The sequence below is a fragment of the Carettochelys insculpta genome, chromosome 14 (genome assembly GCF_033958435.1).
Source record: "Carettochelys insculpta isolate YL-2023 chromosome 14, ASM3395843v1, whole genome shotgun sequence".
Lineage (NCBI taxonomy): Eukaryota > Metazoa > Chordata > Testudines > Carettochelyidae > Carettochelys > Carettochelys insculpta.
The window spans coordinates 44,280,300-44,352,388 of record NC_134150.1 but is presented as its reverse complement, the minus strand read 5'-3'; the positions used below and the strand labels follow the sequence as shown (position 1 = coordinate 44,352,388).

The 72,089-nt window shown below is 43.2% G+C and overlaps 1 long non-coding RNA gene across 1 annotated transcript; it reads left to right on the top strand.

Annotated features, from left to right (window-relative positions):
* Positions 1-15,461: 15,461 nt before the first annotated feature.
* LOC142020862 (uncharacterized) lies at positions 15,462-70,723 on the top strand. The gene is made up of 3 exons (XR_012647526.1): positions 15,462-15,556; positions 68,231-68,255; positions 69,409-70,723. It is a non-coding gene; the product is annotated as an uncharacterized LOC142020862 (long non-coding RNA).
* The last annotated feature ends 1,366 nt before the right edge of the window (positions 70,724-72,089 follow it).

Below are 72,089 nucleotides of genomic sequence, written 5' to 3'. Positions count from 1 at the left end.
GGGTGCGAGGGTGTGCGGTGAGCAGCTTGTCTCCTTGCTGCTGCCATGCTCTCAGCTTCCTGCCATGGGGTTTCCAGTGCTCCCTGTGCCTTCAGAAGTGATTGGAGGCAGGGAGCATAGAGCCCCGATTGCAGTGGCCAGGGCATCTTCCAGCTGTAGCTGGCCGGCACCTTTGAAAAAAGGACCCCCATGGCATCCGCATATGTTGTTTCCAAAAGAATCTTTTGGAAGACGGTGCCCTTCCTCACCTGGGAGCAGAAGAGAGCTGCCAGAAAAAGTGCCATGTTTTGATTTAATAGTGGAAGAATGCATTTTGTGTGTAGATGTTCCATGGGATTTTTGAAAGAACCCCAGCTTTTTCAGAAATCTCACTAGTGTAGACCTAACCACAGAGACTGATCTTTTCACCTTCATGGGAGTTTTGTCTGGGGAAGAGGTGTAGGATCAAGCCCCCAAAATAATGTAAACATTTATTGTTCTAACCTTTTTATTCTTTGTGGTAAGAATTTTTAAAGTATCATCTCTTGCAGAAGACACATGGATGATTGAATTCAGATCTGAATTCTGTCAGATACAATAATCTTTGAATAAAAAAATGTACCTCCCTTTCAAGTTTGTATTACCTTGTTCTGGTATAAAATATAATTTCAACTAACCCTGTAATATTTAGTTTCTAAACTGCCTTCTGTATTTTAGAGACTTTGGTCACATTCCCTCTGAAACTACTTTTTATGAATACATATAAATATTGTGGGCAAAATTCTGCTCTGTTACATGGACATCACTCCAGTCAATGAAATTACTTCAGCTTTACCCCAGCATAATAAAGAGCAGAAAATGACCTCTTTTGATTACAATGCTTGAATTTCTGGACCATATGAGCTGTGCTTTCTCCAGTTCTAAAATATGATTTTAAATATTATAATGATAAAGATTCATAGTATCTGAATGCGGACTTGCTAGTACCTTGTATTAGAATTAAACTCACCCCCCATATTGACTTGATATATTGAGATCTGCAAAGCACAACTTTTTCTTTAAACATGATACTCAAAATAATTGTTTTTGCTTACTGATTTTATAATTTTTATTGTTTGCATAGAAAATTAGACTATAGGAAACCAGAAACTATAGATATATGTAAGCAAAGAGGCATTATTTTTAGCTCTGCCCAATAATATATTACTGCAAAAAAGATTGTGTGTGTCGCAGAAAATGACATGTAATGTGACAGTTCTTCAAAATACAACATGATGCAAAGGTATTGCTACAATCAAATGTATAGCAAAATCGCCCAATCTGATGTTGCTGGGCATAGCCACATCAGAAAAACTTACATCATGACTTATGATCTGTAGGTACTGACTGGAAATAACCTGGGAAAGCATACATTTTTCTTACAAGGTAGTGTCAATGGGAAGTGTCAAATCCCGAATGCTGTTTCAGAATTCCCAGACCTCCGGTAATTCTTAAGAACCAGTCATAACTCAGGTCCTTACCCAAATTTCAAGACATTACTCTGACCCCAGACTACTTCTTCCTTAAGGGCTGATCAAAAGCCCAGGAACTACAAACCAGTCAGCTTCACTTCTGTACCAGGAAAGATAATAGAACAGTTAATTAAGGAACCAATTTACAAACATCTAGAAGACGATAAGGTGATAAGTAACAGTTAGCATGGACCTGTAAAGAACACATCATACCAAACCCATCTGACAGCTTTCTTTGATAGGATAACCAGCTTGTGGATAAAGGGAAAGTGGTAGAAGAGTTACACCTGGGCTTTAGTACAATCTCACATGACCTTACAAATAAACTAGGGACATACAACCTGAATGGAGCTACTATAAGGTGAGTGCATAACTAGTTAGCTAACCATTCCCAGAGAGTAATCGATGGTTCACGGTCGTGCTGGAAGGGCATAACGAGTAGGGTTCCATGGGGATCCATTCTGGGACTGGTTGTTAAATATCTTCATCAACAATTTAGATAATGGCACAGAGAGTATTCTTATTAAGTTTGCAATGACACCAATCTAGGAGGGATTGCAAGTGCTTTGGAGGATATATTAGAATTCAAAATGATCTGCAAATATTAGAGAAATGTAAATAGGATGAAATGCAATAAGGACAAATGCAAAGTACTCCACTTAGGAAGTAGCTATCAGTGGCATGTATACAAAATGGAAAATGACAATTGAAGAAGCAGTACTGCAGAAAAGTACGCAGGGGTCATAGTGGACCACAAGCTAAATACAGTAAACTCTTTTGTATCTGGTATTCTTTCAGCCAGAACTCTCAGATAAATGGCACAAATGTGCCACTTGTCTGAGATCAAAATTGAGTGGAAGTCACTCCCGGCCACCATTGCCAGAGATTTCCCAATGGGGTCCCTGGCCCTGGAGTTGCTAGTCCTACCCGGTGCCCAGGCGGGGTCCCTGGCCCTGAAGTTGCCGGCACTCTCCTGTGCTCCATCTGGCTCCCCAATCCTGAGCTACCGGTGCTCCCTCAGCACTTCCGACCTCTGGTGCTGCTGGTGCTCCCAGAGCACTGCTGGCACAGTCTCAGCCCCAGTGCTGACTGCTCTCCCCCAGCACTGCCAGCACTCCCCTGGACCCAGGTAGCTGCCCTACAGATGTCCTGGATAGGAAACCTGTCCAAAAATGCTGTTGAAGAGGCTCATGCTCTGGTAGAGTGAGCTCTAATCAGGGTAGGGGGGACCCCCGCCAGCTTATAACATTCTTTAATACAGGCCACTCTCTGGGAGGAGTCTTCTGCTGGGAGGAGACCAGAAGACCCTTCATCCTGTCTGCCACCACAACAAACAGCTGCTGGGAGTTTCTAAAGGATTTGGTCCTGTCCATATAGAAGGCCAGAGCCTTTCACACATCCAAAATATGTAAACTCTGCTCCCTAGGGAAGGCATGAGGTTTCAGGTAAAAGACCGGTAGGGCAATGTCCTGGTTGATATGAAAGGGAGAGACCACGAAAGACCTGCTGAGATAGGCCACCAGGGAGTTGTGGGCCTCCAGTAGATAATAAGTTTTCAGGAGAATTTGATGTTGAATGCAAAACTCCCAGAGCCTGAGGGCCTCATGACCCAGGGGAGAGGAGCGTGCATCCCCTTGCTTGTTTACCTGGTGCATTGCTGTGCTGTTGTGCGTGCTCACAGCTACGCATGGACCCTTTAGATCGTCCCAGAGCACCTCGCAGGCAAGCCTGATGGCCCTGAGTTCTCGAACATTTAGGTGGAGCTGGGCCTCCTCCTTGCCCTGCAGGGCCTGGTCTGGCGCTCTCCAAGATGCACCCCACCACCGCTTTAAATTCAGGCTTACTCTCCAGTGGCACCAGCTCCGAGAAGCAGGATAAAGAACTGACTGTGTTGTACACGTACCTGCTAACCAGAGCCTGCTGGTTAGCAAACCTTGGCTACGTCTACACGTGCACCCAACTTCGAAATAGCTTATTTCGATGTTGCGACATCGAAATAGGCTATTTCGATGAATAACATCTACACGTCCTCCAGGGCTGGCAACGTCGATGTTCAACTTCGACGTTGCTCAGCCCAACATCGAAATAGGCACAACGAGGGAACGTCTACACGGCAAAGTAGCACACATTGAAATAAGGGAGCCAGGCACAGCTGCAGACAGGGTCACGGGGCGGACTCAACAGCAAGCCGCTCCCTTAAAGGGCCCCTCCCAGACACACTTTCATTAAACAGTGAAAGATACACAGAGCCAACAACTAGTTGCAGACCCTGTATATGCAGCACGGACCCCCAGCTGCAGCAGCAGCAGCCAGAAGCCCTGGGCTAAGGGCTGCTGCCCACGGTGACCACAGAGCCCCGCAAGGGCTGGAGAGAGAGTATCTCTCAACCCCCCAGCTGATGGCCGCCATGGAGGACCCCGCTATTTCGATGTTGCGGGACGCGGATCGTCTACACGTCCCTACTTCGATGTTGAACGTCGAAGTAGGGCGCTATTCCCATCCGCTCATGGGGTTAGCGACTTCGACGTCTCGCCGCCTAACGTCGATTTCAACTTCGAAATAGCGCCCAACACATGTAGACGTGATGGGCGCTATTTCGAAGTTACTGCCGCTACTTCGAAGTAGCGTGCACGTGTAGACGCAGCCCTTAATTGTAGGCCTCCCATCGAATAAACCTTTCTACCCTACAAGTCTAGGTGTTTGGCCTCTCTGTTTTTAGGGGAAGGTCCTTGAAACCCATTTCTCCCTATGATTTGCTGCATCGACAACAAGGGAGTCGGGGGGAGGGCAGGTGAACACCTGCTCATTGCCCTGGGCAGGACCAAAGTACTGACACTCATTCCTTCTGGATGTGGGTAGGGCAGAGGCTGGGGTCTGCAATACTGGCAATTGTTTTAATAACAGGCAGTGCCACCCTTGTGTGCTCTGAAGCTGAGAGGATGTCTGTCACTGGGTTCGTTTTGTCCCTGACTTTGTCTGCTTGTATACTGAGGCCCTGGGCAACCTGGTGTAGCAGATGCTGTTATGCCCTACGGTTCTCCATAACTGGAGATGCTGAGGACCCAGCCAAAGCCTCGTCAGGGGAGGACGAGGACGATAAACCCACTCCTTCCATGCCCACCACTCCTGGTCTAGCTGGAGTAATAAGAGTCAGACTCTGATGCCAATGACCAGGGTGGTGCTGTGGGCCCATGGTTTGCACTAGCTTGTGTTATCTTTGCACTGTATGATAAGGAAGCTGAATGAGGTCATCGTAGCTGGTCTGCCAAGTAGAGACTGGTCCGGTGCAATGTTCGTGAAGGTGTGCCTCACTGATGCAACTCAAACAAGTCCTGTGTGGGTCACTCTTAGGCATCTGCTTGCCACATTTTGAGCCGGTTTTGGAACCTAGAGAGCCAGGAAGCTCCTGGCTCTGAAGTGCGAGAGGGGTTAAGGTCCTGCCTTGGCTCTCTGACAGCTAAGTGAAACTATTTATAAGTGATACGCACTATCTAATATTTACAACTATTTACACTAACAATTACTAATTTACAGGTGATGGCTACCAGCCAAACTACGAGAAAAGAGAGAGCTGCAGCAATCAGCAAGGTAGCGAGAAGGAACTGAGTGGGGATCAGGTTAGGTTGGGCAGTGCAAATATTGGTCGCCATACAGGCACCACTCCAGCGAGCACTGCACTGACCCTATGGCTACTGGCTAGGGCAACAACCTTCCGGCAACTGGGCATGCACCAATGCACACTCAACTTGGAATGCACATGAGCAATCACTTGAAGAAGGGTCAAGTTTTAGAATGGAGAGAGGTGAGTAGTGGTATCCCCCAGGGGTCAGTTTTGGGACCAAAACTATTCAGCTCATTCACAAATGATCTAGAAAAGGGGCATGCAATGAGGTGGAAAAATCTGTATATAATACAAGTCCTAAGGAGACTACAAAGAATTTCAAAAGATCTCATAAACAGGGATAACTAGGCAACAAAATGGCAGACGAAATTCAATGTTAGTAAATGTAAATAATGTATAACGAAAGACATAATCCTAACTATATATATATATGAGGTCCAAATTAGCTGTTACCACTCAAGAAAGAGCTCATGGACTCAATGTGAATATTTTTGTAAAAACAACCACTTAATATGCATTGGCCGTCAAAAAGCAAACAGAATGCTGAGAATCATTAAGAAATGGATAGAAAATAAAGGAGAAAATTCTATACTGTCACTGTATAAATCCATGGTACACCCACATCTTGAATCATAGAGTCATAGGGCTCGAACGGACCACAGGAAGTTATCTAGTCCAGCCTCCTGCTTCAAGGAGGATCAACCCCAACTAAGTCATCCCAGCCAGGACCTTGTCAAGCCATGACTTAAAAACCTCTAGGGATGGAGAATCCACCATGTCTCTAGGCAACATATTCCAGTGCTTCACCACCCTCTTGGTGAAGTAGTTTTTCCTATCATCCAACACTAATATGAATACTGTATGCAGATGTGGTCACCTCATCTCAAAAACGATATATTGGAATAGGTTCAGAAAAGGGCAAACAAATGATTAACGGTATGGAATGGCTTCCTTATGAGGAGAGATTAATAAGACTGAGACCTTTCAGTCTGGGAAGGGACAGCTAAGGGGGATCTATAAAATCACGACGGATGTAGAGAAAGTAGATAAGGAAGTGTTATTTATTCCTCTGTATAAAACAAGGAGTCACCAAATGAAAACAATAGGCAGCAGGTTTAAAACAATCAAAAGGAAGCATTTTTCACACAGTTCAGAGTTAGCCTGCAGAACCCCTTGTCAGTGGATATTGTGAAGGTCCAAACAACAGGGGTATTTATTTTTGTTTCCACTATTTGACTGGTATCAGTAGCCTCCAAAAATGACAAGGAGAATGCTTGCCTGTTGCTGCCATAGGAATGCAGCTAAGCTTGTGCTAAGAGACATAGGCCTAATATGATTCTAAAGACTCAGGAATGAAGTAAAGAATAAAACGTATGTCTCCTGTACTTACACATATACTGTAACCTAATAAAACTTTTATGTTTCTAATTTTTGTGCTTCTGTCTTTGGAGTTTGAATTTGGCTTTCCTAGATGAAGTGAACAACTGGTCACCATCTGAATTATGCAGCTGCAAAGATCAATTATGCTTAGATTTGCCAAGGAAAATGGAAGAGAAAATAACCTTTTTCAGAGTTTTCTCCCCCCCAATATTTGTTTAGATTTAATTTCTGTATTTCTAGGTGTTTTCATCAGTCTGTCATAACTGTATCCTAGATTTCTACCCACTAAGCACCCCCATTTTAAGACAGATTGGCAGCTACCAGGTGCAGGAGAAACATACAATGAGCATCTTCCTCTTAATTCTCCATTATGTCTCTAGTCGCCAACTGAGCCAAATCTTGAATCCTTCATCTTGTCCCATATCTGAATTTGCTATCATATTGCTCTTTCAGTAAATTAGTGTTCCCTTTCCAGGCAGGTGATTTTATTCTTTTATAAAACAGTCCTGCATGAATTCTTTCTGAAAACACAAGTTAGAGGGAAAATTGTTAAAATTTTCTCTCTCTTTCTCTCTCTCTACTTTATTATCCCCTCATTTTTTTTTGTCATTTAACTCCAATTATTGGATGCTAAGTGCTTTTGGAAATTTCATTGTTAATATCTTCTTACAGTGCTATTAACGTAAATCAACTTTAATAGTGTCCCAGCAAGTGTAAAAGCAATCAAAAATTCAGTACTCACGAATCATTCTGTAATTTCAGCATAAAATGTTAATAGAAATAATATCCAATACCATAAAATATCGGCAAATTCAACTTAAATATATGTGATGAATGACTTTACCATCCTGCACTGTCCCATGGACTTCTGTAACATGAGCCATTTTATTGGCAAAGCTCTGACTTAGTCATACACAGGCTAATAGACAACTCCCTCCCCTCCTTGCTCTGGTCAGTCTCAACAACAGGTGTACATGGTTCCCTAGCTTTTCAAAATATAAAAATTCATATTCAGTTACAAGATGACATATGGGCAGAGTTCTTGAGTGGCATTATGGTGGAGGAAGTATTGCAGAGCAGCTAAAGGATTTTTAACCAGTAGAAATCCACGACAACATAGCAGAATTAGCTTTGGTTGAGACTGGGTTTTCTTCCAACATGAAGTTGTGTCATGAATTAAATTTAAGACGATGTTCAAAAAGTCAGGTCATATTAGCTGTGTCTACACGTGCACGCTACTTTGAAGTAGCGGCACTAACTTCGAAATAGTGCCCGTCACGGCTACACATGTTGGGCGCTATTTCAATGTTAACATCGACGTTAGGCGGCGAGACGTCGAAGCCGCTAACCCCATGAGGGGATGGGAATAGCGCCCTACTTCGACGTTCAACGTCGAAGTAGGGACCGTGTAGTCGTTGCGCGTCCCGCAACATCGAAATAGCGGGGTCCGCCATGGTGGCCATCAGCTGAGGGGTTGAGAGACGCTCTCTCGCCAGCCCCTGCAGGGCTCTATGGTCACCGTGTGCAGCAGCCCTTAGCCCAGGGCTTCTGGCTGCTTCTGCGGCAGCTGGGGATCCATGCTGCATGCACAGGGTCTGCAACCAGTTGTCGGCTCTGTGGATCTTGTGTTGTTTAGTGCAACTGTGTCTGGGAGGGGACCTTTAAGGGAGCGGCTTGCTGTTGAGTCCGCCCTGTGATCCTGTCTGCAGCTGTGCCTGGCACTCTTATTTCGATGTGTGCTACTTTGGCATGTAGACGTTCCCTCGCAGCGCCTATTTCGATGTGGTGCTGCGCAACGTCGATGTTGAACATCGACGTTGCCAGCCCTGGAGGACGTGTAGATGTTATTCATCGAAATAGCCTATTTCGATGTCACCACATCGAAATAGGCTACTTCGATGTAGGCTTCACGTGTAGACGTAGCCATTATGTTTTAAACCTTCTTATCTCACTACTCCTTGGTCCAATTTCTCCCAGATGTTGCAGAAAAATTCTACCTATGTGTAAGGACACAACTATGAAATTATGTGGATTGGTTTATTTTGGTGACATTTGGTTGTCAAAATCACATTAAAAATGCACAATTATTTCCACTGCGTCTAAAAAGCCTTACTTATGGTCACAACTCAGGAAGCTGAGCGTAAATATGACTGGCCAGCTCTATGTCAATAGCTGGGAATTGGGCCATTGGTGCTGCTGTCCTAATCCTATACCACTCATATGCTTGTGTGAGGCTCTTGAGCCCCGCTATTGCAGCATTTATATAAGAACATAGAATAGCCATACTGGGTCAGACCAAAGGTCCAGCTAGCCCAGTGTCCTGTCTTCCAATACTGGCCAGTCCCAGGTGTCCCAGAGAGAATCAACAGAAGAGTCAATCATCAAGTGATCCATCCCCTGTTGCCCATTCCCAACTTCTGACAGAGGCCATGGGGTCAGATCTAATGCATCCACGGGTGTTCTGAGAGACCGGCGATGTGATTGTAGAACCACTGGTCATTGTTCTGAAAATTCTTGTTGCTTGGGGGAGGTCCCAGATGATTGGAAATAGTCAAATGTAGTGCCCATTTTGTAAAAGGGAAGAAGGACAATCCAGGGAACTACAGAGCAGTCAGCCTAAACACTGTCACTGGAAAATCATGGACCAGATCCTCAAGGCATCGATTTTGAAGCACTTGTAGAAGAAGAAATTGAGCTGGAACAGTCAACATGGCTTTAACAAGAGCAATTCATGCCTGACCAACATAACTGCCTTCTTTGCCTGGCTCTAGGGATATGGGGAAAACTGTAGATGTAATATATATTGACATTAGCAAAGCTTTTGATGTGGATTCCCACAGTATTCTTGCCAGCAAGTTAATGAAGTATGCATTGAATTAATAGACTATAAGGTGGCTAGAAAGATGGCTAGATCATCAGGCGCCATGGGTAGTGATCAACAGCTTGATGTCTAGCTGGCAGCCGGTATCAAGTGGAGTGTCCCAGGAATTTGTCTTGGGGCCAGTTTTGTTCAACAGCTTCATCAATAATCTGGATATTGTTCACAAATGACCCTGAAGTCGGGGGAGTGGTAGATATGCTGGAGTGTACAGTTACCTAGACAAATTGGAGAACTGGGCTGAAAAAAAATACCTGATGAAGATCAACAAGGATATATGAAGAGTCCTGCACTTCATCCTGCTTTAGGCTGGGGATCCTATGGCTAAGTGGCAGTTCTGCAGAAAAGGACCTTGGGATTACTATGAATGAGAAGCTGGAGATGAATCAACAGTGCATTCTTGCTGCCAAGAAGGCTAATGACATATTGGGCCTCATTAGTAAGAGAACTGCTAGAGAGCAAGGGAAATGATTATTCCATTCTGTTCAGCACTCATGAGGCTACATCTGGAGTATTGTGTCCACTTTTGGCCCACTCCCCCACTACAGAAAGTACATGGATAAGTTAGAAAGAGGCCAGCAGAGGGCAGTGAAAATGATTAGGGGCTGGGGTGCATAGCTGATGAGCAGAGGCTGAGGGAACTGGACTTATTTAGGCTGCAGAAGAGAAGAATGGGGTGGGATTTGATAGCAGCCTTCACCTACCTGAAGGGGCGTTCTAAAGGGGATGGAGTCAGTCTATTCTCAGTCATGGTAGATGACAGAACAAGGGGCAATGGTATCAGGTTGCAATGGGGAAGATCTAGGTTGGGTATTAGGACAAATTATTTCAATAGGAGAGTGGTGAAGCACTGGAAGTGTTATTTAGGGAGGTGGTGTAATCTCCGTCCTTAGAGGTTTTTAAGGGCTCGATTGACAAATCCCTGGCTTGGTTTATTCAGTTGGAGTTGACCCTGCCTGGAGCAGGGTGTTGGACTAGATGATCTCCTGAGTTCTCTTCCAACCGTAATCTACTATGATCCTATGGCCTGCTTGAGTTGGGCCAAACATAAAACCACCTGCCAATTGGGTCCATACATGAATGGTTATCTTATATAAACATCCGTGCTGCAACAACCACACCGCTGTCTCTAGTGTGCTAACTCAAATAGAGCTAGTGCATGTTAGCACTTGGACATCATCACATTCCATCGGGGCAAATTTCCAACAAGCTTTAAGTATTACCTTTTGGTGTCTATAAACAAACTCGAGGGAAAACAAAAACAAACAAACAAACAACAAAAACAATAACAACAACAATAACAAGAAAACCAGGAGAGAGCATGGTGGATATTTCCAATTTCCTTGTATAAAAATCTCATTAAAATTTGAATAGTTTTCACATTTCTCTTTTATATATGTTTGGATTTCAGTATATTCTCTCACTTCAACAATTTTTAAAATAGAATTGATTCAATTGCATCCAATAGGCTTCAACTTCACTTGAGGATATGTTGCCTTCATGTTAGCCAAGGCCTTTTTAAAGGGTGCATCTGAGAGTAAGGAAGATATAAAGAGCAGCAACTGGGAAGACGAATGATGAGAGAAGGATGAGAGGTTCTATTTTAAATCATCTTTTTGTGTCTTACTTCAATCAGCAGCAAGGAATTAAAAACCCAAAGTTTTGACAGAAAAAACAAACCAAACCAAACCAAAAAGCCCACCCTGCACTGGCATCATTCTATGTTCCACTAAGAAGTGTATAGTAAAGTCATATCTGCAGCTAAGCTTTACAGTAATTTAATGAGTAGTTCTTGTTAAACCTACATAAACCTAGTTTACATTAAGTTGGGAGTTTGAAATAAAAAGACCAAAGCCAAAGGAGTCTGACATTTGGCCATTTCATCCCAGGTATAATTCCCTTAATTAATTGTAACCCCAATATAAAAATTTCATAGAGCAATTCCTGTCTCAGGTCCATGACTTGTGGATGAGTTGGAGCATATTTGTTTAGAAGGGCATAAATCTTAATTAGAAGACTTCAAACAATGAAGCGTCCACCATGTCACTTGGTAAGTTGTTCCAATGGTTACTTATTCTAACTACTACAAATGTATTCCTTATCTTCAGCCTGAATTTACCTAGCTCAGGGGTTCTCAGATTGAGGGTCTGGGACCTCAAAATGGGTTACAACCCCATTTTAATACGGACTGAAGCCTGAGCCCTGTCACCCAGGGTGGAAGCTGGAAAGATTTCAGCCCTGGACATTAAGGCTCAGGTTATAGGCCCCCTCTTTGGGACTATAGCCTTTTGGCTTTGGCTTTCATCGCCTCTGGCAGGAGTGGTGGGATGGCCCAGTACTTTTGGTTGTCAAAAGGGGTCATGGTGCAATGGAGGTTGAGAACTCCTGTCCTAGCTTCAGCTTCCAGACACTGGCTCTTTGGAGCTGGGAGGAGGAGTGAAGAATGGCTTCAGCTCAAGCAAATAAAGGAGAATGTTACCTGGAAAATGTAAATTTTGTTGTTATATATACAAGGCAAATATCAGGACTGAAAGTCTATAAAGACCATCATTTTGTTTTGATAGGAAGCTTCATAGCTGAGTACTTTTATTTAAAGTTAAAATAGTTGTATTGAGTTGAAACAATGTTTCATTACACAGGACATCTGATAAAAGACCACAGTGAATCAAATGAAGCTGATCTACCATGTATGTCAAGTAAAGAAAATTTTGATACCTCTACTAATTTTGAAATTGTTTCCCTAAAGAACATTTTAAAATGTAGATTTGGTGATTTATTAAGCCATGTTTTTAAAAAATAGACCTGTATCTAAACTGACAAAACCCAATGACAAATAATTTTTCGATTGGAGAATGAATGGAGGGATATATGAATGCATAGGTTGATGAGCTGATTAAAAATTGAGAGATGGATAATAAAGAGATGAATTGTTAAATTAACAAATGATTGATAAAATGACATATCAGAGAAATAAAAGACTAGATTAATAGAGGATGGATACAGACATGAATATATGGCTAGTGAGAGATATATGAATAGACAAATACAAAGACAAATGGATTGTTGAATAAATAGTTGAGACATATACAAATAGACAGTTGATAATGCCAGTGAGATGAATGGAGAGATACTGTAGTCTGATGGGAAAATACAGAGATTTAGAAATAGATAATGGGAGACAGGAGATAAGGGTATAAAATGTTCTCTGTATCATTCTGGATGTTCTTCTATTTCCAGCTTGCTGAAGCATCATTTCAGGAAATACCATCTCTAGAGGGACTCACAATACATCTCCAGAATTATCATATCAAGAAAGTGGCATTTCCAGGAATGATTCTATGACACCTGTAAACTTCAATTTCTGCCGCAGAAGTGTCAGTTGCCAGAAAATGATCTTCTAGATGGCAGGGCTTCCTGGAAAGATATGAAGAAAGTGTAAGGAGGACTCCATTGTAGCCAAACCATGAATTCATAATACTGAATACATTCTGTCCATGGTCAGTGCCCATCTCCATGTTGTGAAATACATCAGTTGGTGGGGTATGCAATACCTCAAGCAGAAAAGAATACATTAAGGTTTCATCTAGCAACACTTTCAGTATCCAAGCATAAGAATAAATTCTAAGATTTTCTTAATAAAGCTACATACACAGAGTTCATAATATACTGCTTATCCTCCAGACAACTTCTATGTATTTCTATGAGTCAAAATAATGTGCACACTTAGATCACCTGAGACCCTCGTCCTCTTCTGAGTACTCCAAAGGTGTCACAGAACACCATCTGTGAATCATCGCACCAGTCCTTTATGGATACCAAACTTGCCCCATTTTGTTTCCTCTTTAATTCTGATATTCATGTGCACCCTTGTTTGCAAATCTTCTCATGAAGGCCCAGAGCTGCAATAAATCCATGTCACATGGAAGATGTAGTGTTGGCAGAATTTATGACTGGGTCTGAGCTGTTGTGATGAGCAGGGGAACCTCAGCCCCTTGTGATATAAATGCCTCTGCTAATTGGATTGCTGGAACTAATCAGAAGCCAGAGAAAAAATAAAAAATCAGCCTCCCTTCTGCTGGTGCTGGCTGATAAATCAGTCAGCTCCTCTCAGGAAAGGAGACATTGGAACTGAATTCTCACATGGAGGTCTCATTCAAGATTGCTATCTCAAAGGTTACTCATACTTCTGTCATGAAACCAGCAGCAGTGTGCATGCATAGGAAGGGAAGAAATGGGAGAGGTTACCATAATCATACAAAGAAGAGAAGATTTTACTATGCAGTGAGAGAGAGAGAGAAACGGACAGAGGTATGTGCGAGAGGAAAATGCCATACCAACAGTCAGTCTGAAATGACAGGTTTTTAGTTAAATCATGGTTCATACCACCGGGTCACTTCTGCAAATTACACCAAACACAACAAGCAAAATTGGGAAAGTGTACAACAGGCCCAATGAAATGGCAGCTTGATTTAACAGACACAGTCACAATCACAACAACAGAAGAAATTAAGCAGACATTCCTCACACCTATCTTTAGTATTTTTTTCTTTCATGAGTTATATTGCACACCTCAAGCCTTTAAAAGACTTAGAATAACCAGTGGCCTGATTTCTAAACATGAGTATTTTCAACTTGGTTGGTACCATTTCCCAGGAAGGAAGAAAATGGGAGACAGAAAGCTGGAAAAAAGGAAAAGGAGAAAATTCTATAAAAAGAGTGACATTGCCTCACAAAATAAAAAAATAAAAAAAAAGGAGGGAGGTGGGGTCAGCTGTGCTCAGAGAAATTAAAATGTGTTATCAACAACAGTTTGCCCTCAGATATGCTGGGACCATAGAAATATTTTCATTTAGTGGTGTGTCTATGAGGAAAGGGTACCTCAGAAGGGCTTTAGGTTGTGCTCTCGAATTTCACTGACTACAATCATTGAGGCAAGTTTCTTTACGGTAACAGTATCATCTCTCAGTTGAGCTGAAATAGCTGGGGAAACGGATATGACTTAAATAATTGGGTCTTTTTCATTTCATATCTCTAGCTACCCCCTGAAAAAAGTTCACAGATTTCCCATTGCAGAATTTATGTTTGCAACCTCAGATTCCCAGACATTTAATACCCTTCACTTCGCCCTAAGTGTTTCTTACTGTCACTTTTCTGTAGCCCCTTCACTCAAGTACATGGATTTGGAAGTAAATAGATAGCAAATGCTCTTTCATATAACACTCTTCTGTGTTTTATAAATCTTTTTAGCAACCTGATAAAATATAACCTGGTATTTATGCAAATGTAAGAGTAGCATGATGGAAACAAAGCAGTGTTGGCCTGCAGCCAAGGCCTGGCAATGATGGGGCCCACGAGCCATTTGCTTCCTGATTCTTCAGAGAAAGCAGCTGTAGAGAAATGAAAATACAGAACTCACCCCCACCACCACACGTGCGCGCGCACACACACGTACATTCCAGTATCCGTCACCTCGGAGCCAGCAAGACTCTGGATCCGAACAGGGTTCTGCCTCCAGCTGCTGCTAGAATCTCTCTGTTGTTCCCCCCGAGCCTCCTTGTCCCCCATTCCTGATTCCTTTTTAGGAATTTATAAACATTTTCCACAGATCAATATCTGTATTGATTATTCATTGTGAGCGAGTTGTGTGTCTTTGGTGAGCCAAGCTGGCAGAGAGAGCAGCCAAAGGCAGCTGCAGTAAAACATAACAGAAGGTGAGAGGGACCCAGCTCTTGCTGGGTTGCTGCTGCCGGCACCACCCAGACAGAGAGAGAGGAAGAAAGAAAGAAAAGGAAAAAGCATAAAAAGAATGAAGAGAGGAGGGAGCCAGAGAGAGAGAGCGATCACAAGAAAGACAAAGTCTCAGCTGGATAACCGGTTCCGGGGCATGTTGGTAGCTTGGGGAAATTTCCAGCCTTGTTCCTGCCATTACATACACAGATTCAGTGGACTTATTGCTCTGGGAGTGAAAAGTGACTCACAGTTTTGGTATCTGCTACGTAAGAGCTTTGGGGGGATTCCTTGGCTCACTGACAGGAAAGGAAGAAATCAGCAGCAGTGAGGTAATACAAGATTCCTTTCTACTGCCTTCCTGGGAACATGCAGTCGACTGTTCTGACATGAGCAGCTTGCTGCTTTCTTATGGTACGTGAAAGGAGAATAATTAAAAGGGCCAGCATCACTTACAAAGTGAGTAAACACAAAGCCTTTCAAAAGGTGCTCTCCAGCTATTGAGAAACTGTAATTCCTTAAACTTAAGGGCAAAACAATTCATTGATGGGACTCACTGAAGTGAGTGTCTGTGTGCTGCATATGTGTGTGTGTATGTGTGTAAATGGGGGAGGGGAGATCTGCTAATTGTTCGTGATGTGTAAAAAAAGGATTATGAGAAAAGAGTGAAATGATGGCAGGAAAACGTCTTGGACCAGAGCCAAAAAATAAACCCCAAGGACAAGCACATCTGCAGCTTCAGAAAACGCGTTGGTTGCTATCGTCGGGGACATAGGCAGGAATACCCCGGCGCTTCTGAGCTGCAAATAGAATATATCCCTGGCACTCGGGGACAGAACTGAAAGAAAAAATGTGCCAGGAGACTGGAACAACTGAAGGAAAACTACCATTGTGCTGTAATTCAGAGTAAAAAAGATCTTTCTTTCCTTTTAATTGGAGCTTCATGCTTGCTCACCACTGATTTGGTCTATAGAAAGAATAACTTTCAAAGTCTGCTAAATGAAAGTAGAAGCTGATGATTCTCCACTTGTCTCTTGGGAACTGCTGCGACACTACAGATACATCAAGAAAGGGAGGCTTGGGAAATTCAGTTCTTCTTTGGCTACAGATCCAGAAAACATACCAGCGTTTCATCTGCACCAGCTGTACCCGATCGGATGAACTGGATTTCAACCCTTTTTTAATTCTGTGAGCCCCAACCTCCCAAGAATTGGAACTGCAATTCAGGTGCTCCAAACACACTTGAAAATATGGCAACCCTTTGGAATAAGAAGAGCTGGCTTGTTTGCAGGGTGTATGTTTGATTTTTATTACCAAACAAATGGCACACAGGGCTGTTTTTCATCTACAATGGGGAGAGGGAGATCTTTCAAGGATTCTCAGGGTGGAAGATGTTTACTAAAGGTGTCTTTCTTTTGTTTGGGCTTTTATCCTCCATATTACTTCACTGCTGCTGAAATTTGGCCCATTGCACTGTGAGCTTCTTCAGCAGAAGGAATACATTGTCTGCACAAGTGAGAGCCTGTGGGGACGCAGGAGAGGAGGAATTAGCCAATTAAAGATAGCTTTTTCACATGTAATATTTTCAGTGTTTGCAGGAAGCTGCCTGGATGGCATACTGTGTGTAGGTGTGTGGGGTAGGGGTGTGACAAAGGGGAGAGAGAGCACAGCAGGAGCAGACAGAATGTCTGGGTATATATGTAATTCATGCACAGAGTGTTCAGTGCTGCTGGGCAGATGCCCATTCCTGAGCTCCAGAGCTCTGGAGAGTCTGTTCAGACCTGATCTGAATGTTAAATGCAGAAGACTATATTAGCATACTAACCAACTCATGGCAAGCACAGGGAATCAGCAAAAGGCCATCTCCTCTGTAAGGCTGGTGCAGCAGAGTTTGCCAGCTACTTAGAAGTGTCCTTTGTCAGATCTCTTTTTGTGTTCGTATTTTGTTTTTCAGTCACAGCCTGGAAATTAATGAGAAGGGAAGGTGGAACTTCAAAGTGCTATAATGGGAGGGGGGAAGACCTTTAAACACAGTGATCCCCAAAAGGAGAGAATTTACAGCACTGGGAGCAGAACAAAAGAAAAACCTGCAAAATGGAAAAAGTCTGGACATACAGAGTGTCCATTCCAGAATGAGTTCAAAGCAGAATGCCAGGGCTGAGCATATAGCACTGCATCCTGAAAATAACACAGAAGGAAATGGCATCACACTGCCAAGAGGGACACTCAGTTGTTTCTGTTGTGAAAAAGGTTCCAATTCCACTAAATGCAGAAAGATTCCTCTTAGATCATCTGACCACACTCACATTTTTCCTTTGATTTTTGAAATAACAAGCATTTGTCTTGTGATCTAAATGGTCAGGACATCAGCCTTCATTTTGATCTGTACCGCACCAGGAAGCATCAAGTAAAAGGCATTGCTCCCATAATGGTGTGCTTCAGTGAGCATTGATTGCCCACCAGCCATGATTCTGACCCTGGCACAATGAAATCTTTATCTTGTGTGTGGGGTATATTTTAAAAACAAATTAATTTCCAAAAATTAAATTGTCCCCTTTACTACTCCAGTGTGGTGAAGAAGAAATTAGTTAAATTCCAGTATGGCCTTTTGCTAAGACACATTCCAGAAGATGAGAAGCCCTAAGAAAAGCTATATGTGTTATTTTCTTAAAAGAATGGGGGTGGCTGAAAGGTCAGGGAGGCAGAATCTATATTTTTACATTTATTTTTATATTTATATTTTTAGAGTGGCTAATACAAAATGTTAGAGTTGTGTCTGCAGGTTCGCAAATAACAAGCTGTCCTGTGGCACCTTAAAACTAGCACATTTATTTATTAGATAATGAGCTTTCATGGTTAACATGAACATCAACGTGAAGAAGGGAGTGATCAGTCCCAAAGCTCTCCTTGTAGTTTGTGTCTCTATAGAAGGAAACCCTTTGCACAGACCAGTGACACTCTCCCTGCTGGGCACTTCTGAATAAATGAACCTGAATACTACTTTTCAAAGAATGAACCTCTGTTTTCAGAATCTTGTGAGTTAAAAAATAAGGATAATTTATACCTTGTGGTAGCAGGGGAGAGAAAGAAAACGTGTGTTCGACCTAAATCACAGCATTCCTACTATTGTCAGAGCTCTTCATAAGATGCTTTTCCCTTGTCCTTTTTGGTAAAGCTGTCTAAAGTGAGCAAAAGTGGACATAACTGAGCAAGGTCCACATGTGGTGCAACACCCATTTACACTAGATGAGGATCTGCGTTTTAAACATTTTAAATACTTGTTGATTTAAGCATTTTATCTGTTGCATTAATCAGTGCAGCCTGATTGTCCAGTCCCAAGAAAACAAGTCAGATGGAGTAAAATTCCCTATTGCTTATTTATGTACCTTCCACCTGCCCATATGTTCTTCATGTAGGGTAAAACAAGAAGAGTGCCAAAGGGATGGTGGCATTTTTTTTAAACCCTCTATTTCACGTGTGGTCTGTGCATAGAAAACTTTAGTTGGTATTTTGTATTGTTTCACCTAACTTGGCACTTTCATTAGTAGATTGACAGATTATTTAATTTCACTGTGTTTTCTGTAAGTGCCCCTGTATCACTTCTCAAAATGGTATTGTGTAAAAGTCCTACAATACAACCCTTCAGTGATTCCCAACACATACCACTATGTACAAATTCGGTATTCTCTCCTTTTTCAGTAGTTAAAAATAATGGCAGAAAGTCACTAACAGCAGACATCTGTCCTTTACACTGATCCTAGTCAGATCTGGAGTACTTATACTGCAAACCCAAAATGTAAGGATACAGGTTTAGATAGGCTGCTATGCGTGTGGATAGCTGTGTTTTCAACTGAGATGTTCAAATTTATTTAGGCCATCTCTAACAGACCCAGCTTTAGGGAAGATTCATGCACCTCCCTCTGAAATAAATCATCTTCCAGGCCTCTACTTTGCTGTCAGTGAAATATGGGAACAGAGGATATTTGCTTTACTGGAACAAACTATTTCATTATATTTATTGGATTAAATTACTATAACCCAGGGTGTATTTTCTTTGGCATAACCCAGGGCTCAGAAAGTCCATCCAGAGAGTGGTGATGATACAACCTTCCATCTCCCAGGAATCCTTCAGATGACTAGCACTGCCCCAAAATTGAGTGATAATGGAAAGCAGGGAGCCCAGCCATGTCCGTCAAAGGGCAAGATGCTTCACAACATATCCTGGGTCACAGTTTCCACTGCCAGAGCTCTTCTAGAAAGTCCTGACTGCAAATTAAAACTGTTATCATACTGGAACTCCTGAGGGAAGGTCGCAGTGCAAACAACATCAGCAAGCAAGGGAAGCGTAGTGGAGGGTGAAATCTCTTCACCCTGCCACTGGTGGAGCAGTCACTGGTTCAGGAAGGCACAAACTGACAATGGAGGTGAATCCAATATACCTCTAAAACCACAGGAATGATGTCATAGTTCAGAATAGCAAAGCCGTGTGCTGAGAATAGAACGCAAGGACTTTCTGAAATGTAACGAGATGATATAGTGTCAACTCTCTCTGCTGGGCAGCAGAAGCACTTGCTAAGACGGGTGGGAAATAAGCGGCCCGCAAGCCAGATGGGGTTTTTCAGGGATAGCCCCTGGTGAGCCACTAGCACTTTCTTTAGCTGTGAGCTCCCAGGTATGGCTGCTTACAGCTCCCATTTGCTATGGGTCATTGTTCCTGGCCAATGGGAACTGTGGGAAGCATTGCAGACTAGGACACTGCTTCCTGCAGCTCCCATTGGTTGGCAATAGTGATCTGTGGCCAATGGGAGTTGAAAGGGGACACACTGGTAAATAAAGCACTGGTGGCATGCCAATGGCTAACCCTGATGAATTGTGTCTAGCCCATGGGTTGCTTATTGCCCACCCCTACTGTAAGATGATTAAATTGATTACTATCATATCCTTTTCATTTTCATTCAGAATAGATCCCCCAAGATAGATATTCTGACAGGTGCTTCTCTTTTAAAAATCTTTTCTATATTTTACTGATTCCTCCTCTCTCTGTAGGGAGGAACAGAAAAAAGAGATAGAAAAAAAACAGGGATGAGAGAGTGAGAGAGAGAAAGGAAAGGAAGGATGGGTAACAGGGAAAACAAAGGAGAATGACAACCCTATGTCCCTCTGCTAGAAATTAATCAAAGATTCTAAAAAGTTAGACCAAGTCTTACAAATTTGTCTGAGGTCTCTTTTCTCTGAGATATTATCCATTCTCTGTGCTTCCCTAAACTCTTCGATGAAATAGTATCCAACCCACTACAGTTTATAAAACATTAGCCTTACAAGCATTACAAAGCTACCGTGTACCCTTTCTTTATGTGTATTTGCCTTCTCCATGTCCTTAATGCTTCTTTACCTCCAATAATAGAGTAATTATTGTAATTATTTCTATATAATACAACATATGACAACTCTAGCAGGGAACCAGAAATTTTCCTACCTCTTTGGTAACTTCAGGTTCTGTCTAGAATGGGAACATATTTTAAGCCTTTACTCAATAATCAAATCTGTTCATATTCCAGGAGAAGAAAAATATATAATACAATACCAGAAATCAACACTGTATATTTACAACGGGAACATGAGTCAGTCTTACTACACCCTCAGCTAATCTTGGAGTTCAGAAAACTAAAGCTTTTTCTGTTTGCACCCAACTATTAGATTATGTACATTCCTGTCAGAGGAGAACCACACCATGCCCAGTTACCTGTGACACTCTCATTTGTACACTGGGTTACCATAATGTGCTCTATGAAGTTCGATGCATGAAGACTTCAAACTTCACAGTGCAAATAAGAGGGAAGTTCTTCTCATGGATTTGGTTAAAAGATAGGAAAGAAAGAGAAGGAATAAATGGCCAGTTTTTAGAATGGAGTTAACTAGTGGTGTCATCCAGGAATTGGTACTGGGACCAAACTTGTTCAACACATTCATTAATGATCTGGAGAAAGGGGTAAACAGTGAGGTGGCCAAATTTGCAGATGATACAAACCTGCTCAAGATAGTTAGGTCCAATGTAGACTGAAGAGCTTCGAAAGGATGTCAGAAATCTACGTGACTGGGCAACAAAATGGTAGATGAAATTCAATATTGATAAATGCAAAGTAATGCATTATCCCAAGCATATGCATAAAATGTTGGGACTAATTAGCTATCACTCAAGGGAGAAATCTTGGATTCATTGTGAATAATTCTCTGAAAACATCCACTCAATGTGCAAGGAAAATAAAATAAAATAAAATAATAAAAACCCAGAATGCTGGGAATCATTAAGAAAGGAATAGAGAATAAGACAAAGAATATCTTATTGACACTGGATAAATCCACAGTATGCCTGCCTCTTGAATACTGTGTGCAGATGTGTTCACTTCATCTCAAAAATGATATCTTGGCATTGGAAAAGTTTCAGAAAAGGGCAACAAAAATGATTAGGGGTTTGAAACAGGTAACGTGAGGAGAGATTAATAAGACTGTGAGTTTTCACCTGGGAAATGAGACAACTAAGGGGCGATATGACAGACCTCTCCAGAATCATGACTGTTGTGGAGATGGAATTATTAAGGCAAAATGGGAGACTTTATCTCCTATCCCTATGTACTTTCCCTGCATTTTGGTGAAGAATGAGGCTGGGTGAGGATTTATTTCTAGTGGACTATGGCCAGATCTACACTAGACCTTAAGGTTGATTGTAGATATGCAATTCCAGCTATGGCAATTGCATAGCTGGAATCAACATATTTACAACCAACTTACCTGGCCATCCTCACCAAGGGAGATAAATAAGAGACTTTTTGCCACTGATCTCCCTTACTCCTCATGAGATTGAGGAGTACAGGGGTCACTAGGAGTGCAAAATCAGACCCTGGAAGATTGACCCAGTCAATCTTCCTGGTAGTGAAGACATACACTGTGTTTCACTAAAACATTTCAAAGTTGATTCTTGTCAGTTTTGGAATAATTTAGGTAAACCTAGGAGCTAAGTTGATTGTGTAGCAAGATTCAGACTTACCACAGAATCAAAGGCCTGGAAGGGCAAGTCTTAGGAGCTCACATTGTTTAGCTCCCTGCCTAAAGCAGGATCAACCCTAACTAAATAATCCCAGTGAGGACTTTGTCAAGCTGGGACTTAAAAACCTCTAGGGATGGAGATTCCACCACCTCGCTAGGTAAAGCATTCCAGTGCTTCACCACCCTCCTGGTGAAATAGTTTTTCCATATATCCAACCTACACCTCCCCCTCTGTAACTTCAGATCATTGCTTTTCGTTCTGCCATCTGTCACTACTGAGCACAGCCTCTCTCCAATCTCTTTAGAGCCCCCCTTCAGGAAGCTGAAGACTGCTATCAAATTGCCCCTCTCTCTTCTCTTCTGCAAACTAAATAACCACAAATCCCTCAGTCTCTCCTCATAGGTCATTTGCTCCAGCCCCCTAATCATTTTCATTGTCCTCTGCTGAACCCACTCCAATGCATCCACATTCTTTCAATCCTGGAGGGCCTTGAACTGGACACAATACTCTAGATGAGGCCCCATCAGTGCTGAATAGAGGGGAATAATAACTTCTCTGCAGCTGCTGGAAATGCTTCTCTTGTACCCCTATATGCCATTAGCCTCCCTAGCTACAAGGGCACACAGTTGACTCATATCCAGCCTCTTATCCACTGTAATCTCCAGGTCCTTTTCTGCTGCACTGCTACTTAGCCAGTCAGTCTCCAGCTGTAATGATGCTTGGAATTCTTCCATCCCAAGTCCAGGACTGTGCACTCGTCCTTGTTGAACCTCATCAGATTTCTTTTGGCCCAATACTCCAATTTATCTAGGGTATTCTGGATCCTATCTCTACCCTCCAACGTATCTACCTGTCCCCCTTAGTGCCATCCACAGATTTGCTGAGGGTACACTCCATGCCCTCATGCAGGTCGTTAATAAAGATGCTTAACAATACTGGCCCTAGAACTGATTGCTGGGGCACTCCACTTGAAACCAACCGCCAGCCATTGAGCCACTGATCATTACCGTTTGGGCCCAACCATCAAGCCAGCTTTTTCTTTATCTTACAGTCCATGTATCCAATCCATACTTACTTAACTTATGGGCAAGAATGTTGTAGGAGACTGTATCAAAAGCTTTGCTAAAGTCTAGGTATAGCACATCCATTGACTTCCCCAAGTTCATAGAGCCAGTTACCTTATCATAGAAGCTAATAAGCTTGGTCAGGCATAACTTGCCCTTGGTAAATCCATGTTGACTACTTTTGATCACTTTCCCCTCTTCCAAGTGCTTCCAAATGGATTCCTTGAGGATTCCCTCCATGACTTTTCTGGGGACTGAGGTAAGCTTGACTTGTGATATGCAGCTTACCTGTGCTTAGAGATATGGTACAATGTACTTAAAATTGTACTAAACCAAATTTTCACCAGGATATTGAAATACACTTCTCCTTCATTATGGAGTTCTCCCTGCCAAATTTATATCCAGCCCACTTGAGCACTAGTACAGCTTTGAAGCAGCCAAAATAATTGTTTCTGATCACTGAAATGTATATTTCTTCTCAGTCATTTGCAAATACAGAAAAGCCAGTTTTGATCATACTTTAAAAGCAAATCACCCTCAGGCAGTGACCAAACATCAAAAATCATGGCCTGACATTTCCAAGAGTTATGAGAAACTGAAAGCAACAGGTTACCATGGAAATGCTTGGGAGAAACCTTAATTACAGCAGTTGCTCCAGCTCCTGCTATAAGATAAATATAATATTGCTATTATTATTAACAAGGACACAAGTACCCATTTGCTTAGTGATGCTTTTTGCATATAACACATTATGCCTGTGAACCATTGTAATATGACAGGGTATCTGGGCACAGCTAAGGTAATCAATTCAGAGTATACTTGCTTAAAACCTGGCCATTTACAGCCCAGGCTGTGATTTCCTTCTCACTAAGCAAATCAAACCAGCCACAAAAGCACCTCTGCCAGCACCCCTGGCCAGCCAGAAGCCACACAAGCAAACCCACAGCTCTCCCAGATACTACAAAAGCCCAGACCAATAGCCCCCTGCTCAGGTGAGAGGTTTTTAAAACCTATTTCACCAACTCTACACAGATTCTTCCAGACCCTAAAGGGTCCAGCCACAGTCCCAGGTCAATATATACTTGTGTCTGACCCAAAACACCATGTCAATGCCAATCCTTCAGATCTAAAATCTAAAGATTAATTAACAAAGAATGAAAGAACAGGGTGACAGAAAAAGTGATACTTTACATGCCTCATTTACAAATATTGATGCAGGCCAGCGATGTTATATGCTGCTTCTTGAAAGGCTCGGAAAGTACACCTCATATGGGGTATGATTCCAGTTTCCATAGTCTTGGTTAGTGGATCACTGGAACCCTGAATCCTTGCATTCTAGAACTAGAACCAAAAACTGGAACCAAATGGTCATTGCCAGGGCCATCCTATAGTTTTCCAAATGGAGGGGAAAGTCATTTCTCCTCCCCATAGATCCTTATAGATCAGGGTAATTTGACCCAGGTGAGCCACTGTGGCAAACTGCCATCGGTGACTGGTTTTGCTAGCCCACTCTAGTCATTTACATGGCATGTGAAATGATGTCTTTGGCATCTGATTTCAATCCCATTGCTCAGCCCATGTCACCTGACAAGTGGCCTGCATTCCATTGACAAGTCCCAAATTCCTGAGATTTGTCTTCAGTGTCTGAGCCTTTGTCTTTAGTCCATCATGCTATAGAGCCAGTATCTATAACTTCATATACAAACATGGCACAGACACACAAGTAAATAAAAAGATTCAGGGCATTACCAACTTACACTAGACAAGTCACTTGGCCCACTTAGCACAAGAATTGGTGCCATTATATACAATGGTGAGAAAAATGGCTTTCTTATTCAGTTTAAAAATCCAATAACATCACAACCACAAACTGAAATATCCTTCTATTGTGTATGTACAGTAAAACCCCAGGTTCCATGGGGGTTGCATTCCTGTAATCACTGTGTAACTCAAATTTTCATGCAAGTCAGGGTGGGGAGCCAGGAACCAGGCTGCCATGTGTTTCTCAGCTCTCTGCCACTTGTGGGACCCGGGAAACTGACCAGCCCCATAAGGGGCTGGTCAGTTTCCTGGCTGCTTCTCCCAGCCTTCCCTCTGCCACAGGGCTGTCAGCCTGACCATGGTACCAGTGGGGGAAGGCAGGGAGAAAGCGCTCTTAGCCTGCCTTGCTGTCTGCAGCTGCGGGCAGCTAGGCAGGCTGACAGCCACAGAGCAGCTTTAAGTTGCACTTAACTTGCATTAAAGCGAGTTACACACAACTTGAAATTGTGTATTTCGAGGGTTTACTGTATCGCACATCTCTTTACCACTGCCATAACCTACAAGTTGAAAGAAACTGAGACACTCAAGCTAACAGTCATCATTATCATATCTAGCTTTACATAGTGGTCTTCAGCCAGAGATTTCTGTGAGCTTTACAAGGAGTTCAGTATAATCGTGCCTAGTTGACAGATGGAAAATGAAGATCTGTGCAATATGTTCATTCAGCCATCTATGTGTTCACTCACTCCCTTTTCATATGTCACTAATAATTCACTCTCTCACGAGTTTAAATACAACTTTGTTCTGTGGTCAATTATTTCCACAATACAAAAATATAGGAGAGCTGATATTGCAATATGACAAATACACAAGAGAAACACTAAAATGCAAGACAGTGACTCAGCACTTCTAGGGAACACTGATCAATTAATGTCTAGAGGTCCTCAAGTGTCCTGGACACAATGGGGGAAAGTACATGATTGGATCACTGTTAACTATCAGCTGTTTGTAAGGTGTTCTTCCCTTAGACACAATGTACAGCAAGTTTGAGGCTGCTTCAAATTGCTCTGCAGGCTAAGTTAAGTCATCCTCTAACAGAATGACTTAAAGTGCTGTTCAGTTACAGGTAAAGGATTAGCCCTTAGCTCTGGAATTCCCTTCCTTTCTAAGGAATTCTTATAAATTTTGAATTTGTTGAATTCCTTGGAGCACTACAAAGCATATCCAGGATGTATACAAAGAGGTAGCTGAGTGAGGAAGGTCTGTGAGGAGTCTTTGAGTTGACAGTCTTTGAGTTGACATGTTGTTTTCATCCTTAAATACTGATTTTTGAAAGAACAGATAAAGTTTATAATATACCAGAATTAGACAAGGTGCAACACAGAGGTCACTGTCAAAGACATTGAGACTGTAATCCTGACCAAACCATTCAAAAACTCTAAAAAATTAAACTTCACTTCTTTCTCCATTCCAGCCCTTTCTCTTTCTGTCTCTGCCCCATCTCTCCCATCATCCATCTCCCTCCGTCTGCTCTTCCTTTGTTTCATCAGTCTCTTCCTCCAATCATGGTCAAACATGCTAGTTCAAGCTTGAGGAAGATGAGATTTCCATTGCAGTATTCTTTCCTCAAGCCTTGGATTCAGTTTATGAAATTTTTAAAGATTCATATACAACAGATGAAAGGATACCTCTCTAGTCTAGCACCCTTAGGACCTAACTGGTGCTGAATCAGAGAATTTGCTGAACCCAGGAAGGTCAATACTGCTTAGCAGCATTGCCAACATTGCTTACTGGGCTCTTAGGCTGTCTACACCAGCCTTAGAAAGCTGACTGCAGATATGCAATTCTAGCTATGCCAATCGCATAGCTAAAATCAACACATCTGCACTCTGCTAACTTGTCTGTCTACACAGGGGAATGTCGATAGGAGAGTTTCTCCAGTCGATTTCCCTTAGTCGTACAGGGGTCAACTGTGACCCTGAGAGGTCTGTTTTGTGAATCTCTACTAGATGCGTAAAACTGAACCCTGGAAGATTGATCCTGTGTGGGTTCATCTTCCAGGGTAGTGTAACCCTGCCTTTAGAAGACAGTTAGAGGTAAATCACAGCTAAATAATATCACAGAACACTGAGTGCCAGGACTGGTGGCTGTAAACAAATTTTATGGGACCACGGAAAACTTGGTCACACATATGATAGCTGGACATCTGACTAATAAAATCATGATAGATCAGTCTTTCCTAAATTTAAAACATTCACGTACCCCTTTCGGGATTTCAGCCTTATCGGTTTACCCCCCCTTCCCAGTACCATCCCAGTGCTTGTCTCCTGATTTTCAGTAATTTATTTTCTGCCATGTACCCCCTGAAATCCTTTCACATACCACCAGTGTATTCATACCACATTTTAGGAAACACAGTGCTAAACCTTGAGAGTGCAAGACTGGACAGATTCAACCTGTATATAAATGGGAAAAATGTAGTTTGCCTTATTTTGGATTCTGTGGGATATTCAGAAAATATCCTTTGGCCAACATAGAATTTCCCATTTATTTAATCAACCAGATACGTCCCAGGATGCTGATGTGTTTGACAATGCTAGATAAAATAGATTAAAAGAAGATTTAAAAAGGCCTGAGTTTTACTGAGGTAACTCCCAATGCCTACCTCATGGTCCATTCCTTGTTGTGGAGAGGTGACTGGTATATTTCAAGGACCTGGAAAGCTATGCCAGCTGGAGCTACAGCTCCTGGAAGGGTCACCCAAACTGGACAGGTCAAAGGGTACAGACCAGACAAATTTGGATCACCTCTTTCTGAGGTAAAAGGGGTTGTCTTAGGGTTAAAAACCCTACCTCTGTAAAGAAACCTACAACTACACAAGCCTTGGGAGGAGTTGACAATCCACTTGGATTGAGTATGAAGCTAGGTAGGGAAAGCTGAAAGAAAGCTGCCCTGCAGATGACTCTTCTCTCAACCAGCACAACCACACAGCTTGATATGTGGAATGTTTAGACCATGTACCAAGCAGGGACGACAGCACAGATTACAGCAGAGATGAAATAGTAAAAGCTTGTAGTTTTGGGTTTGTGTGAGACAAGATGGAGACAATCTGGGCAGCTATGCCTGGCAACAGGGGCAACTCTCTTTTGCTCAGGACGTGAAGAAGAAGTTATACCATACACAGAAGATTAACAAAGAGATAGCCATGTTAGTCTATAGTTTATCAAAACAAAAAAGCAGTCCTGAAGCACTTTAAAGACTAGCAAAATAATTTATTAGGTGGTGAGCTTTTGTGGGATAGACCCACTTCTTCTGGTATGGCTATAGTCTGAAGAAGGGGGTCTATCCCACAAAAGCTCACCACCTAATAATTATTTTGTTAGTCTCTAAAGTGCTACTGGACTGCTTTTTTGTCTTCACACATGGAAGGTGTGAGCATCATGTTATCAAGAGAGGCAACAGGTTCTTTAATGGAGTATCATGCATCATCACAATCAGACTCTACACCAAAGTACGAAAGGTACTAATTGTGAAATGTTATGCACCAACCCATGAAGCAGCTGAGGAATGTAAAACAGACTTCTGTGAGAAGCTACAAAGTGTGGTGAACCAGAAAGCAGAGAAGGATATGTTGATTTTGATGGATGACTTCAACACAAAAATTGGAAACATAAATACAGGCAGAGAACAGACCATAGGAAAAGAAGGCCTAGGCAACATGAGCGAAAATGGAGAGAGCTTCAGTGACTTTTGTTCCTACAATGGATTGATGACAGGTGGTAGTGTTTTTTTCATTCAAAAGGCTCCATAAGGTCACTTGGGTTTCACGAGACCACCAATCAAAAAACCAGATTGATCACATTTGTATCAGCAGTTCTTTCAGAAGATTGATGCAGGACATCTGCGCTAGAAGAGGAGCAGATGTAGCTTCAGACCACCATTTGGTCATGGTAAAACTCAAATTCAAGTTCAAGACCAAGTGGGGATTCAACATGGAGCAGCTGAAGGATTTAGGGACAAGAATGGGTTTTTGGCACTTCTGGCAATCCTAATCCCAAAAGATGCTACCATGGAGCAAATTTGAGAACACATCAAAACAGCCTGGAAAGAAACCTGTGATAAAACATTGGGAAGGATGACAAGGAGTCACAAATAATGGATCACAGCAGAAATTCTGATAAAAATGAAGGAATGAAGGGCAGAAAATCAGCAGTCAACAACAGCAAAGGAAGAACAGCCGAGATGGAAGCTCAGAGACTATATTCCATGGTTTCCCAAACTGCGGGGTGAAATTCCAGGGGAGATGTGAGGCAACCCAGTCCCGCCACCCCCCAGTCATTCCCCCTACCTGAAGAAAAAGCTGGCCCTTGCTTCTGGCTCTCAGCCCCTGCCGTTTCATGTTGGTGACCCAGTGTAGCTGCTATAAAAAGCAGGTAGCCGGCAAAGGCCCACATGGAGCTAGCTGACTTCTGCAAAAGTGAGTGAGTGTGGGTTGGTGGGGAGGAGGAGGATGGGATTAGATGAGGGACTGGCGGTGCCTGGCTTTGGGGGAGGGGAGGGGTTCAGGCAGGTGGCTCACAGGCGGCTGAGGTGGCTGGCCCATGGTAAAAAAGAGGTTGGGGGCATGAGAGTTTCTTAAAAATCAAAAGGGGGCGTGATGCCAAAAAGTTTGGGAACCACTGCTGTATTCAGAAGTCAACAAAGAAGTTAAAAAATCTGTAAAATGGGACAAGAAGAACTTTGTGGAAAACCTTGCACAACGCTGAACAAGCTGCAGGAAAGGAAAACCTGAAAGAGCTCTATAACATCACATGGAAGCTAGGTGGATCACGGCAGACAGTGAAGCAGCCAGTACAGGATTAGGAGGGGCATGTGCTAACGAACCTAAGTGAGCAGCTCACTACATGGAAGGAACACTGTGAAGAGCTACTGAACCACCCTGCACACATGGAACCCCCTGAATTATCACCGGCAAATATACATCTGAAAATTAAAAGCAGCAAACCTACAAAAGCAGAAATCAGAAAAGCTATTGCCCATCTCGAAAGCAGAAAAGCATCCGGTTCAGACAACATCCCTGCAGAAGCAATCAAGGCAGGTTGTGAGACATCAGTCAACATGATGTATAATCTATTTGGGAAAATCTGGGACACTGAAGTGATTCCACAAGACTGGAAACCTGGCTACCTTTTCAAGCTACCAAAGAAAGGCAACCTGAAGGAATTCCATAACTGGATGGGCAACACATTACTGTCTATTCCAGGAAAAGTGTTCAATAGGATTCTCTTGGAAAGAATGAAGACAGAAGTCAATAGACAGCTCAGGGAAGAACAGGCCAGCTTCTGAAGTGAGAGGTCTTCTACTGACCAAATAGCAACTCTCGGAGTGATCAAACACCAGTCACTTGACTGGGACTCCCCTCTGTTCATAAACTTCATAGACTTGGAATAGGCTTCAACAGCACTGATAGAGAACCTTTGTAGAAACTGATGCAACACTATGGCATCCCATCCAAAATTATTAACTTGATTTGGTGAGAAACTGTTCTCCGTGGTGTCAGATGGCGGAACAAGGAGTAATGGTCTGAAGTTAAAGAGGGAGAGGTGTAGGTTAGATATTAGGAAAAACTACTTCACCATGAGGGTGGTGAAACATTGGAATGTGTTGCCTAGAGAGGTGGTGGATTCTCCATCCCTCAAGGTTTTTAAGTTTTGGATTGACGAGGTCCTGCCTGGGATGACTTTGTGGGGTTTGATCCTGCTTGAAGCAAGGGGCTGGAGTAGATGACCTCCTGAGGTCCCTTCCAGACGTATGATTCAATGACTCTATGAATGTACGAACCCCCCTCGACACACCAAGTTGTTCACAATGGTATCTTGACAGAATCCTTCAGCATACTGTCGGGAGTGTGACAAGGGTGTCTATTGTCACCTTTTCTGTTCTCAATCATAATGGACTGGATTCTGAACAGGACAGCTGATGGCCATCAATGAGGCATTCAGTGGACACTATTCAAACAGCTAGGGGACATTGATTTTGCAGATGATGTCGCCCTCCTTTCACACCAACATTAAAGCATGAAAGAAAAGGTCACAACACTAGACAAAGCTGCTTCAATGACTGGACTGAGTATTAACAAGGGAAAGACCAAGATCAGGATCAACCAGTCCAATAATACCACCATCACACTGTGAGGGAATGACCTGGAAGATGTGGAGCAGTTTACCTACTTGGCGAGTATTATGGCCATAGATGGAGGAACAGATAATGATATCAATACCAGGACAGGGAAAGCAACAGCTGAATTCAAGACTCTCTGTCCCAGATGGAGTTCACAAATAGTATCTGTGAAGATGAAATTGTGGATCTTTAACACAAATGTGAAGAGTGTGCTCTTGTATTGATTTGAGACTTGGTGTATTAAAGTCTTCAGATAACAAGCTACAGACATTCATAAACAGATGCCTGAGGTACCTTCACATCAAAGGGCAAGACTTCATCACAAATGAGGAGCTTTGGAACAGAGCAGGACAAGAACCAATTGACACTGAAATCAAGAGAAGAAAGTGGGGATGGGTAGGCCACACTCTCAGTAAACCATCATCCAGCATAGTCTGTCAAGCTCTCACATGGAACCCACAAGGAAAACGCAAAAGAGGAAGGCCTTGGACAACATGGAGAAGGTCTTCTGAGACTGAAGGACAATAACTGGGGTACTCCTGGAGCCAGCTAGAAGTTTTGTCCCAAGACAGAGTGAAGTGGAGGAGACTTGTAGATGACCTTTTCTCCACCTGAAGTACAAGCGTTAAGCAGTAGTAGTAGTAAATCCCAGTGCCAGTAAACTAAATTAATAAAATTAAAAAACCAAACAAACCAAAATACTTACCCCAAGAAGAGATTTTACCACTAAAAGGGAGAAACTTCAGAGACTTGTGGTACTAATTTTGCCTTTGTTATCGATTTTACATGGCAGGTGCTTGGAAGCAACACTGATAGATGACTGAACAAAACCCCAAGATATACAGCTACATTAAAAGCAGGCAGTTTGGGAGGACACCGGCAACTCCAGAAGAACTGTGTAATGAAAAATTAACTGTGGTTGGAACACTGAACTTGGAGAAAGAGGTCTTTGTGTTGAAAGCGTAAAACCCCAGGCAAATTGCTTTAGAAACAAGAAACAAAGGAAATAGCTATACTAACCAAATCAAATAAACTCCAAGCCCAAATGGAAGTATTGTTAAGTTTTGTCCAGGGTTATGGTTTTTGAGCAGAATGTCAGACTCTTGACAAAGGTGCAAATTTAATGCAAGGCCTGGAAGATTATACACTACGTATGCATTATGTGGCCATCATTACTGTAAAGAAGTGATTGTGTCTACTGCACAGCAAATGACATTGACAAATAGCTCACAGAACTGAGGCCAATTTACAACTACCTTTAATTAGATGCACCTTCATTTAATTACACCCAGTTACACAAATGGTGAATTTGGCCCTGAACTTATTAATTTACTGTATACTCCATAGCACCAGTGAAGAACAGCTACAACATGAGCCGTCTGGTAAGGCTAATACCATAAAATAGCTACTGAAGGCAAAAATCCAGTACACTGTTATATTTCTAAATTAACAGGCACTCTTCAGATGAGAACCAGCCCTGTGCAAAGCTCATCATAGTGCTCCAGGGAATTCCCAAAGGGTTTGACATAGAATTATGAGAGCTTTATCACAGCTTCTGGATGGGTGGAAGGTACTACACTGACAGCTCTGGAAACCAAAGTCCTCTACTTACCCACTGCAAGAGCAGCAAAAATGTAGGTTTTTCTCTCATACCTGAGGAGGAAATACTTTTCAAGAATGAGAGGTTTGTTAAGTCTGCTCACAAGATAGTTAGTCTCTCTGCTGATATTGCCAGCCAGGATTCTAATTACCTTCTTTTTTAAGGAGTGTTTATGAAGTGGGATCTGCTGCTAAGATGATCAAGATATTATGTGCAGGCTAGAGATGAGCTATATTTCAGGGCATTCCCCAGCTAAACTAGAGTGAAACTGGTAACTATAGTAAAAGGTTAAATACCCATTCTTACTCATCTAAGCTAGTTAAGTGGCCCCCAAAGCTCTGACCCTTATAAATGTGATTTAAGTTAATATCTATACAATAAACAGAATCAATTATCACCTCATGTTTTAGTTTTCTCTCTCTCTCGTGTGTGTGCATGCTACCCAAGTCCTTGCTTGGAGCCTCGCTGCATTAATATTAAGCTATGCGTCTCCCTCTGTATTCACTCCATCTGCATTTAGCCTTCATTGCTAGGTTTGTTCTCTCCTAACACTATCACTCTTGTTTGAGATCTCCCATATCCAGCAATCTAAGGGAAAAACTACTGACTAATAACCCCATTAGCCTCAAACACAGGTCTGCAACAGAACCACACACCAATCCACCACTTGGCAATCTGCTGACAGCTGCTTTCAAAGGACCTGCAAAGCTCAGCCTCAGCCTGAGACCAGGTCTACACTAGACCTTAAAATTGATTGCAGATACTCAATTCCAGCTCCATCAATTGAAAAGACACACATGATTCTGAAGACTGGACTGTACCAGGATACTTTTTTTTTGTTATGCTTGTTTTTGCGTATGGTAACTTGTTTTGATTTATAGATATAAAACTTTATTTCAGTTAGATAAAAACTTGCTGATTACTGTGTTCTTATTTCTATGACTCTCCTTTCCACTTAGCAGCCTGTGAGTTCCAGGGAGCCCACAGTGAAACTTCTGAGAATTAAATTTGAAGGAAGAAAAATGTATGTTCTCAGCATGGTCTGAGTGTTATCGTCATGAAAAACAAGATAAAATATTACCAAGATGTTTCTGCTTAGCCATGCAGATGATGGAACTCTCCCCATTACAGAGCTGAGCTCAAGAGAGCAAGTGAGGAGGTCCCAGAAGCAGTGAAACCCCAAATAAGGGAGAGGTCATTTTTTCTCAAGTTTGGGAATACTTGCCTTCTGCCAAGTTCCTGATTTATCATAACATTTTTGAATATCCAAGTACTAAATTAATTCTGTCATGAAGCCTCTAGGGGTTCCATCCTAGTCCTAAGCCTGGACACAGGAGGAAGGTTGGTCAGATGAGTGACAATGCACTGATTGTGAAGCAACAATACAAATAAAATCCGATGCCAGTATGACTAACTAATAAAAGATGCTGGCTTGGACGTCGCCCAGATAAACAAAGTCTGCGACATGAATCGAGCAATCGGGATTGGGTTGATAACTTGGCTACAGAAAGAAAATTACAATCAACACATATGCTACCCATTGGAACATGGAACATGGAACATCCAGACACTGTGGGCGACTGGAAAATTAGAGCTGCTTTGGAAGAAGATAGAGAGATACCGAAGCAATATACTTGGACTGATGGAGATGCGTTGGATGGCATCAGGAGAAATATGTGGTTGTGAAGTCATTTGGTCAGGGAACAAAACAAAGCATGAGACAGGAGTCAGATTCCTTCGTAGCAAAAGAGCTAGAGGAGCTTTATTAGGATACAAACTGGTGAGTGCAAGAATGACAGTAGTGAGAGTCGATGCAAAACTGTTCAACATCTTGGTTATTCAGGTGTGTGCACCCACGCTGAACAGAACAGAGGAAGAGATTGAGATATTCTATAAAGACTTGACAAAGACTCTGGAAGAGATACCAAAGGGAGATGTGCTGGTCATCAGAGGAGATTGGAATGCGAAGATTGGAACAGATAATGAAGGATGGGAGAGAGTCATGGGAAGGTTTGGATACGAAGAAAGAATTGAACAAGGTGAGAAACTACTAGAGTTTGCTACAGAACATGAGATGGTGATATGCAATATGAGATTTCAACACAAGGACTCTAGGAAGTGGACATAGCACTTGAATGACAGAAAGTCCATGAACATGATAGATATGATTTTGACAAGAAGATGGGTAACATTATTACAGCAATGCTGAACTTTCCGAGGAATGGATATAGACTCGGACCACAGTCTACTGATTGTAAACATCAAAATAAAACTCAAGAGAAAGTATAAGACACAGTTTAAGAAGAGAAGAGATCTAGCAAGGCTAGGCGAGGAAGAAATAGGGAATGCGGGCAGAGCAGCACTCAAAGAGAAGATTAGTAATGCAGCCACAGAGAAAGATTTAGATATAAGAGTCGAAGGGTTAGCTATGGTGATAGATGAGGCAATTGAGCAGACTGTTCTAGAAGAAGGGAAAATCAGTAAGTGGATTATGCAGGAGACACTGAAGTTGGTCCAAGAGAAGAGAGCGTTGAAGATCAGCAGGGGTGTTTCTGAGAGGATGGAACATCAGTATACGGTGAAATGCAATGAGGTAAGGAAAGAGGCTAGAAAGGATAAGGTGCAATGGTTAGAGGAGCAGTGTGAAAATATAGAGAGGTATTATGACACATCCAAGACTAGAGAGGTGTAAAAGATGATTAGGAATGTTAACAGGAAGTGGCAGCCAAACCAGATGGTGATCAAAGATAGAATGAAGAGGCGCTCATGAACAAGTAGAAGATTGTGCAGCAATGGACAAGATATTGCACCGCTCTATACAAAGCACAGTTGGACCCGAGTGTCTGAGAGAGACTGATTGAAGAACTGGAAGAGATATCTCCACTGAGCATCAAGAGTGAGACCAATATTTCCAAGGAGGAAATAGAAAGAGCTGTGAAACAATTAAAAAACAACAAGAGCCCTGGAAATGGGATCATGGGAGAGATGATCAAATATGGTGGAGAAAGTATGATTCAGGAAATACACCAACTATGTAATAGAGCATGGAAAGAAGGGAAGGCACCTAAGGAATGGACAAGATCTGTGCTAGTGACAATACACAAGAAAGTAAGTACACTGGAATGTAAGAACTACAGAACAATTGCCTTAACGAGTCATTTAGGCAAGGTGCTGATAATGACACTGATGGAGAAACTAAGATCTCAGATAGAAGAACATCTAGTGGATGAGCAAGTGGTGTCCAGGAAAGAGAGAAGTACCATACAGCAGATATTGGCACTAAGACTGATAGTGGAGAAAACTCGACAAAAGCACAAGAACATCTACAATTGCTTCATCAATTTTCAGAAGGCATTTGACAGTATAGATCAGAAAGTGACTTGGGCATGTTGGAGTTGTATGAAGTGGATAGCACACTGATACAGCTGTTGAAGGATATCAATGACAATAGAGAGGCAGTGGTGAGAACATGTAGGGAGTTGGAAAGTTGGTTTGAGTGAGTAGAGGTGGGAGACAAGGAGATCTGATATCACTGAGTATCTTTGTCATGAGTCTAGAGAGAGCGATGGACAAGGTCAAGGCAAAGGTAGAAGGGATATCTGTGGTTGGGAAAAGAATTAACAACGTGAGGTTTGCAGATGATATAGTTATCATTGAGCAAGATGAGAGGCTAACAAAAATAGTGCAGGTGCTAAATGAGGAACAGAAGTGGTACAGACTGATTATGAACATTGTTAAAACAAAAACAATGGTGTTCGGAGATAAGGAAATAGGAAGGAAGATCAGTGTAGATGGGATGGAACTAGAGAATGTAGAGAAGTTCACGTGTCTGGGGAGCAACATAAGGCATGATCTAGACAGTAAGAAGGAAATGGCGACTCAGCAAGTTTGCAGATGACACTAAGCTGGGGGAGAGGTGGATATGATGGAGGGTAGGGATAGGGTCCAAAGTGACTTAGACAAATTGGAAGACTGGGCCGCAAGAAATCTGATGAGGTTCAATAAGGACAAGTGCAGAGTCCTGCACTTGGGCTGGAAGAATCCCAAGCATTGCTACAGGCTGGGGTCTGACTGGCTTAGTAGCAGTTCTGAAAAAAAGGACCTGTGAGTTGTAGTGGACAAGAAGCTGGACATGAGCCAACAGTGTGCCATTGTAGCCAAGAAGGCTAATGGCATATTAGGTTGCATCAAGAGAAGCGTTGCCAGTAGATCCAGAAAAGTGATTATTCCTCTTTATTCGGCTTTGGTGAGGCCGCATCTGGAGTACTGTGTCGAGTTCTGGGCCCACAATTATAGGAAGGACGAGGACACACTGGAGAGGGTCCAGCAGAGGGTGACCAAAATAATTAGGGGCCTGGAGCATATGACCTATGAAGAAAGGTTGAGGGAATTGGGACTGTTTAGTCTGCAGAAGAGAAGACTGAGGGGGGACTTAATAACAGCGTTCAACTTACTGAAAGGAGGTTGCAAAGAGGCTGGAGAGAGGCTGTTCACAGTGGTCACGGACGGCAGAACACGGAACAATGGTCTCAGGTTGTGGTTGGGAAGGTCCAGGTTGAACATTAGGAAAAACTTTTTCACTAGGAGGGTGGTGAAGCATTGGAATGGTCTACCCAGGGAAGTAGTGGAGTCTCCATCCCTGGAGGTGTTTAAGTCTTGCCTCGACAAAGCCCTGGCTGGGCTGATCTGATGGGTTTGGTCCTGCCTAGGGCAGGCGGCTGGACTTGATGGCTTTTTTAGGTCTCTTCCAGCTCTATTGTTCTATGATTCCATGATTCTATGACTAGAATAGTGAAAGCAAGAGTGAGTTTGAAGATGATGGATAAGATCTGCAAAAGCAAAGCGATTAGCTTAGTAACAAAGCTCAGCGTCTTGAAAATGTGCATGCTCGGCAATATGTTGTATGGATGTGAGACATGGGTGATAACGAAAGATTTGAAGAGAAGAATATTGGCGTTCGAGAGGAGTTTTTATAGAAATATCCTGAGAATATGATGGATGCAGAAGGTCACCTGTAAGGAATTATATAGGAAGGTACAGCCAAAAGAGAACCTACTGCAGAAGGTTATACAGTGGAAGTTACAGCTATTTGGGCACATTTGCAGAATAAACAATGAACGAAAAATCAAGACCCTGATATATGGCATAATAGATGGTTTGAATAGGAAAGGCAGACCCCACAGAGAATGGGTAGATGATATAGCAGATTGGTGCACAGTTAGTCTAAAGAAACTAAGCCACCCCACTCTGGACAGGGAAAGGTAGAAGGAAATAGTGAGAGAGGCATCAGACACCAACAGACGCTGAGCCCATGGTTGTTGTTGTTGATGATGATGATGATGATGATGATGATGAAGTATTATATTGCTTGTTCAGAAATTATTTAATTCCAACAATGCACATACAAAAATTAAACAGACTGGAAGCCCTATTCTCCCTTTCTCACCTCTCCCCATTGGTAGCTAGACTGTGACAGAGATGAGAATTACGCTCTTACAACTGTAAATAAAGAGCTACCACTCATTTGTCCCACCTCCAAGGCAAGGAATAACAGACAAAGCTATCATAAATAAGGAAATAGTGGACGCTTAATAGTTACTCACCACTCCCAACAGCTCAATCCTGACAAGATCTCACTTGGAAAACACCAGGAGAAAGAAATAGCATTTCAAGGAAGGTCCTGTCCAAGAGACCTTTGCACTCATTTTTATCTCAAAGTAAGGAGAACTCTTGCTTATGTCTACACTACCACAGAAAAAACAATCTAAGGTATGCAACTCCAACTACATGAAAAATGTAGCTGGAGATGACGTTCCTAAGGCTGATTCAGTGTGGAGTCTAAACCATGGGAGGTTGACAGGAGAAACTTTCCCATCCGTGTCCCTTACTTGTCGCGTGTAGCAGTGGGTAGTGTACAGGGCTCAACTGTTGGGTGATCTGTGGTCAATTTATCACATTTTCGCCAGACATGTTAAATCAGCCACTGGTAGATTCATCTCAGAGTGTTGATCCCCACAGTAGTGTAGATGCTCAAAGACACCTCATGAAAATGATGCTTGTAAAGAGAGCTAATCAGGAGATAAAGTATTTACTTAGGTACCAATGTTGTTCTCCAACATACAGCATAAATGCAATAAAGAACTCTGAGATGAGTATGGCTGTTCTACCTTTATGTGCCTTTCTCTGATTATACATTATTGACATTACACATCTTAGGAGGGTTATCAGCATAAAAATCATTTTTACAAGGCTTATGGCATGTAGGTAATAGTGGAAGATTTCCCTACCTAAGCAAGCAAATATGACAACAGCGTGGTAAGACCTGGGCAGTGCCAAAGACAGGAGCAAGGACTCTGGTTCCTATCCAGCCAAGAGAGAGTTGGTATAGATTTTTTTTAGATCAGCACCTGCAAAAAAACAAATTAAATATGTAAATATATCTGAAGAACTTGGGATAATAAATGAACAAACACACTGGCAGTGCCACTCTCAAAATCAGATTGTAAGTCTAGGTATCTATCTTCTGACAACTCAGAGTTAAAGGCTGGCATGTTTATGCAATGTAGTCAGTTGTCCTTTCCAAGACTGTATTGTTTAGACAAGGACTTAGGAAGGCAATACAGGCTGTGTTTAGTTTGTCTTAGAGCAAAAGAAAATATTGAGAGGGGGTCTCTCTGCACTCAGTTACCTCAGTAAGAATCATAGCTGTACATGGCATTTTGCAGGCCTACAAATCAAAACCTTGCACAGAGATAAAACTAAATACCATGTACACCCAAGATGGCATTTCTAAATAATAACATGAGGATAATTATGACAGGAAAGACAAGGTGAGCCAGCATTGTGGGCAAATGCCACAAATCCCACATCTGGAAAGACTATGTTCCTTAAGCCCGTACCTCAGATATGAGGCATCCAACTGGATACACACAAGTACAAGCCAACTTGCATAAAAAGCCCCTTCCAGGAGTGACAAAAATAGAGGCAGAAATTCTGCCAGGCTATCTTCTTGCAACACCAGTATTAGCAAAAACACAGAATATGATTAATTCATTTCACACCTCACTAGTTCAAACTTTTAGTGCACAGATAAAAAATGGATGGTAGTCAGGTATCCAAATCATTAACCCAACAAAATGATGGGCTTGACTTGTACTACTGTTAAAACACATGCTCCAAGACAAATGGCCAGAAAGACGAGACTCATATTTACAATGTCCTTCCACTCCTACTAAAATGAGGACGAGCATTGTCAGACCAGTGCATGGAGAAATCAGGTACTGTCAATGCCATGGTGCATCTCTTCACTAAGAAAACAGAGAACCTTAGTTTCCAGATCCCAGCAGCTTCCTGGATATGTGCATTCAAATTTAACCAAAAAAGTAGGAAGTTGTAACACTGCTAGTATGCAGGCCAGGTTTATAGGGAACTGCAGTAGGATGGCTGTCTCATTTCTGCAAGGAAGGGGTTAAGGCAGGCTGGAGGGAACCTGCACAGCACCCCCAGCCAATGAGTAAAGGGCTCCTTGGGGAAGCTAATCGGAAGGCAGATTGCTGGAGCAGCCCTGCATACAAGGGGGTGTTTTAACTGAGCTGGATCAGTTGGGTTGTGGCCAGAGAAGGTGCTGAACCAGATCCCAGAGATAGCCAGAACCTTAGAGATAGTAGTGCTGGGCAGACTAAGGGGAGCTAGGGAGTGACTCCATCCTGACACCTGCCAGGCTGCTGGCCCTGATAAAGAGGTCTGGAAGATTCAAGTGATCACAGAGGAAGTCGCCCAGGGAGTAAGGCAGTAAAGGGGAGAGAGGAGGAGAGCAGGACGAGGTTCTGGACAGACGGTCCCTGGGCTGAGATTCAGAGAAGTGGGCGGGTCTGAGCCCCTCGCTTTCCCCCTTGGGCTGCACCTAGCCACACATCCAAGTGGCCAATATGGACAATAGCTTGCCCTTGAGGGTGGGGCTATAGTGAGGCTGAAGGAGGCTATAGTGGTAGGTGTCTTGAATCAGGGCTGTTGGGTCCCCTGGAAGTGGGAGGGAGATTAGTAGAGGAGGCACTGCTGGAGGGCAGTGTCCTGAAGGGGAAAATACGATCTAGTGAGTGACGTGGGTCCAAACAGCTGATCATGTGGAGGTAGTGGGGGTTGGAAAACACACCAGCCAGAGGGAGGCAGGGTGCTGCACATGGGTCCAATTCCCGAAGCGACAAGCAGGAGGCGTTGGGGCAGTGAGTCGGCCCTCTGACCAGCACCATGGGGTAGGAAGGAAATGGCACCAGTCTATATGTCACCTTTCAGAGCTCTGGGGTGGCAGTCAAAGAGAGATGTACATTGCCAGTCTGCAGGTCAAGGGTGTGGAACACTGATCTGGTAGTGAGATCTGGGACTGGGCCCCCAGTATAGAAAGGATGTGGATGCATTGGAGCAGGTTCAGCGGAGGGCAATGAAAATGATTAAGGGGCTGGAGCACATGACCTATGAGGAGAGGCTGAGACATTTGGGCTTATTTAGTTTGCAGAAGAGAAGACTGAGCAGTGATTTGATAACAGCCTTCAACCTCCTGAAGGGGGACTCTAAAGAGGATGGAGAGAGGCTGTTTTCAATACTGACAAATGGCAGAAAGAGGAGCAATGGTCTGAAGTTACAGAGGGAGAGGAGTAGGTTGGATATTAGGAAAAACTATTTCACCAGAAGGGTGGTGAAGCACTGGAATGTGTTACTGAGACATGTGGTAGAATCTCCATCCGTAGAGGTTTTTAATTCCCATCTTGACATAGTAACAGAAAGAAAGCCGTGCTAGTCTATAAACTATCAGAACAGAAAAACCCAGTAAAGTAGCACTTTAAAGACTAACAAAATACTTTATGAGGTGAGCATGGCTATGGTCTGAAGAAGTGGGTCTGTCCCACGAAAGCTCACCTAATAAAGTATTTTGTTAGTCTTTAAAGTGCTACTTTACTGCTTTTTTGTTTTGACAGCTTGACATAGTTATGGCTGGGATGATTTAGTTGGGGTTGATCCTGCTTTAGGCAGGAGGCTAGACTAGATGACCGCCTGAGGTCCCTTCCAGCCCTAGAATTCTATGATTCTATGAGGAACCAGTCTCCCTGTGGGCAATAGATAGCTTGGGAACGACAGGTGCAGGGTGATCATCAGGGTTATGGGGCAGGGATTTGAGAGTAGATGCAAAATGATTGGTGGAATCTTAGTTTTTTTTATCCTCTATAACAAAATCATGAGCCTTGTGATCACTCCTAAATACCTTCCCAAATTTAATTTGCTACCATAATTCTCTAGAGTTACTTGCACCCTCAGCATTTTTGCTATCTCCCCATTGCTGCACATTGTTTAAATCATAGTGCTCTGGGGCAGGGATTGTTTTAGATAATTTTTTGTACAGCACCTAGTAGAATGGGGACCTAATCCCTGTTCAGAATCCTTGAGCACTGTTCTTTAAACAACCCAAAAGTCATTTTCTCATCTTTCCTTAAAAAATACCTTCTACCAAGGGCTTTTTGTCCTGCACACACTGAACCACTGTATTCACTATCTTCCATTGTTGCCTTTTCAGGTGCTTCCTCTCAGAGAACTTTCCTCTGAAAGTTCATTGTCCCTTTCATGTTCCTTTTGCCTCAAGTTGCTTCTTTCCCCTAATAGGGAAGAGGATAAACCGCTCCAAATGCCTCCACAATCTTAAATCGCTGGTGATGGTGTGAAGTTGCCCCTTTGTAGTATGCTGCAAAGGAGGATTTTTGGGCCAGCTCCAGTAGCCCTATAGTGTTCAAGGGGCAAATCAGTACACCTCTGTCAAATTACCGAGGAAGAAGTGCAATGCCCTCACTCTTGGGAAAAGAGTAAATCTCCACATATCTTGCAGATTTTCTGTGGGGAGCTAGGGCAAGCAAAGACTAAATCTGTCCATTTGTGGGCGTATTACTGGAAAGAGGATTAATTCCTCTGTGTCTGGCAGATAACTTGGGGATAAATCCCCTCAGTATCCAAAATATTATTAGAGATGGGGGAGAGGGAGCAGATAATCATATTGTTCCTGTCAGATTATTGAGAAAAGGAGAAATCACCACGCAGCCAGGCACAGTGGATTGAAGGGAGGAGTAAATTATTCCCCTTTCTGATAGATTACTGAGGGGAATGTTCCACCAGGTTTCTGGTGGACTGTGGGAGATCAATTCCCCTTTGGTTCTGGCAACATCCCTCATCTCTGACAGACAAGTAAAGCAGGGGCAAATCACGCCCACATCACTGACAAATTATAATGTACTATAATCCCTTCCCTGTACATGTGGTGGGGGAAGGGCAGTGAGATGACAGGGGTAAATCCTCTCCCCGCATCTCCAAGGGGTCATCCCGCTTTTCCTCAGGCCTGGAGCTAAGGGCCCAAGAATCCTGACTACACTCTGCTGTTTCTCTCTCTCACCAACTGCTGCTCCCAACTGCCATGGAACTTCCGCACACCAACGCTCCGTCTGCCTCCTGAGGGGGCCACGGCTCAGTGTTGTTTCTCTGTTAATTCACACATCTGCTCTGCAAACAGGCCAACCGTGGGGAGGGGGCTGAAGCAGCATACCACTTAACTCTGTACTGATCCCTTGCCTGGAAGTATCGGTTCCTCGTGCTTCCCACAGCAGATCCAAGAGGTGACTGAACATGTGGCCTTGCCAGCAGTAAGACTCAGTGGAAGGATGAAGAGCAGAGGGAGAGGGATTAGGGAGCTCCTAAAATTGGTCTCCACTCTCTCTGCACCTCGGAAGGAGGAAATAGTAGTGATGGCTCTTTATGGGGTATTTACTTGTCCCTGGCAGCCTTCCATAGGTGCATTTGACTGCCCCTGCATCCTCTCTTTCTGGCAAATGTGGCTGGTGGCGGGAGGAGGAACAGGTGTCAATATTGTCGTGGGGGGTGGGGGTTGCACTGATTCTCCTCTTCTCCATCACAATTTCATGTGGGAGGTAAAGGAGTTACCTGAACCTGACTCTTGCACTCACACCTGCTCTAACGAACCTTGGGTTTGAGTCCTCACTGACACTGTAGCGGTTGAAGAGCACCCTTCTTCATGAACAGGGGTCTCTCCCTTTCTGGGTGACCTAAGACTTCTGACTTCATGACAGGGTCTTGCTAAAATAAATTCAGCCATACAGCAATGTCTAACCATCTATAATTGAAAATAAAATGAAAACCTGTGTAGGGTAGCCCAAGAGAAAATGGACCACAGACTTGCTGTGACTATAAGAGAAAAGGGAGAAATAGGGAAGTGAGAGCTGGAAGAAAGGTACATGGTTGCCCAGATACGCTGCTGTCTCTCTCCCCGATCTGCCACTGGAGCCTGACATGCAGAAAACCCACCCCCAGCTGTCTTTCTGCATAGTGCTGTCTGGCAGCTCATACTGTGGAGCAGTGCTCTGAAAAGCTTAGGCATCTGTTTTGTCTTGCTGCATGCCCACATACCGAGGATGCTTGTTTTCATCTGATCACAATTAGCACCGTGCTAAATTTCTTGTGCCCTGTACTAATTCAGGGGGATGAGCATGTCACGCCCCACCAAGAATTACAACTAATCACAGAAGACTCTGGGGGCATGCCAACACTTTCATTATGCTTTTGTTTCAACCAAAAAAAAAAAAGAGCTGGTGGAAGTTTTAAGTTGTTTTCTCTTTTTTCTTGGAAATAACCGTGGAGGCATTGGAGGGTGCAGATGCTATCAAGAATTGCCTAGGGGTGCATGTGTGTGGGAAACACAGCAAGCCACTTAGTAGCTTTCAGACCTCATCCCTTTACCCCCAATGGCTGACTGGCAGATTAGAAAACATCCTTGCTGGAAATTCCCCAGAACACTTGTGCTACCAGCCTGGATTACAGAGTTGCCCAACTGTAAGGCACTTGAAACATTAGTCTAGGAAGAACAATACAAGCTGAAGAAAAATAGGCAATCTAATGTTACTACCCTTCTCCATTTTTCTGAAATGGAGAGTGTGTTTAAAAGAAATGTTCCTAGATCGCACAACTTCAACCAAAAGTACAGAAGGCAACTGGTACTATGAGAGTTTAGTGGGCCAGATGCCGACTGTTTTAAAAACAGGGAATGTCTCTACATGTGCAGCTCACCAATGGAGCCATAATTTCTCACTGCAGAAGAGTGGCCACTGGAGGGAGGGAGAGTCCTCTGACTACCAACTCAGTCACAGTGATACTATCATCCATTGGGCCTACCTATTTGAGAAGTCTCAGAACACTGGGTGGGTTTGGCATACTTTGAATACACACATAGGTTCCCAAGGGCAGGGAAAGGGCAAAGCTCGTGTTTTAATTTAATATTTGCTGGTTTGGTTGTTTTCAATCACCAGTTTCCTGTAGCACTTTAAAGACTAGCAAAATAATTTATCAGGTGAGCTTTCGTGGGACAGACCCACTTCTTCAGACCATAGCCATATCAGAACAGACTCAATATTTAAGGCATAGTCAACAGTCTTCAAACTCTCTCAGAAAAAGAGTTAATGGGCACAAAACAGACATCAAAACATTCCTGATCCACAAACCAGTTAGTCTACATTTTAATGGAGTGGGCCATTCTCTTAATGACTTAAGAGTTTGCGTCTTATTGAAGAAGAATTTTCAGTCTGCTTTAGAAAGAGAAGCTGCTGCACTCTCTTTCTTATTCAAATTTGACACATTAACACATGGTTTGAACCGGGATGCAAATTTTCTGGGACATTATAGGGCCTCTTTGGCATACTTGGCTTAATCTAATTCTTGACTTCCCCCGCTGCCCCTCTGCTCTCTGATTTGCTCACCTTGATAATTTTTTTCTGATTTGTCAACTTTGATTACTGTTTTTGGTTCTCTATGCCTTAAATATTGAGTCTGTTCTGGTCTGGCTATGGTCTGAAGAAGTGGGTCTGTCCCACGAAAGCTCACCTAATAAACTATTTTGTTAGACTTTAAAGTGCTACTTGACTGCTTTTTTGTTTTGGTAGTATATAGACTAGCACAGCTCCCTCTCTGTTACAGTTTCCTGTAATTCATTGTGTGACTCACATGAAATCATGCAAGTTATGACTCTGGGAAACACAGCCCGCAAATTGTGTATGTTAAACTGGCATAATTCTTTATGGTTATGGATGAAGATTCCCAGGAAACATGTACAGATTTAACAGGGTGCTATTTCAAGATTTTTCCAAGTCAACGCAGTTACATTTCATTTAAACAGATCCTCAGTGACCTGGTTTCAACGCTCTCAGGGTGTGTCTAGACTGCAGGCTTCTGTTGACATAATGTCTGTTGACAGAAGTTTTGTTGCCAGAGCATGCGCCCAGTCTGCAGATCTCTCGGAAGAGATCTGCTGGTAGGGAGTGTTCTGTCGGCATCCCTGTACATCTTGTTCCACAAAGAAGAAGGGATGTCTTGACAGAGAGGGTTTTTCTGACGTTTGGCCCCATGTGGATGGGCCAAATGTTGGAAATGCCTCTCTTAACAGAACTGTCAGCAAAAGATATGCAAACATGTTGAATAATTTGCATATCTTCTGCCGACAGTTTCTTGGCAATCTAGGCACAGCCTCAGAGGCCTCTGATTGTTGAGCGCTGTATTTTTTCACCGTACCTCACTAACTCATACTAGTGATGATGAGATGATTGTGAATTACTGAATTTATCATATTAGCAAGTATGCAAACATTGCGTGATAAAAAGGCCAAATAATGCATCATGAAATGCACTTGGTTATTTTATTTTGGTAACCACAGTTTATTTATGACAATTCATAATGAAATCTAATATAAATTTTAGAGAGTTTGTCTGTTTGATCAAGATCTCCTCCTAAATGGTCAGAGCTAGGACTACAAAATTCAATATGCAGCTTCCTCTTATCATAACTTAAAGCAACATAAGTGTTTGGTTGTACCAGGAGAGCAGGATATGCCTGGAATGGGAGTACTTCTCATAAAACCAACCAACCAGACAAAATCACCAAATCAAATATAGTTCTCAAAACTGACATAATTGAACAAATGTTGAAAGAGACCAAACCAATGACCCAAAGAAGTGGAATGAACCTGGAATAAGATTGCTTCTCAATGAGCGTTACAGAAAAGAAATAAAACAGAGAAATTTGGAATAGTGCTCTGTTTTGGTACAGCTAAATCAATGTTGAAGGTTTTAAAACTAGAAGAAAATGTTATTGGAAACCAAACTGACTAAAGCCCTTTTTGTTAAAACATAGCAAATGATAAGAGTGAAGAAAAAATATACTTGATGGAATTCCCATTTTAAAAACAAATGTACTAAAAATTAAACAGAAAAATTTTAACAATCCTCTTTTTAAGAAATCCAAAATAAAAATTAACTTAAAAAATAACAGTATATTATTGAAAAACTTAATCTTTTCAATAAAGCATGTACATTTTCCTTTTATGTAAAAAAGCCTCCTAACTGAATTAAAGACCCTAGCTACGCCAGGTTAAATCTGCTAGTAGTAAATATACAATAGTATATTGGTAAAAATGATGACTTTTTAGTAATACTAGAGACTTGCACATTTCATTGCTTATGTAAGCTGAGCTTTGCACTCTTCTAGACTCATGCTCAACTTTGACAGACAGACATGCCATTGAATTTGAGTGTAGGGCTTCCTTTGCTCTGCCAGTGAGGCTTTATTATTGTGTCATGGGATTAAATCTTCAGAGAAAAGTGAAAAATATATAAATCTTCTGTAACAACTATAGAGTGTGACATATACCAAGATACTACTATGCTTAATGAAACCTTCTTATAATGTCAGTCTATACTTGCCAATAGACCTGGGAACCTGACAGGTATCATATGGATTCTACGACCTACGGCCCATGACAATATTGTGATGTCAGAGATATGAGGGGAGGACGCATTGGAAAAGATGTGCAGATCGTACGTACTTAGGGAAAATAAGTAGAGAAATCAGAATCTCCAGGAGGAAGGTTACTTCAACACAACATTAAATCAGGACGCCTACGTGGTAATTTTTACATCCCAGTTCCTATCTCAGTCTGTATAATTTATATTCCTTAGACTAGTCAGAACAGGTTGGGTGTACAGTTTGATTAAAGGAACTCACCATTTGATCCGTAATTGTTTTTCCAATGGCTGTATCTTTTTCTGTATTATTGCTTTACACGGCTGGATTTGTACAATATTGAAAATCAATAAAATGCATGAAAAAATGTATTTTTTTCTTAAAAGTGAAATGATCTTGTTAGGATTCTGGTACAGTCCTTCTAAACTGGGTAACCCCATCTAAATAATTTTCTTATTATTATGCTCTTATATACGCGTGGCTCAGATATGTAAGTACCTGTGCTAGGGCCAAATGTTGAAGGAGCTCAGTGGAAACACATTGGGGGGGCGGGAAGCTGGGAATTTCCGGAGCTCCAGGGCTGGGGAGCTGGGGCCATGTGGCTGCCTGGCTGGCTGTGGGGAAAAGAAAAAGATGGTAGCCTTGGACAGGGCCACCAGCCATAAACTGGTGAACATAAACAGTCAAACTGGAGAGATTCCAGATGAAAGCAACAGACTTTCAAGGGAGGCTGTGGAATCCCTATCAATGGAAGTTTTTGAGGAGGTGGAGACAAGCACCTGTCAGGGATGAGTCTGCCTCACTTCAAAGGCTGAATTAGATGATCCCTCAGGTCCATTCCAGCCCTACAGCTCTATGATGCTAAAGTACTATGTCACCAGCTGTGCAAAACTGTTAACCACTTATTTAATCCCATCCCCATTCTGGTCTAAGATACTTAAGTGACCCACCATTTCCATAGTATCTGAGTACCTCATAATGTTTAATGCTATTAGTGTCACACCATCTCTGTGTAATAGGGTTATATAATTGTTTCCATTTCACAGATGAGGAACTGAGGCACACAGAGAATAAGTGACTTTCCCAAAGCCACCCAAGAAGTCTGTAGTAAAGCAGAGATGTGAATTATGCCCTCTCTCAGTACAATACAATTTCTTCTGCTCATCGCCCCGGCCTGCCTAATTTCACAGTTCCAGAGGAAACACTTAGGTCTTAAAGATGAGCATGACTGAAGCCACTGACCAGAGCAGTGCCCTCTATTTTTGTGGCTTCCTCTGGGGCTGAAAAGCAGATTCATGTAAAATAAAAGTACAACGTTCACTATTTGCCCATTAACCGCAGATTTGGATATAGGTGTTATGTGAGGTAATGGAAGAGATGAGGAGATGAGAAAAATGTAGCCACTTAAAGAGATTTAGGGATTCACTAGAGCATAATTGAAAGTGCCAGTATTCTCACTGTGCCCATTACTATCTCAGTAAGCAGCGAGGTGGCAAAGTTTGCAGATGACACCAAGTTGTTCAGGACAGTCAAAACCAAAAGGGATTGTGAAGAACTACAAAAAGATCTCAGCAAACTTAGTGATTGGGCAGCAAAATGGCAAATGAAATTTAATGTGGGTAAGTGTAAGGTAATGCACATTGGAAAAAGTAACCCAAATTACACGTACAACATGATGGGGTCAAATTTAGCTACGACAGATCAGGAAAGGGATCTTGGAGTTATAGTGGATAGTTCTCTGAAGACATCCACGCAGTGTGCAGCGGCAGTTAGTAAAGCAAATAGGATGTTAGGAATTATTAAAAAAGGGATCGATAATAAGACAAAAGATATCATACTTCCCCTATATAAAACTATGGTACACCCACATCTTGAGTACTGCGTGCAGATGTGGTCTCCTCACCTCACAAAAGTTATATTGGCATTAGAAAAGGTTCAGAAAAGGGCGACTAAGATGATTAGGGGTTTGGAACGGGTCCCATATGGGGAGAGGCTAGAGAGACTGGGACTTTTCAGTCTGGAAAAGAGGCGATTGAGGGGCGATATGATAGAGGTATATAAAATCATGGATGGTGTGGAGAAAGTGAATATAGAAAAATTATTTACCTTTTCCCATAATACAAGAAGTAGGGGACACCAAATGAAATTGATGGGTAGTAGGTTCAAAACTAATAAAAGGAAATTTTTCTTCACACAGCGCACAGTCAACCTGTGGAACTCCTTGCCCGAGGAGGCTGTGAAGGCCAGGACTCTATTAGGGTTTAAAAAAGAGCTTGATAAAATTTTGCAGGTTAGGTCCATAAATGGCTATTAGCCAGGGATAAAGTATGGTGCCCTAGCCTTCAGTACAAGGGCAGGAGATGGATGGCAGGAGATAAATCACTTGATCATTGTCTTCTGTTCCCCTTCTCTGGGGCACCTGGCATTGGCCACCGTCGGCAGATGGGATGCTGGGCTGGATGGACCTTTGGTCTGACCCAGTATGGCCATTCTTATGTTCTTATGTTCTTATCTCAAGGTAAAGGAGACGAGTCTGCCATAACATGAAACAGCAAAACCAACACAGCAATAATGTGCAGGCTGTGACACAAATTGACAAAAGGCAGGGCATTCATAGGCATATGTGACAACTTGGCACTGACACATTATGATACAAAATGACCCAACATGGTAAAACGAGGACAGGATGTCAGCCTGACTCTGCTACCACTTGTGAGCATATGGCTTGGCATAATGTTATTAGACCTTTGTATAGAAGGCTGTAAAATGTTTATTGTTTACAGGTAATAGAACTGGGCTACGTGTGAACCAAAACTTTTGTTGGCACAAAACACAGCTTTGGTAATGCAAGCATTTTGCAAAGTCATGCTGAATTCACTAAATTGTTTCAAACAAACAAAATCCAAAAATATCAAAACATTTAGTTCAGACTTTTTCAGAAAAGAATGTTTGATACAGAATGGTTTTACATTTAAAAATTTCCATTTATTTACAAAAATGTTGTAAAGTTAAAAGTGTTCATAATTGAAACAAAATATTTTGTTTGATACATTGTTTTTTGTTACTTTATTTTTTGGATTTTTCAAAAATTGGTTTTGGTTTTACCTGAAATGTCTTATTCCCACATCTCTGTTTACAAGGCTTTCATTGCTGTACCAGACCATTAAAGAAATATAAATTTAGAAAGACAGAGTTTAATATATTTTTCTTATTTACATTTTAAAGGCACTCTTTTTTCCCCTAAATTCTGGAATAAGACAGGATCTAGAAAAATAGATATATTTGGTCATTTAGGATTTTTCTTTTACTTAAAAGATCCTTCTCCAGACTAGCCTAAAGTCACTTCAGATTTATATTGTGCTTTGCACATATAGGCCAGCTTCTCACCTGGTGTAAATCAGTGTAGCTCATTTGGAGGGAATGGAGTTATAGCAATTTATAAAACCTAAGGATCTGGCAAAGTCTCTGAGATTCTTCAGAAATGAAAGATGCCACATAAATATCTTACTTAGTTAACGTTTGTATTGTCGTATAAGATTTTAAATACCTTTTTAATGTGTACCACAGTCTTTTTTAATGCACACCAATCACTGACTCTTACAGCTGTATGTGTCTAGTTGCAATCCATCACAGCAACAGCTATGTAGATAAACAACATTCAAAAGGTACTGAGTGTGGCACTTTCCCCAGGTTCATAACTCACATTCCAAACTTCTAGCTGCAGTGAAGACATGCAGTGTGAATGGTGGGACAACTTATATATATATATATTTAAAGTAAATATTTTTAATACATAAAATATCTCTGATTTTAAAACTCTCCAATTATTTATTCATTTATTGTTCCCTTTAAATAGATAGAAAGCATCTAAATTAATTGCTTTGAAAAGTGTTTTAGAATTCTCCCTAGACTGTGACCTTGTGGCCAAGTTCAGTCTCAAATCAAATTCAAATGAGGAGTTTACAATCAAAACATCAATTGTCAATAAACTCTTTGCTTCAGAGAATTGGCTTACACTTTTGCAAATTAGGGTTACCAGCCAACGTGAGGCATTTGGCCTGAGTTTCAAAACAAAGGATGATCAAATTAACTGGTACCATCTCTTAATGTTTTATTGCAATTTTTGTGATATTTGGTGATTTTCGTACAGCCCTGGCTTGTGGAGTCATGTGATAATGTCAGAATTGCAGCTTTTCTTAAAAACAGAAATGGAAATTTCTATTCTGCACAGTTGTGGAATAAAGCTTGAAAATATGTGTAATAAAAGCTTAGAAACAAGAAGGGAAATAAAAAGGATACCAACTGTAATGTATTTTTATGGCAAGCTCATGACATTTTGTTGGGAGGTTGGTGGGTTTAACATGAATTCTGAACACTTGCGGTTGGCAATACTGAAGATCCTGCATCACTTTGGAACTGATGTGCATAAAGTGGACATTTTCACACCAATCTGTTGTCTGTGTGGTAAGCTGTTCGGCATGTAAGTGATCTTTCCTTACTCTGCCACCACCACTCCGATTTCTACTTATATACCAAAGACTAAAATATTTCATCACACTTTTCAGCCTGAGAAGCAATGCTGAAATCAGAGATATGATGAAGTGCCTGGCCACGCTACTGAGCTGACCCTTTGCATTAGTGCAGTATGTTCCATCTCCACGTAATGGGATATGCTTGGAGCCAGTGAGAAGGCTGGATGTTCTGACTGTGTCCCTGCTGTCATCCTTCCTTCATCCCACAAGGGAGAGTAGGGAGAGTTCTTCCTATAATCTTGCATATCGTATTCAAAGCTGAGATAGCCTTTCATTGTCAGTTTTTATTTTCTTTAAAATTTCTGGGAATTCATTTTTGTTTAGTAGAAAAAGCTAAAAACAGGTGAAATATCCATGCACAAAATTAGCTTCTCAGTTTTCTGAGTAAATATGGGCACTAATATTGGGGGGTGGTGAGGACAGAAAAAAGCAACAAATGGGGAAAAGTACAACTGCTCCAAGCAAAAGTGGTTTAATACTATGGTTTATTTCATGAACTGTTCATTAACAGCATGCATACACGTGTGGCCGTGTCTATACTAACCCTCCCTTTCAGAAGGTGTATGTAAATACTGTGCATGGGAATATGAATATTCAGAGCTTATTTGCAAAATGGCAGCCACCTGGAACATTGAAAGTGCTGCTTTCAAATTGAAAACTACCTGTGCAGATGGGGTTCCTTTGAAAGGAAACCCTGATTTCAAAAGCACCCTTCTTAAGAAGGGTGGTTTTGAAATTGGGGTTTCCTTTTGAAGGAACCCCTTCTGCATGGCTAGTTTTCAATTTGAAAGCAGCACTTTCGATTCTCTGTGTGGCTGTCAATATGCTAATGAAGTGCTGAATATTCATATCCACTCCTCATCAATATTTCTGATCCACGGCATTTACATATCCCTTCCAAAAGGGAGGGGTAGTGTAGATGCGGCTGTGTGCATGTGTATCTTCCACTACATTGCCGTACTTTAACAGACAGCTTTGCATGTACACGCAGACTGATACATGATTAACATACACACATTTTCTTAATGTGTTGTATTGGATTTTCTTAACATTATCAGTATTTTCATATACTTGAGTGGCCTAAAATTCAGCAGAAAATAGGTGAAAACCAAACAATGGTTACTGTAAAACCTGGGGATTTTTTGGTAAAACATAATAAAAAACAAAAATGACATCCCTTAAATACAGAGAATGAAATGGGGCAAAGAAAGATAAAAGGGGGCCATTAAATACATAGCAAAGGAAAGGAAAGAGAAGTCTCCAGCCACCTGCCCTCTCCTGGAACAGAAACTGGATTAATGAACAAGCGGATACATTTGTTTCGTTTGTTAATTCTTTAACTGGGGGAAATCTGTGGGTAGGGGTCTGAAGCCCCTGAGACTTGGCTTCCCATTTTATTCTCCTTTCCCTCATTCTTTACACATATAGATATAGGTATCTGCCCACCTAAATCTTCCCTCTTTTTTCTCTCTGCCCAGACATTTATTGATTTTATCTTAATATTGCCAAACTCTTGGATTTTTTTCACTGCCTCAATCAACACAGCTTCATGTACTGACTCATGGATTGTATGTGTCTCTGCAGCAGCTCCAGCAGTGCTGTGCAAAAGAGCCAAGATTATGTGTGCCACGTTTTACAGGCACATGTGGTGCGTATATATCTGCTGTAAATAACCTCAGTTTTCACATGGATTATTTAGAATTTCTGATGAAACAGCAGAAATGTCAATGCAGAGTGGGAGCAACCAATCAGCGAGCAGCTTTCTGACCTTTGCCCTTCTCTTCTTCAGCAGACTGCTATTATCTTCAAGGGGAAAAAAAGCCCTCCTTGTCTCTTGTTATATCTTTTTATGATCTAGGATTCTGTTAATAATGACTCCATGTTACATAAAACAGCTACATTAATGTCACCAAGTCCCAAAAGTACTGAATCAACCCGACTCCTTCAGAAAGGAAAAAAGTAACAGATATATGGAAGGCAAAGCCTTAATAAAGGCTCAGCACCGAAAGAAGAGAAGGGCTCTACCAGGCTGCTTTTCCTTCCTATTTGAAATGGGTTATTTAAAGGGCCATGTGGCCAAAGAAGATCAGAGTCTTTGCAAGACAACTGTGCCTGACTGCATGCACCATCAAAGTGAACAAATCAAATGTGTGATTTTAGCTGGTGCTCTAAAGGGCTGCTTGCCCTATTACACTTGCATGCTCCAGACCCAGCTGCTAATGGAGAAAGGAGAGCGGGAGGCTGGGTGGCTTAGTAAGCAGGCGTTCACCTTTTACTGCAACAATGGGAATGCTGGGTCAGACCAGCATCTTCACAGAAATGAATTGTGTGGCCTCTGGTTAGTGAAAAAAGTTGCTCAACTTTCAGCATTGTGCATCTTGCCACAACTGCTTCTGGGTCTAGCCATTTGGGAGAAAAAGCAAAGCCCACTGCAGTAAACCCTTTCATATCCAGCAGCACTGGGACCGGGAGGTTGCCTGATATTCAAATATTCTGGATAATAGAAAGGTATACCTAGCAATCCATAACACTAAAGAAAAACAAGATCTGATATTAAGAAACAAACAAAAATGTAGGCAGGGTACTTTATTTACCAATAACAGTAGTATTGTACCCTGTCATATTATAGGCTAGTGCTACACTCACCCCTACTGCCAGCAGCTTGATGCAAATGAGCAGTCTTGAAAATTCAAAATGTCTATTTATTTGCATATTTGAGCAGCTCATTTGCATATTCACAGCAGAAAACAAGCAGTGAAGACATGATTCTACTGGAAAGCAACCCCCTTGTCTGCAGCTCCTGATCCCTGATTTTTCCATTCTCAAAAAAGATAACTCCAGTGCAGTAGGAGCAGGAGAAGAAAACGCCATTTCCTTTGTGGAGAAAAGTAACAAAGTAGGAAGGGATCTCATGGCATCTTGAACTTGTATTTCTGAATAATTGTGTTCCGTTGGTCAGGGAGTGTCAACTGAACATTTGCTGAAAGTGAAATTTGTCCCCTCGCTGGGTATGTATTAGTGTTTCACTGGCTATCTTCCACTTCTCCATGGATACTGGATTGACATCATATAAATCCCGTATTCTGGCAGCAGCCAAAAACCACTAATTTTTATATTAGCAACATGTCAACATGGAGCTGGTTGGGAAAGCATCTGTTATCTCCTGATTAGGCACTCAAAAATATGGTCGACATATGCTCCTCTCACCCCTTCCCCCTCTCTGAAACATAATCACACAGAGAGTTCAAAACCTCTGGCAAACAGGTATGTCAGTCTTGGTGCCTTTCACAGCTCACTTGCTGGGACTCAGCACACAAGCCAAAACAAGGAGGCATTGCTTATTTTCCAAAGCAAATCTCCTTTCGTGCCATCCCACTGAACTGAAGTTTGTCAGTGACCTGTTAATTCAGCTACAGGCCTTGTAGACAAAGCTAACAAATCAGTTTTGTCGGGAAAGCTTTCAGGCTTTGATGACTGGCAGTTTTTGCCTTGTTTCTTTGTTGTTACAGCATCAGCTATGGAGTTCGATAGCTTCTTACCTTCCACTCTGGGTCAGCATGGAGCCTATTTGGAAATTGAACCTTCACCCATTAATCTAAATCGACTGGGGCATGGTGGGGCTGTTCAATGGCCAGCTCAACATACTACTTCTCTGGCAAACAGCTGAGTGGCTTTAAAAAATGTGCCCACTCCCATTTGTGAAGCTAGATGGGACAATAACTCTATTGCTAATGGTGGAAAAAGAGTTGAAATCAGGCAGGGAAGTAAGATTAGGCATGATTAGTGTGGGCATGCACATAGCACAGGACAAAAGGTAAAGGAATGCCAAGAATCTGCAACCAGGGAATTCTATTCTTCACCTTCCCTGTAGCCCCTGGGGACTGCAGCCCATATGTTAGCTAATAACATTTCCTAAGCAAAGGCAGACATAGCAGGGTGATGGGTTATGGATGAAATGTCATCATTTCCTGGAAGTATTCTGGAATTTGTGTAGTAAGATCACCTTAGCTTTGATTTCAGTAGTTACAGAAGTTTAATTCTCTCATTTTTTAATATGATGCTATCCAAATAAAAGGTGGAGGGGTAGCCTACTGGGCTAGTCTGTGTGCTTGCTTATAAAGCTTTGCTTATGGGTTTGTTTTATTTTAATAGATTCATTTGTACTAGAGTATTTTGGACTGTAATTCAAGGAACCTCTGACCTTGCTTAGGTTAATATCCTCGGGATAGGTACCTTGTTTGTCATGGAGGTAATAATCCCAATCAGGTGAGTGAAACAAATGCACAGAGGTGCCCACAGAACACACAAGCAAACTTACACACTCTTTGTGCTAGTAGTTCATCTACCCTGGCAATGAAAAACATTTGGTGGAAGTGTAAGCTTATCTTACAATTTCCTGGCTTTCTCAGTAACAGAGAGCTACTAGTGCTAGTCTATATACTGTCAAAACACGACAGACCAAAAACTACAAGATCTTTACTAAATATTCATAAATCTGAATACCCAGATGAATACCCAGAGATCAGCTGCTCCAAGATAGGCCCAAAAAAGGCAAGAACAGAACACCACTGGTCATCATCTACAGCCCCCAACTCAAACCACTGCAATGAATTCTTAAAGACCTACAACCTATCCTTAATCAGGATGCCACACTCCAGAAGGCCCTAGGTGACAGGCCTGTTCTCTCCTACAGACAACCTCCCAACCTTATGATGATTATCACCAACAGCCAGAGTCTACACCACATGAACACCAGTCCTGGAACTTTTCCTTGCAACAAAGCCTGCTGCTAGCTTTGTCCACATATCTTTTCTGGAGATACCCTCACTGGACCTAACCAGGTTATTCACAGTATCATGGGTACATTCTCATGTTCCTCTACTAACATCATATATGCCATCATGTGCCAACAAAGAGAAGTTACTCATCTGTAGTAACGATGGTTCTTCGAGATGTGTCCCCGTGGGTGCTCCACAATAGGTGTCGGGCTCGCCCGGCGCCACAGATCGGAACTCTTCTAGCAGTTTCTATTGGATCGCGCATGCGCCGACGCACACCGCTTCCTTGCGCGCCCCCGGCCATGTGCGCGATCCGGTCCCCGCCAGTTCCTTGACCAACCACCTCGGATGCTCCTGAAAAACACCAGACAGAGATCCGAAGCGGGGAGGATGGGCGGGTGGTGGAGCACCCATGGGGACACATCTCGAAGAACCATAGTTACTACAGGTGAGTAACTTCTCTTTCTTCTTCGAATGGTCCCCGTGGGTGCTCCACAATAGGTGACTACCCAGCAGTAACCCAAGTAAGGAGGTGGGTAATCGATTCATGTGCAGCTTGCCCCCGAGAGGACTGCTGTCGACAGATGGGTATCCTCCTCGAATACCTGATGTAGGGCATAATGCTTGGTGAAGGTGTTGTAGGATGACCAGGTCGCCGCTCTGCAGATGTCTTTTAACGCGATGCCCTTGAAGAAGGCTGTTGATGTCGCCACCACCCTGGTGGAGCGAGCCTGAGGCGGGGCCAGCAAAGGGGTCTTTCGAAGCTCGTAGCACATTTTTATACAGGACACAATATGCTTTGAAATTCTGTGTGAAGAGAGGCCTTCCCCCTTTGACCTGGGAGCGAGAGACACTAGGAGCCTGTCCGTTTTCCGGAAGGACTTAGTTCTGTCTATGTAAAAGGCCAACGCCCTTCTCACGTCTAGGAGATGTAGGTGTGCCTCCTTGCTGGAGCTATGAGGCTTTGGGTAAAACGAGGGTAAAACTATTGGTTCGTTAAGATGGAACTCTGAGGAAACTTTTGGAACGAAGGCTGGGTGTAACCGTAAGGTTACCGCCTCCTTTGAGAATACTGTGCAGGGCGGCGTTGCCATCACTGCTGCGAGCTCGCTCACCCTGCGGGCTGACGTAATCGCAAGGAGGAAGGTTGTTTTCATCGTAAGGAGTCGGAGGGATACCGTGGCTAATGGTTCGAAGGGTGGTCCCGATAGCGTGCTGAGCACCAAGTCCAAATTCCACGAAGGCGGAAGTGGTTTTCGAGGGGGGTAAAGATTTATCAGCCCCTTCAAGAACCTTGTGACGATAGGGTGGGCGAATACAGTGGGCCCTTCCTCTGTATGCCGAAAAGCTGATATAGCAGCGAGGTGGACCTTTAGTGAGGATAGAGAAAGCCCGTCTCGTTTGAGGTCCAATAGGTATTCTAGTATTACGGTTATAGGAACGTCAAGGGGAGCTAACTGCTTGGTGGAACACCAGGCTGTAAATTGAGTCCATTTCTGTTCATAAGTCCCCCTGGTGGAGGTCCTTCGGCTACACTCCAGGACTTGTTGTACTCCCTCCGTACACATGCTGTCTAAGGCACTGAGCCATGGATTAACCATGCTTGTAGGCGGAGACCCTGAGGGTGCAGGTGCACTATGGTCCCCTGAGCCTGCGTGAGTAAGTCCAGCGCCACCGGTAGGGGAAGTGGTGGACAATCCGACATGCGCAGAAGCAAGGGAAACCATTGTTGCCGGTCCCAAGTTGGGACTATAAGTATCATGTGAGCTCTCTCCCTTCTGGCTTTCTGCAGAACCTTGTGGATAAGCGTTGTGGGGGGAAACGCGTAGAGTAGAGGGCCCTTCCACGAAATCATGAATGCGTCCCCCAGGGACCCCCGCCCTATTCCTGCTCTGGAGCAGTACTGGGGACACTTCTTGTTGTACTGGGTGGCAAACAAATTGACTTGGGGAAACCCCCATGTACAAAATATGCGCCGTAGCAGGTCGGAGTGGATCTGCCATTCGTGCGTGAGTGCTAAGTGCCTGCTCAGCTGATCTGCCTTCACGTTGTGGGCGCCCGGCAAGTACGAGGCTTTCAACGTTATGTTGTTGGCAATGCACCAGTTCCACAATTGGACTGCTTCCACACATAACGCACGGGATCGTGCCCCTCCTTGTCGATTGATGTAGAACATAGTGGAGGTATTGTCGGTGTTGATCCCGACTACTTTGCCATGCAGGTAATCTCGAAAATGTCTGCACGCGTTGAACACTGCTCTGAGCTCCAGTATGTTTATGTGCAGTGTCTGTTCTGCAAGGGACCATAGCCCTTGCGTCACCTTGCTGCCAATGTGCGCTCCTCATCCTATGTGGGAGGCGTCGGTAGTAAGAAAGATAGAAATTTGTGGTTGGTGAAAAGGCACCCCCACTAGCAGATTCTTGAGATTTTCCCACCACGCTAGGGATCTGCGCACCTCCATCGTGGGCGACACTACCCTGTGGACAGTGTGGGATGCCGGTTTGTAAACACTCGCCAGCTAATGCTGCAGGCTTCGCATGTGTAACCTGGCATTCTGTACCACAAACGTCGCTGCCGCCATGTGCCCCAACAGCTGCAGGCACATTAGGACCGGCACCGTGGGGCTGTATGTGATGACTTGCACCAGGGAGTTGATGGTGCGGAAGCGGGTGTCGGGCAGGTCTACTCTTGCTGTGATAGAGTTTATGTGTGCCCCTATGAACTCTATATCTTGTGTGGATTCAGTCTTTGACTTTGCGAGGTTGATAACTAGGCCTAGCAAAGTAAACGTGTTCGCGGTGATGTGTATCATGCGTAAGACCTCTGCCTTTGAGGCCCCTTTCATCAGACAGTCGTCCCGATATGGGAAAATAAACACCCCCTGTCTGTGCAGGTAGGCTCATACCACTGCCAGGGTTTTGGTAAAGACTCTGGGTGCCGAGGATAGGCCGAACGGAAGAACCCTGTACTGGAAATGTTCCCTGCCGACCGTGAAGCGGAGGAAGCGTCTGTGTGCCGGGTGGATTGTTATATGAAACTAAGCATCTTGTAAGTCGAGGGCTGCAAACCAGTCTCCATCATCCAGTGCCGTAAGTATGGAGGCAACTGTGATCATACGAAAGCGTTGCTTGCGCAAGTAACGGTTGAGGCCCCGTAGATCCAAGATCGGCCTCCAGCCTCCTGTTTTCTTCTCTGTTAGGAAGTAGCGTGAATAAAAACCTTTCCCTTGGAATTGTTCCGGCACTCTTTCCGCAGCCCCTATGAACATGAGGTGATCTACCTCCTGCTTGAGCCTCGCCTCGTGGGCAGCGTCCCTGAGATGAGGCCTGGCAGGAGGCTTTGTCGGTGGAAGTGACTGGAAAGGGATCGTGTAACCCGTGGCTATAATTTCTGGCACCCATTTGTCTGTGATGATCTTTTGCCATTGGAAGTGGAACGGTTTGAGGCGATGATGGAACATGAGATGAGAGTGGCACTGAGCGATGGTGTTGATAGTGCAGCCCCCGACATACCCGTCAAACTTGCTGTCTCTGGGCCTGCCCCGAGGGTGTACAGCTTTGTTGAGAACGTCGCCTGGGAGTCCTGTATTGCTGCTGCTGTTGATGGCACCCTTGGTCATAGCCTCGCTGATATTGAGCACGCTGTGGTTGGTAAGCATAGCGTCTTTGCTGAGGATAAAATTTCTTCTTCTTGTATGGGGGAGTATAAATACCCAAGGTCCTAAGAGTGGCCCTCGAGTCTTTGCTGGAGTGGAGGACCGAGTCGGTTGAGTCCGCAAACAGCTTTTGCTTATCAAAGAGAAGATCCACGATCTTCGCCTGCAGGTCCCTGGGGATACCAGACATCTGGAGCCAGGATTCCCTACGCATTAGCACTGCTGCAGCCATTGAACGTGCCGCTGTGTTTTGGTTTGATAGATGTGCCGCGTAATTTGCCATTCTCAATAATAGGGTAGAGGAGGAATATACCTTCCTGCCAAACAGCTCTAGCTTCTTAGCATCTTTATCCGACCCCCCCGACTTGTACTGAGACGTCTTCGACCTCTGCTGGGACAATTCGACCACCAAAGAATTGGGCTGCGGGTGACTAAAGAGGAACTCCATGCCCTTGTCTGGGACGAAGTACTTCTTATCCGCTCTCTTGTTTGTAGGCAGCATAGAGGCCGGGGTCTGCCATATGTTAGTGGCTGACTCCATAATGGCTTCGTCCAGCGGGACAGCGATTTTAGATGAAGCCGGGGTCTCAAATTTTTCAGGAGTTTATGATGCTTCTCCTGCACCTCTGCTATTTGAATGTCCTGCGGAAAGCTACTCTTTTGAACAGCTCCTGGAATTGTTTAAGGTCATCCGGGGGGGAAACATCCCCGGGGGCCATGGCCTCATCTGGGGAGGATGAGGAGGAACCACTGGGGTACACCTCCCTCAAATCCTCTGGCTCCCGAGTTCGGTGATATGCTTGCTCCCTGGAGGACTGTGAAGGGAAGTCTTGGGATTCTGGACCTAATTCCCCCTGAGACAACTGTGTTCCCGTCCCAGAGCAAGAGTGTATACGGGAGTATTGACTAGTAGCAGGGGAGGACCTGCCCTTGGATCTAGACCTGCGGTGTCTGTGTTCAGCATGATGAGGATGACCATAGCAGCATGGGCAAGGGCCCAGTGATGGAGACCTGGACCACGATCGGGAAGTGTACCCATGATGTCTGGGAGAGCAGGACCTCCACAACAACATAGATAGTGGTGAAGCTGGTTTGTGATAGTACTCAAGGGGATCCATGCCCAGAAATGGTGAAGGTGGCCCAAGCCACGGTGAAATTGGTTGGAGGAATGGGGAAGGACGCCCTAAATAAGCCAGTGGAGTTACAGCCCATCGGTGCGGCGTGTGTAATTCGGGGGGGGGGGGGGGCGGTGCTAAGAGATAAGGGCAGCGCGGCCCTGCCTGGAGATGGGCTGCGGTGCCGAGTTTTTGTTTTTGCCTTGCCCCTCCCCTGCGGGGTGGGCGCCGCCCCTTCCTGTGCCAGGGATCTCGGCCCCGTTGTCGGTGCCGCGCTCAGCACAGTCAGCGGCGGTGCCGCGCGGGTAGCTTCCTCCGGCGCCGATAGGCTCCGTGCTGGGTGCCCCTGCGCCGTTGGCGCCGCCGATTCCAGTGCTTGCCTCGCTGGCACTCGCGGCGCCTTCCGTGCATCCTGTTGTGTAATCGGAGGCTCAGCCTCTGCCACGTGCACTGCTGCACTGCTGCTTTCATCAGCTCGCAGCTGGGGGCTCTGCGTTCCACTCGTCCTGCCCGCTGGGCCCGCCGGCAAGGATTGAGCTGGGGAGAGTTTCCTCCTCTTCTGCACCGGGGGTCAAAGAGGCTGCCTTCCTTTTATGCAACCCAGAGGGCCCTTCTGTGTGAGGCTTCTCCGGCAGTTCCGGCTGGAGAGCCTTATCAAACAAGATCATTTTGAGCCTATCTCTCTGTCTTTCCTGGTCCTGGCTGCAAGCTTAGCGCAGTGGGAACACTTCTGGGTAATGTGTGATTCTCCCAGGCAGCGAATGCATTCACTATGCCCATCGGAGCCCGGCATAGCCTCGCGGCATGACTCACACTTCTTAAACGCCGAGGAGGCCATCGCGGTGAGTCTTTACTGTTAATAGGGTACTTAGCCACTAATCAGTGCTTTCTAAACCAAAATAACATTCACCGGCCTGCGGGGCAGTGGACGGCTTAACTAGCCTTCTTGTCCGCCCCTCTCTCCTTCGTTCCTCTTCTTTCTGCTGTCTAATATTCTCTTTCTTTCTCTTTTTTTTTTTTTGATAGTGACAAAAACAGACAAACTACACATAAAAACAACTATCTTATTTGTCTCTGGCTTTAGCTGGAGCAGATTCCATCTGCAGCCGATGGCGGTTGAGAAGGAACTGGTGGGGACTGGATCGCGCACATGGCTGGGGGTGCACAAGGGAGCGGCGCACGTCGGCACATGCGCGATCCAATAGAAACTGCTAGAAGAATTCCGATCTGCGGCACCGGGAAAGCCCGACACCTATTGTGGAGCACCCACGGGGACCACTCGAAGAAGAATGCCCAGACGCATCGTATACTGGACAGACTTCAAACTCCCTTAGACAAAGAGTTAATGGGCACAAAACAGACATAAAAACCACTCCTGATCCACAAACCTGTTAGTCGGCATTTTAATGGAGTGGGCCATTCTGTTAATGACTTAAAATTTTGCGTGTTACTGAAGAAGACGTTTCACAACACTCTTGAAGGAGAGACTGCCAAACTCTCTTTTATATTCAAATTTGACACATTAACACGTGGTTTGAACCGGGATGGGAATTTTCTGAGTCACTGTGGCTACGTCTACACGTGAAGCCAACATAGCAACATCGAAATAGGCTATTTCGATGAGTAACGTCTACACGTCCTCCTGGGCTGGCAACGTCGATGTTCAACTTCGACGTTGCGCGGCACCACATCAAAATAGGCGCTGCGAGGGAACGTCTACATGCCAAAGTAGCACACATCGAAATAAGGGTGCCAGGCACAGCTGCAGACAGGGTCACAGGGCGGACTCAACAGCAAGCCGCTCCCTTAAAGGGCCCCTCCCAGACACAGTTGCACTAAACAACACAAGATACACAGAGCCTACAACTGGTTGCAGACCCTGTGCCTGCAGCATGTATCCCCAGCTGCTGCAGCAGCAGCCAGAAGCCCTGGGCTAAGGGCTGCTGCCCACGGTGACCATAGAGCCCCGCAGGGGCTGGAGAGAGAGCATCTCTCAACCCCCCAGCTGATGGCTGCCATGGAGGACCCGGGAATTTCGACGTTGCGGGACGCGGATCGTCTACACGGTCCCTACTTCGACGTTGAACGTCGAAGTAGGGCGCTATTCCGATCCCCTCATGAGGTTAGCGACTTCGACGTCTCGCCGCCTAACGTCGAAGTTAACTTCGAAATAGCGCCCGACGCATGTAGCCACGACGGGTGCTATTTCGAAGTTAGTGCCGCTACTTCAAAGTAGCGTGCACGTGTAGACACAGCTTATAAGGGCTCGTTTGCATATTTGGCTTAATCCAAGTCTTGACTTCCCCCGCCCCTTCTGCCCCTCTACTCTCTGATTTGCTCACCTTGATCATTTTTTTTTCTGATTTGTCCACCTTGATTACTGTTTTTGGTTCTCTGTGCCTTAAATATTGAGTCTGTTCTGGTCTGGCTATGGTCTGAAGAAGTGGGTCTGTCCCACGAAAGCTCACCTAATAAATTATTTTGTTAGTCCGTGAGGTGCTACTTGACTGCTTTTTTGTTCTGGCTTTCTCAGTTTATATTGCAAGTGCTGCTTAGGTATTCATGTATGCTTAGTTTTTATTTTTTTAAATATAATAAATTGTGTTGTTTGGTCTCTTGCCTAAATTCTCATTGAGATAGAATTGACCAAAACTTTTGGCTTTGGGCTTTCTATCAGGAGACAGTGATATCACGTTAAAGGAACCAGGCATCTTCACAAGAAGTAGATACATTAATTAATATTTTTCTTTCAATTTGCCTTGCTATTTCTTTAGATTTTATTTTTAAATTATGTGGTTAGAGCGCTAGGCGTCACTTGAAATTCTCTGGTTTTGTTAGGTTGGATCGCAGTTGGTATGTTCTTTAAAAAGGTAAGACAACAATCATTTATTTAGATTGGTGTGGTACAGTGTAGGTCAGCCTGCTAAACCTCTATTAGTGGAGCAGAAATCTGGCTTAATAAACAGAAGTGGGAGACAAGTAACACTCATTCTTCTAACAAAGATCCTTTTAAGAGCTATGGTAAATCTTGCTGACTTCTCAATTACATTAAAAGCCTGCTGAGATGAAGGCAAGGTAGTGTGATCTGCTGGACTGTGCACGTGTTTCGAAGCAAAGTGCTTCTGAGTGCTAATCCTGCTGTGGTTGCCAACTCCCTTCATTGCCTCAGATGAATCATTTAATATCTCCATGTCTCTGTTTTCAGATCTGTAAAATGGAACTACTACCACTAACCTCCTGGGGCATATGGGATTAATTTGAGAATAGCTGAAATCATTGTGTAAGTGCTAGGTATTTATTATGAACACAGTTGGGAGTGACATAGGGGTTGGCTTGTGGTTTTATTATTTACATTATTTATACCAGGGTAGCACTCAAAACATGCAAGGCATTTTCCAAATACAAAGGAAGATACAACCCCTTTCTTGAGAGCAAATAGTTAACAAAGAGAAAGATGAGAAGGGGAAAGCGATACAACACAGAGAGGTATCAGAGTGTCATAGTCATATGGAACTGGAAGGGACTTTGAGAGGTCATCAAGTCCAGTCCCCAGCCCTCACAGCAGAACCTACCGCCAGTCCTGACAGAGTTTTGCTTTACATAAAATATGCAAAATTCCCTCCTGCATCCTCTCACCACAAGTCAGAGTACTTATCTTTCCCAGCATCCTCCTGTGTCCTTATTCCTCTCCTTTCCATCCGCCAGCTCACTCCCTTCACATAAAGGAGCAGTTCATTCATGAGGTCAACACATGAAACATGCAAGCGGAAGACAGTAATCTTCTTCTTAGTAACCACATGGGTAGGACAAAAGACATTCCAGGTTGGGCACCAGGCCACTCCAGCTCAAACATGTCACTAACTGCCAAGGAGAACAATGAACATGAGAGCATCCTTGGGAGCTGGTTAGCATACTCAGGGAGCTTTTGGAGCTCACAGCTGCAAACTAAAGAAGTGGACTTCAAAGAAAAAAGATCAATATTTGATTCCTGATTAAGAAACTAACTGGTAATTAGATTCTATCCTGGACCTTCCTTAGCACAAGATAGAGAGGCCCGCTCACTCTCACAGACAGTAGGCTGCTTGCATACACTTGCCACCTGCCATCCCATAAGTACACACAACTGCACAGACACACACAGAGTATCAAACACACCCCAGATGATGCAGGCATGTCCTCTAGTGGACCTTCAAATCGCCTGAGTGAGGTTGACAAAAGTGCTCTTTTATTAATGATAGGAGCGTGAGACAAAGGTGCCTTGCTGGTTTAACTCCTTAAAGAGTTTACTGGGAGAAAGAGCTTTTCTTTCTTTCTTTTCTTCTTTTTTTCCCCTTTCTTTCTTTCTTAAATCCTTTCTATCGGCTGGCCCAGCAACCTTATGGAAACTTCTCTCAAGTGCAGCTTATTGAGTTTGGCACTCAAATTGCTCCCAGAGCCTAGTGGATATTCCTTCAGATGTCTAACAAGTGTCGAACACAACTGAGGTTTAGAGAGACACAGAAATCAATACTGCAGCTTCCACCAGTCACACTGAGGGATTAGTCATCCCAACGTAAAGCACAGACAGCTGAATAAGAGAATCATGAGTCTGAATAACCTAAGAGGTTTATGAAGCTAGAAAGCAGCCCATGTCCCTGATAAACCTCCAGTTGGCCTGGAAAAAAAAGGAGACTAGGAAAACATTCACTTAGCTTTCACCCCTTGAGTATCAGTGGGGGCAGGTCTTAGACCTCAAGGGGTCAACAACAGCTCTCTCAGGAAGGACTGTGTAGCATAGTGGGCAAAGTGACCATTTGGATTCTATGCTGTCACAATGAGATTGTCAACTTTCTCCAAATTTTTAACATGTTCTATGGCTTTGTGCCACAGGTGTTTATGTGACATATTCCAGCTCAGAAATCTGAAAAGGGACAATTTTTACAATAAGTTACTAAAAAAGGTGATGGATGCCAGCCAGATACACATGAAAGAAACCGAATCATTGGACTTAGAACTGTATTTGTAGTAACATGGGAAGAGAGGGAGAGGAAGACAGATGACTGCAAGGCTCTTGCTGTTCAGAGTACCCTTGACTGAAATGGTACCCACAAATTTCCAGTGAAGAAAAAGAAGTACTGAGATATTAATTCCTCCTGCTAAATACTTTTTCTTTTGGAAAAACCCGGATCTTTTGATCTCCTGAACATGGTGCAAAGACTGTTTGGGAGGGTATGGCTGAGATGGTGTGTTAGGAAGGAATTGATGCTGTTGTTTTGAATCCCTGCCTGGTTAACATTCTTCAGTTTTTGTTGTTGGGGAGTGGATTTGGTTGATCTCTACCTGTGTCAGGGTTCTTTTACAGATAAGGAACCTTCTTCCTTTCATTTAAATTGCAGTGAAAAAAATAAAATAATCAACCAGACTCAGGAAGCTGTGTTCAGAATGCTTGTAATGTGCAGTGGGGCAGCTGTCATATATTTAGATCGTTTGAGAGAACACAGGTATGGATCTTTTCTCCTGATGACCATTACAATCTTTAATGTCTCTGAAGTTTAAAATCCTGCACAGGATATCTTCCTGAATAAGGGTATTAGCCAACCCTTCCCCAAGCTCTACACAGAACCAAAGTTACACAGTGTACTTCACTCTCTTTGAAACAATATGGATTGTCAGTGGAAATTGCCATTTAATTCTGTGAATGCAAATTAATTCCCTAGAGTCAACAAAAAGGTGAAAAATCAGAAAAAATGAATAAATTTTTTTTATAACTTGGGAATTTTTCAGTAAAAATTGGTTTAAAGTGAAAATGAAGAGGGTTATCTCTTCACTATTGTCCTGTCTCCTAGCACATCCAGTTAATTGGAGACAGCAGCGGTGGTGAGTTCTGAGGTGAGCACCTATGTTACTCTATGGGGTACTCTATGCTTTAGGAGCTGATCTGAGAGCCTCCCTCCAAATTTAATTTCACGTATATCATTGAACATCATTAGATGGCAAACCTGGATTTTCTACCACTTTACTTGAGATTCAGATTAGTAGCCTAGAAAGGAGAGGCCCTGTATGCCATTGCTCTGTCACCTATGACCTTACAGAGGTGAGTTCTGAGCTGCATGTCAAACCTTTCCAATTGCTTTAGTCCTAATTTAGGACAATCCAACAGTTTTCTTACAAAGCTTTCTCAGTGGAGATACAAAACATCAGCTGTCTGTAGGCAAGGTGGAAGCCATGCCAGAACCACGGCTGACCCATTGATATAACTCTGACACCATAAGGATGGAGTTCTGGCTTGGGCTCATATGAAATCAAGCTCTAACCACTGAGGTTATGTTGAAATTTTGCACCCATTAACCATGCTGTGGATCCCAGTGAATCTGCCACTTACCCTGACCCTTTACTGCAGATGCTATCCTGAAGCCTTGGCTCACAGACTGACAGCCCTGTCACTCTGTGGGTGCCATACTTAAAAGGCTGGTTAGCTCTATGCATGCTGGAATAACATAATCTTAATCTTGCTGATGACAAGCCTATTAAATACCTGCTCAAGCTCACTGAATTTGTAAGTAAAAGCCTTTTCTCTTCTCTATTTTAGAGAGCAGTGAGGTCAACTTGCTCAGGTAAGGTTTTAGCATATTATTCTGTGCTGAGATCAGTGGGTGTGTTTCTCCTCCAGCCAGGGGAGTATAGCTTTGTGTGTGTGTGCATGTGTGTGTGTGTTTCCCCTCCAGCCAGAGGAGTATAGCTCTGTGTGTGTGTGTGTGTGTGTGTGTTTCTCTCTAGCTAGGGGGTATAGTTTTGTATGTGTGTGTGTGCTTCCCCTCCAACGAGGGAAATATAGCTGTGTATGTGTGTGTGTTTCCTCTCCAGTCAGGGGAGTATTGCTTTGTTTGGGTGTATGTGTGTGTGTGTGTGTTTCCCCTCTAGCCAGGGGAGTATAGCTCTGTGTGTGTGTGTGTGTGTTTCCCCTCCAGCCAAGGGAATATAGCTATCTGTGTGTATGTGTTTCCCCTCTAGCCAGGGAAGTATAGCTCTGTGTGTGTGTGTGTGTGTGTGTGTGTGTGTGCGCGTGCGCCCCCATCCCCAACTAGTATTTTCCTGGACATTTACCACAAGTACGAACACAGGCACTAGCCCCCAGTGTTTCTCCACCCAGAACTCTCCCTGCCCCCTCCCATCAGCACTCCTTATCTAAGGCAGCATGTCACTGCAATTTTATGGTCAACATTACCGACTAAAGTCCTCCTTTGAACCAATCAAACTGCACTGAATACGTCAGAGAGAAGCCAAGCTTTCAGCAAGAAGCTTGCTTCCTGCATTGTGCTGCCTGACCCCCTCCACCAGCAGCCATCATAAATCTGCCTTACCTGATGGGAGATGGGCTTTTTAGGATCTCTCAGGGTGCTTTGAGGTAGCACTGCTATGAACTCTGTGCCACAATAAATAATGCTACCTGCAATATGTCTTTGGGAACGTGTCAGCAGCGGCTGTCCTGCCATGAATTTTTATTCTTTTGCCGTCTGGAAGATAGATTCCAGATACAGCATTTCCCCGCACTTAGTGTCAGATCTCTTTACCCCTTTGCCCCGGCAGAATGACAGGGACCACAAATAAAATAAAATAATAAAAAAGGAGCACAGAAAAATGGCCTGAGAGTAGAGAGAAAGCACTGAACTCACCTCTCTCTGCAGCTGAGCAGCTTCAGAGTTGACAGCAGTGCTGCATGACAGGAACAAAGCTGGATTGGAAGAAGGTATTTTTTGTATCATACAGAATAAAGCTTTTCTCAAGGGGCTTCTACAGAAAAGGATCTGAAGAGAAACCTTACAGAGAAAGAGCAAAACACACACTTCCAGGAAAGCATGGAAAGAGGGTTCCACGTGCCATCATCATAACTTTGTGAACAGATGTGCCCATGATGTGGAAAGCATAGCACTGCTCCAAATGAAGGTTGTCTTGGTGAGATCAGAGCCTGTGCCAGAAGAGATGGAGAACGTAATACAGGGATGCTGGTCTCATTGGTCTAAAAACTGAAGACTGGGAAAGGACTGAAATGAGCAGTATGGGGATGAAGTATATGAAATCAATTTACAATATGAGGTCTACTCTCTCCAGCAGAAATTAACTGTCATGAGACTTTTATAATCCACTCACACTAACTCATACCTCTTCAATTTACAGAAGTAAGCACACTTGGTAAATGGGGATATCATTGGTGGGATTAAAAAACGGGTTCTCACATCCTTTACCATTTTACAAGTAAGTGAGCTATTACCAGTTGTAGCAATACGCCCAGTTTGGAATATGTGAAATACCTGCTCAAACAGCAATAACTTATTTATCCATAAAACCTGTATCCATTGTGGTCCATCTCTATACAAGATTTAAAATGGCACTTCCAGCTAAATATGACATCATAATGCACCTGGAATTTCTCATCCTGTCTATTCCTTTTTTTCCAGCTCAGTGAGTTATATAAAGATAAAATATTGCCCATCTGCTTGCCCCCACTGAATGCTGCCTAAACGGTTATTTGAGAGTAGTGTCTCACCTTATTTCAAAGAGTTATTTTTTCTTCTTCTTTTGCCCTTAGGAAAGTACCAAGATTCACATTCCCCAAATCTGAGCTGTATTAGGATCCATACTTTAATGGCAAGATTCACACCCCTAGCCTAGAAATGTAGTAGGAGCTGCACATGTGTGTTCTAGCATGAGTTGTCACAAGGCAGCCATCAAGCACTTGAAAATGTGTCAACGACCTCTTGCCAGGTCCATTTCCTTAGCTTCTGAGTGCAGTACAATCAGCTCACCAGTACACCTATTCCCAAACTCACATTATAAAGCACTACTATTGTGGTTAGAATATGATTATATGGCAACAATAACTAAACCACCTCGCCTGACCTTCACTCTATTTTGTTAATTGCACTTTCACCAGTCCATCTGAAAATTCACTAAATGCACACTGCTGAGCTGCAGTGGGTCAGAAGGACCTCATCCCAAACCGGTTTCACCCCCAAAGACTTCAGACGCTGCTTTTGCCACACAGCAGACTTAATGTGCAGATGATTTACAAGGTCGTTGACAAATGCAAGTATTGATCGGGTATTAAAGTGTCTTGTGATTAATATAGCCTTCGAAGTAATTAGTGCAGAAGATCTCGTATCTCAACATGTTTAAATAATGTATCTGCGGACACATAGGCCCCCTGTCAGTCATACTGACTGAGGCCAAACATTATATCACCTGACAACTAATTTGGAAATTGGGCTTCTTGCCTGCTGCATATCTTTCAAAACCAGGAGCTCTCTCCTAATTGCCCAAGGGTGACCTATATTTAGAGTCTTGGAATTCACTCGGGGTGGTGTGTGTGAAAACTGGGGCCTGGGGGGCAGAGGCTGCAATTTTGACAACAGAAGTGAACCCCAGGAGGTAAAACAGAGGGCTGGAAAGAGTTAGAGAAGGACACCTTTGAGGTTACATGCAAACAACTCACACTCAGTCTAAATGGCCTGAATGGAAGGGCCTACTGCATTCTGTTCCCATATCTGATTCTCATATCTGATTATGGGATGTCGTAGCTTGGTTAAAACTGCTCATCTTGGAAACAGTACTTTCTGACTTACAAGGAAACGCACAAGCTGAGCTGGAAGTAATTTCTCTGGAATGCCCCACACATTATGTTCGAGGAGGAGCTGCTGGAAGTTAACCCCAGCTGAAATAATTTCTGAGTCTGACACTGGCAGGCTGGTGTTCACTCCATTCGTGCTATCCCAAACATTTAAGGCAGTACGGCTTAGTTTAATGGGAGGATGATTTTGGACACCTCCTTATTCAGATTTGGAATTATCTTGATCTTCACTAACCCACCTTGCTTCTGGAACTTGTGTTAAATGAAGTCTCAGAAAATGGTGAGCCTTCTGCCCTCTCCAATTGCACAGGGTCTGGTATGCCATTGAACTGTCTTGCTCCCATAGTCGCAGTAAGAAAAATTTGAGCTCAAGAGAGCCATCCAAATGACATTACTGCTATGACCTGGAAGTTCTTAGTTTGAATATTTCTCAAAGGACAGATTCTCTGAACATTTCTCTTCCATTTTTCACAGAAAACGAGAGTAACAAATTATATATCCTTCAAGATGGAAGGACAACAATCTCTGTGTTGAAATCATACCAACTGGAGATGGCAAAGGTCTATTTTCTCACCATGTTGATGGCCTGCAAATGTATGATTGTTCTCTCCAGTGTATTCTCCAATATTTTATCTAGTTGATTTAAATTACTCAGAGATAAAGTTTCTGTCTTGTCCCTTGTGAGACTATTTTACAACTTAATAGACTTAAGCATTAGGAAATGTTTGGCCTACATTTTCATTGGCCCAATTTCATATTTAAACCTAGTTATCCAGGAATGGACGATCTTAAATAATTCCTCTGCTTTTTGACAAGCCTCTAG